Source organism: Mycetomoellerius zeteki, unplaced genomic scaffold (assembly GCF_001594055.1).
Source record: "Mycetomoellerius zeteki isolate Tzet28-1 unplaced genomic scaffold, Tzet1.0 scaffold821, whole genome shotgun sequence".
NCBI lineage: Eukaryota > Metazoa > Arthropoda > Insecta > Hymenoptera > Formicidae > Mycetomoellerius > Mycetomoellerius zeteki.
This window is the reverse complement of record NW_017257853.1, coordinates 266,232-338,320: the sequence shown is the minus strand read 5'-3', so window position 1 is coordinate 338,320 and position 72,089 is coordinate 266,232. Positions and strand designations below refer to the sequence as shown.

Genomic DNA, 72,089 nt, shown 5'->3' with positions numbered 1-72,089 from the left:
GGCCATTTTGAAAGCTCCGTCTCGTCTCTTCCCCTCCTTCTTTTCTGTGCCATCTTTTCGGCTCTCTCTCTCTCTCTCTCTCTCTCATTTTCTCTCTCTCTTTCTCTTTCTCTCCGCTGTTCACGTTCACTCGCAGCCGAGGCTACCTCCCTATCGAGCTGGCTGGCCTCGTTACCACTCTAGACGCATAAATTGGGGAAAGTGCGAGCAAAAGAAACCCACCCCCTACAGCGATGCAGCGCCGACGCCTCTCTTCTCCGACATTCATTAGATACCTTGTACCAGCGCTGCGGCCGCGGTGTACGCCCTGCCGAGATACGCCCAAGCCTTCTCGTTTATGAAGTAATTTGCTTCCCTGAAAGAGCAAAGTTCTGCAGGTAGTAATAAGCTTACAGTCGCGTCGTTGCCGTGCAACGAAAATCGACGACGAATCGGCGCCCTTGCACCCCTCTCCGACGATGCGTGAGAGTCGCGGAAAACCGCTGAGACAAAGGCAAACGTGAGGGGTTACTGTGCTAAGATTTCGGGAACATAAGTCGCAACTTCGGGCTAGATTATATCAAGTAAATGAAAGTCAACCTGTGAGAGGGTCTGGGATATCAAACATTTGCTGATAATCTACAAAGTAATACAATCTAGAAGTAGCTAAAATTAAATAGCTATTATCTTGTAATGATAATAAAATTAAATGAACATTTTACTGCAAAGGAAATCCATCATTTTTATTAGCATATAATGCAAAAGAAATGTACACATATTAATTTGTAAAAATAAACATTAGATTCATTTTCTAATATTTATTTCATTCTATCCACTCTTTCATAACAGCTCTATTTAATTTCAGCAACTTTCTGATTGTCTCTCTACACGAGAAGTTGCAAATGCATTTAATTTGCCTCGGGACTTCACTACTCGGTTTGACAACGTTAAACAGAATCTATGTGGGTATACAACAACGGCGAAAATACAAATCATTTGTATGCATTAATTACGAGAGGTGTATCTTACTTGCGAATTACTGTAGATACACCGTTGATCGTGTTAAATTATTGTGAAACAGAAGATTTGCCTCGAAGCAAACAGATCGGTTCCTTCTACCGCTCGCACGTGAGGCATTGAAATCGAATCACGGAAACACGGATTGCCGAAGGGGAAAAAGGGACATTGCTTCTTTCATTGTGGACAATTAAACAGACACCGATTGTAAATTGGCGTCAGGCCACTTCTGTGTGACTTTATCAGATCAGTGGTCCCTTCGGGAATAGCAAACTGCGCTGGAAATGGATGGACAGACCGGATAGCTCTGAAGGGGGTCCACGTAATACGTTCACGCAGTTAACACACGTGAATACCTTGCAACTTGTACACGTACAGAGGGCGGAGGAAGAGAGGGGGAGGGGGTCTGAAACGCCAGCTCGTCAATACAACGGCTGTCTCGAAACGTAATATTGATCACGTTAACGTCGTTTTACGGTTGTCGCGCATTCATGCCATCGGTACAATTTGCTTTGCGCGATTCCAGCTTATTAAGCATAGCACAAGCGAAAAAAGCGTGTAATTTACATTGATCGTTGTTCCATCAATCATCGTGCGCGTTATAATGGAATTACGAAATTGTTTAAACGCAGCATCTATGAAATCAATATTTATTTGATAGAAACTGTCGTCCCAATTAACAAACTTTGTAACTACAAATATATAAAACATTAGAACGTAGTATTTGCTATCAGAAACTTAAGAAGCCTTCGCAAAATGTAACTTTATTAAACATATCAAGTTTTATGAATTACGAGTCAGTCGTCTTGACCACTCGGATATATCGTAAAATATTGAAACAAAAAAATGGAACTACAAAATTGATAGAATTGACTTTTCGAGCGTGATTGCTACGACAACTAATGGTGCATCGAATTTGTAAATACGTTTCGTACTTATTAGATTGTCTCGATTGTAATTCGATTTTTTCCTCTGAATGATATACAACATAGCGCGATTAATCCTTTTAGATCGCGCATCCACTGAAGCAGAGGTACACTTTAATTTAATATGATCTGATTATCCACTGATTACCCATCAAACACGATACGCATATAACGTGTACGTTATGCGATTTGTCGGAATGGAACCAACAAATAACAATACGAAAGCATAGCTGCACTATGCACATCGTGAATCTGTGCGAACATGATGCATGCGTTACTTTCATCGTATATCTACAATGTTCGTTTTCGTCCTGTGCAGCCAGTAGCAAATCGTTTGGTGTTAGCGCGAATGGAACAGATAATTTAATATAATTCTAGCCAGTGTGTTTAATAATGGAACGTTAATTATAGAGTAAATGGAATATTAATTACCGTGCAAATTGCACGACAATCTGATAATGTAAAACTACTAATCAGTATAAAAGACATATTGCCTTAATTCTCAATTATGCATAGCTATAAATAATAAATTTCAAAAAGTAAACAAAATCTGCTTTACTATATTATAATTTTTAATATTACGAGAGACAAGGAATAAATATTGGAATGATATTAATAATGAATTAAATTATCTCTGAAAGGCTATTATTTAGCAATAAATAATACAGTAATTAGCAACCTCTATATTATTATATTGTTAAAAGTAATGATTATTTCAAAAGATATTAAAATTGTTTAAGATAGAAATTAACTTTCCTAATTAATCTCATACCCATGCTTTCGGACCATTATGATTGCGAAAGGAAAAATATTCCTCGACCTACACGAGGAATACTGTATAAGCTTCATTCATATTTCAGCCAATCATACGGCAAGAACTCAAGAGCTCGTGGGAGTTATATTAGGCTAGAATATTTCAACTCTCGCGGACTGAAGCTCTCATCGATTTCCCCCTTCGTGAATACTTTATCTAATCATACGATCGCTTTAATGGAACGGCGATTTACAGCGGAACGCGCTTAAACATTTCAAAATAAAGAGACTTTCTTCATTATTCGTATTAAAATAGCATATATTAATATAACGTTTTTTTACCCGGTCTCACGTCTTTGCCGCGCATATCTATAAGAAACAAAGCTGGTGAATCGATACTTCTCGATAACGTGCATGCGAATTATTCCACGTCGATTTTCATGCGCGGAAATAGACACTTTACATGCGGTAGCAGGTATCGGACACGATAAACGCGCTAACGAGACGTCAAACCGTTAATCTCGAACTTAATATTAGCAACATGTGTTGCTAATATTAAGTTCAAAGTTCATTCAAACGGAAAGAGATTGATTTTCTCACCGCCTTTAATTAAAAATTAATTTGATAAAAGGGACAATTTAAATATGTATCAATAAGGATTTTTGCTATTAGTTAATCACATATTTCGTAGAGTTTAACTCTTTGTCTGCAATTTGATTATTTTTTTGTCCAACCCAAGTTTTTTTTTTTACTTTTCTAGACCTTCAAAAAATAAAAAAAATGGAAAAATTTAGAGTTACTTTTCAATATTTCGTTACCAAATAGTTTTTTAATTTAAATGTTAAAACGTTTATTTAATAAAAATTAAATTTGAGCAAAAATGAGGGTGAAATTCGAGAGCGAAATTTTGCTTACATCAAAAAAGATCCACATTGTAAATGAAAGGTTAAAACTAGCGGCATGTCGAAAAGGCATTTCATCTAAAGATTAAAATCAGATATATATATATATACATATATAATAAAATATAATAAAAATAAATACAACAAAATTATCAAGACAGACAGACGTATCGTATTTAATATGAATTTTTACCTAAGTACTCCTAGGGCTCAAAGCATCGTAAAAAAACTCCCTATTACTCTATTATACTCTCTCGAGGCACTCCGTGTATGCGCAACGCGGCCGCTAATCGTATTGTACAATTTCACGCCCTCGGCATGGCGTGCCCGTACAATAGTGCTGGTCCCCGATAGGACATTATTACGAATCTCACGATCGTACAGTACGTACCGCCGTGTGCGATCCGCTCATTACGTTTCATTTGTCCTGTGCCATGAGCGCCATTTACGCATGGCAGGCATCATTAACCCTTTTAGCGCCGGATGAGTGAGCATCGATCGAATGTGCCATACGTTATGGATATGTACAGAGATGACCTTAGTGAGCACGAAGTTCAATTTGAACCCTTTTTCAGCGAGATTTTCGAAACCTAAAACAACTGGCTGCAATTTTGTAACAAGTTAATATTATGGAGGCAAAAATTCCGGAGGCTGTATACTCGCCGCATGTTTTTAAGGTTGCATTTTGTTATGTGGATACAATAAATTTCAAAGCATAGGATTATGCTTTAAAATCAAATCGATAGAGCTCGAAACTGATCATCACCAAGATTCGATTCCAATTCTGTTGATTGATCTCTCTCGTTTATTTATAACAATAAGAATGTGACAATCAACGTATTTATTCTTTTCAACAGAAATCGAATTTATACCATAATTACTCCGGTTTTTCTACCCTTGAAAAGTCGATTGTGAGACACGTCCATGCATATTGTACTCGGAATATACGAATACACGCTCGGATACGTTCTCGAGAGGGAAATAAGCGACGAAACGCGTCTCGTTTCGCGTATCTCAGAATCGGCTTCTGCGTCGCGACGCTATACTTGTAAGGCGAGGCGAGGCAAGGCGACGCGACGCGACGCGACGCGACGCCGCGCGCCGTTTCAATCCATATACCCGTCAGGTTCACGCAGACAATCTCGAGCCTGGCGCGTTTTTCTTTTCTGAATACGCGAGCGATTTACTCTTATAGCCTCGATGCCGTGCGATTTAAGAGCTGCCGATACTACGGGCGCGCGAGAACGATAACCAGATGCGAGGGAAATTTCACAGGAAACGAATCGTAAATCCCCGATATCGTTCAATTGAGAATCAATGTGCGTATGTATTATTTGCCAATTGAAGCTACCTTCCTGTTGAGAGTGACGGTGAAATGGTGTGTCGTTTCACGTTCATAACTTTTCTAAGCGTCTCTTAATTCGATGTAGGCGCCTTTTTTGTTCCAATGAACTGTAAAACTGTGTATCGTAACTCTATTCTTATCCTCCCTCTGTGCAGCTTATAAAAAAATAAAACTGATAAAAAAGCCTATTTTGTTTAATTATATATTTTTCTTTCACCAAAGAGATATAGAGAATATTTCTTCGTACAAAACCCTCTTAAAATTTAATGATTTGGTAACCTTAACATTTTTAGAGTAATAATAGACGATAATTGATAAAAGAAACATCTTGTAATCTTTTCATATACCTACAAGAATTTTTCATATCCATATAGAAATCTATTTTTATTACCAAAATTGAAGTTAATATTCTATCACATCTCTCTGTTAAATAAACCCGACATCTATCTTTGCTAAAAAGCTGTTTTACTTCAGATTACAGAAACACTGCGTCGGCAACTTTCCTTCCGGAACTTTTCCGACTAAAATCAATAGATACTAAAAAATATATATATTTTTATTATATTAATAATATATTTTAATACTATTTAAATAATATGTCAAATTATAAACCTTTTTATCGCAATAAGTAATTCAGCATTAATAAAAAAATCGATTATCCAAATCAACCCTTATGTGAGTTCAACTACCCTTCACTAGATGGCGATACCTTTTTCTGTCTATACAGAATCAACTATATTTATAAAACTAATAACAAAATACGAAAATAAAATGTAAAAATTCGAACAGAGGAGAATTATTAGATTGTAAACTATAGAAAACAGAAAAGATGTCATCGAATTATTGCAATGGAAGCTGTTATCGACAACTAAAGATATGAATAATAAAAAAATATAACTAAAATGTCTATATGAGTCTCTGAATAAATAATATATTTGTAAGAGGCAAAAAGATATAATTTACTAACACACACACACACACACAATTGCTGCATTTAACTTCATTGGTAAGTACATTCTAATTGTTTGCGAATTATATCTTATCGCCTTATAAATATATTTATTATTTATAATAAATATACATTATTATTATAAATATTTTTTATTATTGATTTATACACTAACACTTGCAGAGGATCGTATAGACATTTTACTTATATTTCATTTATATTCTATATATATATAGAGCCACAAAACTATTTTTATTTTAATAATCAACAATTTGCAAAGTTTTATTATAATATATTGTCTTTTAAATTAAAAAAAAGGGAGAACAAGATTTATCCATAAGTTATCGACGAAATGGATTACACAAGATTCAACACTTCACATGTTAATGATTTATTAACTTAGTTTCACATACAATAGTATTATGCGTGAACGATCAAACATTGTATAAACAAAATTTACAAAATAAAGTATAAGTCTTTACAGCTAAAAGCTACTAGTAGTAGTGGATCACATAGTACTAAAATAAATAAATACTAAAAAATATATATATTTTTATTATATTAATAATATATTTTAATACTATTTAAATAATATGTCAAATTATAAACCTTTTTATCGCAATAAGTAATTCAGCATTAATAAAAAAATCGATTATCCAAATCAACCCTTATGTGAGTTCAACTACCCTTCACTAGATGGCGATACCTTTTTCTGTCTATACAGAATCAACTATATTTATAAAACTAATAACAAAATACGAAAATAAAATGTAAAAATTCGAACAGAGGAGAATTATTAGATTGTAAACTATATTAAACAGAAAAGATGTCATCGAATTATTGCAATGGAAGCTGTTATCGACAACTAAAGATATGAATAATAAAAAAATATAACTAAAATGTCTATATGAGTCTCTGAATAAATAATATATTTGTAAGAGGCAAAAAGATATAATTTACTAACACACACACACACACACAATTGCTGCATTTAACTTCATTGGTAAGTACATTCTAATTGTTTGCGAATTATATCTTATCGCCTTATAAATATATTTATTATTTATAATAAATATACATTATTATTATAAATATTTTTTATTATTGATTTATACACTAACACTTGCAGAGGATCGTATAGACATTTTACTTATATTTCATTTATATTCTATATATATATAGAGCCACAAAACTATTTTTATTTTAATAATCAACAATTTGCAAAGTTTTATTATAATATATTGTCTTTTAAATTAAAAAAAAGGGAGAACAAGATTTATCCATAAGTTATCGACGAAATGGATTACACAAGATTCAACACTTCACATGTTAATGATTTATTAACTTAGTTTCACATACAATAGTATTATGCGTGAACGATCAAACATTGTATAAACAAAATTTACAAAATAAAGTATAAGTCTTTACAGCTAAAAGCTACTAGTAGTAGTGGATCACATAGCTTTATACTTTTCCTCGGGTCCGGCAAATATTGCTTTTCCCGAGACTATCCATTTTTTTAATTTTATGTTCTCTATCTCTCATGTATGTATATATATGTATTTATATTTATATATATATTTATATATTTATATATATTCATATTTATATATTTATATTTATATATAAATATTATGCCAAGTGTTAAATAGGGTAGCCTTTAGCTAATTCGTCCTAGCATGGAATTTGGGTGCGTGGCATAGGGAGGGAAAATCGGGGGGAGGGAGAGTTTCATCGTACATTGTATAATACACTCATTTAATTTAACGATCTCTCTCCCGCTTTCTCTCTCACTCTCTTTCTCTCTCATAAGCGATTCATTCATTAATTTCTCTCTCTCGTAAATATAAAATTATCATCTCTTATTGTGTAATACCACTGATAATTGATATAATACGTATATAGCTATGTTATCTGCAATAATATTTATATTATACATCGAAAGTGCATTCGGTCGTGTTTCTCGTAAATTTGTAATGCGATCACGATAAGTTATTTGTTCCTACTAACAAAAACTGCAGTCCCGTCTCATTTCCTTCTTTTTGGTGCCGCTTGCAATTGCATTCGTTCACTAAAAAGATTTCGTTCCTTCGTTTTCATCACGATTCTTTCGCGCATGTACATTCTTTCATCATATACACTTTTCGCGCGTACATACACATTGATCCATCCATTACAAGGGACAAAAAGTGGCCCGCACGCTCACGTTTCTTCATTATATTTCTCTCAAAACACAACAAGCGAACGAAACCGCTCCGTAAATACTCTACTTTTGATAAATAATAATAGAGCAATAAATATCTGCCGAAAATCTCGTGAATCTCACTCACGCTCCAATAACTATCGGTATATATAATTTTCCAAAAGATTCGTCGCACGCGCCTAATAGTTTAATAATCCCTCGTCCAATTAAACTGTCAACCATACCTCCTTATACTACACCGTAATACGTCAATATTCTAACAAAATCATCTCGTCCAGTCGACGCGACGTATACGGGTTTTCCAATGATGTAGGCCTTTCGTTAAACTTACGGTGTCAAGCTGACTGAGCCATCGAGGAAGAAGTTTGCCCGTAAAAAATCTATTACCTTTGATTGAAATAAATTTTCTTCGCGACACGAAGGAATTAAATGGTAAAAATAAGACAGCATGATAAAAGACAGGACACAGTTGTACGCGTAGAACATATATCATGATTTAAGAACTACTTCTCCTGTTTTTGTTTTACTTTCATGTTGTATAAAAATGTGTGGCGTGTATTAAACGTACTCTACTTACGTCATATAACGACCCGTAAAGAATGTTCTTATAAAATAGCCCTATAAGTATTTCTTCTCACTTTCCATTACGACGTGTCAAATAATTAGAAGCCACAATTTTCGCTGTTGGAGATGCATTATTACACACACACACACGCACGCACGCACACGCACACAAACACAAACACAAAACAAACACACACACACACACACACACACACACACACACACACACACACGCCCGCATCGTTCGCTCGACGGCTAGTATATCTAATTGATACCGTCCGTCCACAACATTTGCGTTTTAAACAATCGTGCCCGTCGACTATCGCACGGCGTGATTATTAATAAGGCGTGTATATATATATATATATAATATATATATGTATATCTATTTACAATATCATGGAAAATATACAAAGGACATCGGCACTACAGTATATATTCTCAATTCTTTTTAAGACGTTTGATTCTTGCGTATATGTCACTGAGGTAAGTTTTTCACTGGTTTTTAAACTACGGTCACTCTCGCGTTGCATGTCCGAGAGAGCGAGGAGAAAGTGCTCTCAGCAAACTGGTTCACATCCCAGAGGAGAAAGAACTAGCGAAGACCTACGCGCCGAATTGTGAGGACCGTTTCTACAAAAGTCAATATCCTATATAACGCTACAAACTTTCAGTACATTGTACCGCCTTACTTTCGCAAATGTGCACTTGTTGGAAGAAATGATTGTAGAAAACTTTCACGTAACAAGAGTCGAAACATTATCTCGTGCAAAAAATAAATATACGTGTTGCTGAGAAATGAAAAATTGTATATTGCGAACAATAACTAAATTACATGAATTATAGAACAATCAATCTATAATACAACGAGAAAAATTGAGAAATTCTAAACGTCTTGTAATTGTTAAATTTTGTAAAAACAGTCCTCGTCTATTCAATTATGGATTATTCGAAACGAAGGAAATCGGATTAAATTAGAAATATCTTAACTTTAAACGGTCCCGTTGTGTATGTATGTGAATGTGTTTGTAATTGTGTGTGCGTGTGTGTGTGTATTCTGTACAATGATGCTAGCAATTTGCTATATTCTCCTTATTATCTCTTTCTTTCCTTTTTATTTTTGCACAGTATACTTCACCGAAAACGTGCAGATTTCGAAAAATTGTCATTCGCGGCCGGTGATATGTCTTTCGCCATTCATCAAATGAAACGTTGCATTGCAACGCACTTGGTCATGATAAAATATTACGAACCGTGTCACGGGAAGCGATTCTCCTCTGTCGAAGATTTTTTTTGTGAAACTTAGCAAGTAATATGTGATATCGCGAACTTTTGATTTACTTTGATATAATTGTCCTTAAGTAGAGACGCGCACTGGGAGGAAAACCGCTCGTAAAATTTCTACGAGTTTTACATTGTCTACGATATTTGTGATGATGAAAGTGGCCCAAGTCACGATCACGTGGAAAAATTTAACTAATTATGCTTCTCGTTTTATGACGTCGCATAAAACGTACCTTAAATCACAGAAAAGATATAGCAAAGGTACATACTCTATATTTAAGCTTCATAAATATGTTGAAAAATATTTTCTCATAATCTTCTCCCAAAGTTCTTATATATGCGTCACAAAGTAAAAGATATGACTCAGGCAACTTTCTGCTTCACGAAAAGACAGAAAACGTACAGTTTAGATAAGATTTCGCTTGCAGAAAAACCCGTCTTCATGAATGGTCTGTGGTTTCCCGCAGATATATATGGTGACATCAAGCAGTTATCTTTTGATATATGTAAGAGTAGCTCCCCGTTTTAATCTCAGAAGCAAATATTCGCTTACAGACTCGTCGCATACGCGGTTCTGCGAACGATAATTTATTTGTATGTAAACTAGTTGCTTTATGTTGGCCTTCCTTACATTTGAGTTATATTCGTTATTATGACGGTATTATCGTCATAGTTGACATATTTACAGCCGTAATATAATACTAAAAAATCTGTACGCGGACCCGTATAGTTAAGTTACGCAACCGGTGCATTTATAGCGAAATTTTTCAACACCGATCCACACGCGATAATTAATGCGTTCCTCAAAGAAATCCAGATCGTTAGTCGCGGAAAATGTAAAATCAAGAATCGCACGATCTTTTTTGATACTTGCATCTTTTTTATTGTCTATCATAATGTTTCCGAACACGCCGAAGTTATCTCGATAATGTAAATGTAAATTCGAGATCTTTTAACGTACCTTCGAATTCGCTGTTTGTCGTAAAAAATGATTGTTTTTATTTTTGAAATTATGATTAAATTCTGCGCATACATGTGCGCTTTATTCACGTTTCCACAAATGTAAATTAACTTTAATTTTAGTTCAACTCATTCTTCATTCTAATTTTTAAAACTAGAAAAAGATAAAGAGTAAGTTGAACCGAGATTAAAGTTAATCTACATTTGTGGGAACAGACTTTAGAGAAATATAGTCGCCTAATTAATACGGCATCACGCAATTAAAGTATATAATTACATAATATTTCTTAGAGACGAAACATAACCGAATATTTATTTCAGAGCCACTTTTTTCCAAGAAATTCTAAATCGATAGCATATTTTAACCCTTACCCGATTAAAACTATATGACTTTTCAAAACAATCTAGGAATTTCGAAATTTGTTGTACGTTCTGAAAAAATTTAAGTTAATTTAAAAGAACTCATTAAAGAACAATCACTTATGTTGTTAGTCGTTAAAAACACCGGATGCCAAACTTTGCAGCGGTTTGCGATGGCTTCGCCACCGTATACTAAATCATGAATTATTCAGTCGCAGCGTGTTCCAGATTAACGTTGTTCGAGGAACATTGTTTAAGAAAATGATCGCGCAGATCAAAAGCGTCCTGTGGACGCATATAAGTTTAAAATGGTTCACGAAAATGGTTAAACGAGCCTGTAGCACGACATCGTCACAGTAAAACAATAATCCACTGTGTATAGCTTTCTAAAAAAATGCATTATTCTCTACGGATAGTGTAATGAAGGTTCGTTCGCAAAAATATCTTTTTAAAACTATACACGTTTGCCTATACGATCGCCCGAATACGTGGGCGAGTACATATTTTCAGGAAACATCCATGCCTCCCAATTGCACGTGTAAATTGTAAAAACCGCGCGCAATAACCGGGAAATCGTTCAATATGCATTATCATAAAAAGTTTGCGTTCAAAACGCCATTCTTTGTATTATTTCAATGAAGGAATCGATAGACGAGCGTTCGTCGAATAAAATAATCGTGTGACAAATTATTCGTCTGTGTATTGATAAGTGTGATCTTCTTCTCTACCAATTTAAAAACTCCTGTGAGAAACTATTGCTTTTCTATTTACTTTCTGTGGTTACATACATGTGTGTTATAAATAATCTAAGAATGCATGCTGTAGGCCTATTTTTGGTGAATCGGCCATAGTATTTCCTGTATGTCGCTATTGATTATTCGAATTGCAATTTTACATGCCTGACCGTTTTTCTCTATTAAAAACGGATGTCATTTGTTACAAACGGAATACGCTAAAGATGTTGCAACAGATGCTACGGTTGCTTAGGCTTTGTATTGATAAATTTACAGGAAAGGATACTTGCTTGCCATTATCGCAATACAGTTCTATGCCATGTTCTCCATGGGCGTCGCTTCTGCATCCAAGAAATCGAAAATTCTTTTCTCGATTTAATAAATCATCAGACGAGCCTTTTGATTATGATCAGAGACAGAACGTCCCAAAGCGTATTGATTAAGCTATAAGAAATAATTTTAACATGTAGGAGTAAAATTGTACAATATTTTGGTCTAAGATAAAAATCCTCGTAATGATTTTAGAATTCCGACTGTTCGGATGCAGCAGATCACAGCGATCACCGAGATTTAGTACGCGTTGTATTTAAGATGATTCCTAAAGCGACACTTTTATCGTTCGTATCGTATTAACATAGCATCGTAGCATCACGTATTTCTGCATCAATAGATTCAATTTCATCTTACGTGTTAGATTCGTTACATGTAATAGAATCCACATCACAGCTGCACTAAATTGTACCCGCATTGCAACCGGGCACTATGTATGATCACGATTGTGATTAATAGTCGACTGAAGCAAACGGAAATACATCGGTAAATTTATAGGACGTGTAATTTTCGTGTAGATTTGTTATTAATTATTAATAATTTATTAAACTGAAAAAGCTGACTAATTACATTGCTGCGCGAAGATTATCGATACTTCGCGATTTATGACAGGCAACGAGAGTTGTTGATTGCGGATATTCATTAAACAACCGTAATCGACACGGATCACCGACATTGTTTCTGTTCGGTTTTGGGATGGTCCACAGTGGCCATAGTTCTCTTCGATGATCTCTTGGCCTCCGATTTGCCAGCGCCGACACTCTTCGAGCTGGTTGCCGGCAGTGATGTCACCTTGGGCGACTTTTTGGTATGTTTCTGGTCGTTGGAGGCTTCCGTCATTTTGTCCAGTTCCGCCATCGCCTCTTGTATGGCGTTTTCCAATTGCATATTCAATTTACGACTTCTAGAAAAATAGGGGAGGAACAAGAAAATCGTACAGTTAGTATAGATGATTACCAGCGACCGCGCGTGCGATTCGATTTCGATTAGAAGAAAAATTAGAATCTAAAAGCTGAACAAATCGCGACTAAATAGCTTCTGTCAAGCATAAATGAATCACTTATCAGACAATAAACAACTAAACACTAATATACTTTTTTAGCAAAAAGAAACCACGTAAATATCAATTACATATAGAAAAATATATATACTCTTTTTTAGGAAAATTTTTACGCATTAAATACTGTTAACACTCGTATTTGCGCGATTATCGTTATAAAGTCATAGTTATATATTTAAGGATGTATCAAGTATAAAGTCTATGTGAAAAATGCACTGGAAAAATTTATACTTTCCAATTTCTGTATAAAAATAAATGTTGTTGTATACGTATGAAATAGTTAATAGGCCAAATATGTATTTAATAATACAATTATATAGTTTAAATGAAAATTTTCTCCTTTTTATCTTAATTATTTTTTAAAAATATGTGTACTTTTTGAAATAATTATGATCCAGGTTCTATGTCACCGCCAAACTTTTTGTATTACTTTCAAATACAATATAGAAAAATCTATAATTTTTTCATTTTGTTAGACAATACATGTAATACATCCTTAATACAAATACGAAGAGGAAGGGGAATGAGAAGAAAGATGACTGAGATTGGAATAAAACCACTTAATATAGTAATATCCAGTACATAAAAGTATCAGTATTCTTTGGCAAGTTAACAGAAAGAATATTGGACCGCTATGCAGTAAACTATGCGGGATAGATTTAATTGGCTGTTGGCTTGTTAATAAATGCTATACGATCATGATCCTAAATAAGAAATTTCATATAAAAGAAAGAGATTTATTAGAAACGAGTCCATTATTAAGAGATTTTATAAAATATGATCTGTCTCTTATTTCCATCACATAATACGATAAAAAAATTAATGTCTTGTATTAAATTCACGAAGATCTACCTCGTATAGCACTTACCACTCTTTATTTATTTCTCCCTTAAAAAATGTATAACTATATTTAATCAAATGTAAAACTAAAATTCATATAACATCACGTGCATCTTACACAGTCTCAAGAAAACGACATTGTGCTCCACTTTATAACATTTAATAATTCTAAATAAAACAATAAGTTAACGTGCCTGTGTCACAGCTCTAGGATCGAATGCCGAACGTAGAAAAGAAAAAAAAATAATATAATGTAAAAAAAGATACACTCAAGCATCTCCCGTTCTGTTTCCTCCTCGATATATTTTTGCATTAACGCGATATCTATTAAAGATAACGAGACGTCTCTAAGAGATTCTCATCTTTCAATAGTTCATCCCTGTCGGGGTGGCTGACTCACTTCCTAAACTTTTTACGGGCGCGATGATGCGTCTCGAGGCCTTCGGAGAGGGACTTGAGAGCCTTGACATCGACTTGGGTGCGACCAACCCCGCCCCCGTACCACCGAACCCAAACCGTCATAGTACCCGGGGGGCCCAAAGACTCGACTTTCCCCGGCCAGGCCGGACTTCCTCTTGCTGCGCCCCACACTAGGTCACCGACCATCAGTTTCCATTGGTTTCCGTCGTCTACGTCCTTTGTCTCTGCTACTGAAGGTTCCAAAGAAGGCACGGTGTTTTTCAGACTTTTATCATCTCGGCTGATTTACGCGATATTGAAAAGAAGATAACATAAAGAAAGCCCATCTCCGAAAAAAAATACTTTTGTACAGATATATTAGATAGGAAATTATATATGTCACGCAGTCGTATAATTTTGAAAATGTAAAGATTGCAATATTAATTTATTAATTAATAAACAAAATTTAATAATATAATTAATATTAAATTATGGATTGATTAATAATGAAATCTAATATATAATAATATAATAACATATCACTATTTTTCTCTTTCATTGAAACAAGCTATGTTTCTCTTTTACTATTAGCGCTTACAAAATTAAAATTCTATTTCGATATGAATCTGATATGCATTATTGCGCACAGAACTCACTTTTTAATTTTATATGAATCTTTTCTGACATATAAAGAATAATCTAATGTTTTAAAATGTTGAACTTACATTGATTACGTATTGATTATAAATGCACTTGGCATAATTATCTACAAATTTACCATGATCGAAATGATTGATGAAATTTTTGTCGCTTAAAAATGATTCAACTTTACTATACATGAATGTAAATGTACGCGTAAATGTATACAACATCGTGTAATTTCCCTCTCATACATCTGTTGATTTTGATTAAAATGTGCAACGCATAACAGCAAAATGTTCCGATATGCTTATGGTGCGTATCGCAGAGGAATGTTCGAAACTGATGGTTCAACTATTTGTCCAGTAGTATCGCAACAATGTGCTTCTTGCTCGCATGTGTGTGCTCGTTAAAAATGATTAGTAGCTTCATTCAATGGTAGGCGAGATCAGAGGCAGAATGAAATATCAGATGGTTCGAGCACATGCAATGATTTTGTCGAATGAATGTTGTTCATTCTATAATTCCCTTCTCCATTATTTATTCGCAAGATATTTCTTTATTTGTACACATCATTCGAATGAATAACTATTTGTCGGAATTAGATTTTCAAGTTATAACAGACTATAAGCACTATCAACATTTATTATTCTTAATTCCGTTGGTACGGGAATAAAAAAATGTAAATTTTATGTAATTTATTCAATTTTGAATACGATCCCGTAAAAATAAATAGAATGGAACAATTAGATTTTCTACGCTGTTATAGATACGTAAACCGACTGCGTTTCAGTATCAATTTTTTATCTGACTTATCTCTCATACTATATTTTCTCATACTATTATTTTAACTGTAAATGCTTCCTAATCATTGCTGAACAATTTGAAAAAAATTTCCATCCTCGGGGATATGCACATGCTGTATGTAAAACATGAGGGTGTATATGTACAAGGTACACGTCGAAATAACACACGGTAGTGAGCCACACCCCTTCCGAAATGAACGTATGATTTAAGCCCCTTGGCCACTCGGATGAGAATGTAATTGCGAGGATATAATGGTATTAACAAACCTGACAACCAATTAGTAAACGCAAAAAAAGAAACCATCGAAAACATTATTTACAAATGTCAGAACAGTTATTTCTTCATTTCCGCAAGCGATTCGTTGAAGATTTGTACGTAATGAACGAAAAGTTTCTGTTCCTTTTAGTACTGACGCCACTTACCTGCGCTCCTTGACTTGTCGTTAACGTGGTTAATAATGCGATGTTACAATGAATAAGTCGATATCATAGACTGATTCGGAGAACTCAACTCTGATTGCTCAATTCGCACAAAATGGTGCATTCTTCCGACTTAAAATTTCGATATGACGAGGAAAGCGATTTTTCTCAGCCCACTCTTGTGCCTGCGTCCAGTGCGCAAGACTCCAAATATTGCAAAAAAAGGTATTACCAAAGCAATTACGATGCAGCAGGCGAGTACTTCACCATGCAATGATATTACTAAGCATGCATATATAAGCGATATAATATATTAATAAATAAATTACTACAGCGTGCAAAAAAATTAATGGCATACATGATTTTCAATGAAAGCGGCAAGCAAAGTTGAACAATACAAATGATTTGATAATTTACAGCACGTTTCTAAATTGTTGATTCTACTGATGGCGAAAAGTTGTATAATTAAAGCACTCTTAATAGTAATATTTGTACGATAATTATTTAATGACAAAGAGCAACGGGAATCATCGTCTTTCTCTCGTGGGTGAAGTAAAAAATCAATACGAATGAATCAGCAAAACAACGATGTTTTACGTTTCTCACTGTCACAAAAACAGCAACTAATACAAAATATTCTTTCAAAGAAACTTTCTTACGAAACGTCTAACAAAATAATATAATTAAATAAAATATTTAACGTTTTTTTTTTCAAAATATATGAAAATATTTAATTGTGTATATTATTTTATTAAAAATTTTAAAAGCTTGTAATATTAGAAATCTATGCTCTGCTTGTTTTGTCGCTAAGTATTATCAAAGTTTCTTTGTAGAACATTTTTGCTACTAAGCGACACTACTCGTATATGATTAATGTCTAAAAGTACCATACAATACTGACCATCTTGGTCTTCATGCAGAGTAGAATGCATGGAATGGATGGAGTCCAGCTTTCGCTTGATTCCGCGGCCGAGGGCATGTTCCCTGCCCTCGCACCTCACCGTGCTCACCACACCTTCGGCTTGCTTCAATGTCTCTGACGTATAGATCTGTCAAATACAACTCGATCAACTCAGGCACAAACCTACCAATCGCATGCTTATATCATTTCAGTGTATCATTCAATGCCGCCCTATTATCGTTTTTCTTTTTTTAAAACTCCGTATCATAGTCTACAAGAATTTTCCAATTTCTCCCGGTTAAGCACAGGAGACAAGAGCATTTTGCAAAATTCTAATTTAGACATAAAAAAAGGTAGAAAAATAACGATAAAAGACAAAACTAAAAAAAAAAAAGAAATTTACTTGGAAGATTTAAAAGTTATAGTATTTTGGATTTTGTCTCCGATGCTTTTAATGCAGAAATCACGCGACAAATTTAATTTATCGATACATGCAAATGATAATGATACCAAAAGAGACAAACTCAAACTCTGTTTACGCATGCTTATGTTGCAAGGTAATTTTTCATTAGGTATATGTTCAGAATCATATAACTTTTATCAGAAAATACTGTTCAGCAAAAATTTATTTTTTTCGTTGTTATATAAAAAGGAATAATTTCCTGATTAATCCGATCAACACACGATTAATAATACAATTACATTATTGCAATAATATACGATTTAAATAATAACGCTACGAATAAACCAGCGTATGCGCTCTCACGCCACAGCGCGGATGTAAAAATTATTAAATACAAACTAATTACAAACTTAATATTACCGAATATAAACCAATCGCAACCTAATAATGCCACTGGTATCGTTTGAATTCAATTTACAAAATTAATATGAATTTTATAGCCCGAAAAGAAAGGTGCAACTATTCATCTGACGACGAGTCACTCTCCTCAGCATCATCGCCTTCTTGCGCATATATGAATTGATTGTAAACATATGGATTAATGTAGGCTTGCTTATTGGGTGTGTAATTAACAACAGCAATACCATTAGGGTCAGACCTATAATTATACAAGTGTGGATATAAGCCGGATGACCCGATGCCAACGAATTTTTGCGAATAGCCAACATTCTGCGAACAATAAGAAACGCCGGTATTTGATCGTTCCAATAATTTCTCTTCGGAATTTTGCTCGATCTCGTCTTGCTCCATGACATGTTGCACGACTTGAGTACCAACACGACTACTATCGACACACGATTTGTCGTCGAACTTGCCGTTAATTTGCGGTAACATAGTGTAATGAGCATGATCTGGCACTAAGGCTTGCTGTCGATAAACATTCGCATTAGGGACATAATGCTGGCCATGATAAAGGATTGGCTGGTAATGACCGTGACCTATAATTGGTAACGGATTGACCTCGATCTCCGAATAGGAAACATCCGTCATTTCTTTACTGACGTTTAGTTGATCTTCCACAGTAGAGTGGTCCATTGTGTCTGAATTAATGGAATGATTTGGTGATGAAGTGTCCATATGCTCCTGTGAATCAGCGTATGTGTTTTCTGGGTGTGTCGTATCAGCCGGCTGGTGCATGTCTATTACAGTTAGATGACGGTTGACCTGCTCTACGTGGGTACCAACCTGGATCCCAGTTGTCACCGTCGACTCTACGTAGGTCTTTCCGTGCAAACTCGGTTGGTTTAACGTAATTTCCTTGGTGGCGATACCCTGCATTCTCCAATCCTCCGACGCCACCTGTGTGTCGCCTGAGTCCGGTTCGCTGCTTGATACGCAATGAACCATAGGCTGAAAATAAATTGCGCATCATGTGGAAATTAATGAACATGATTATTTTTTTATCGAGAGAAAAATCTTGTTTTTAGCTGCAATAATAAAAAATATGTGTGAAATTAAAAAAATTTTTTTTTCTTTTTTCTCAATAAGAGATGAAATGTATGCTTTAGATAATTGAATAAACTACTTTTGCTTTAAATTATTCCTTACCGTAGACGATGAATGATGTCTAGCGGTAATTGGAGGCGCTGGCGATGCTGCACCGTGTGTAGTAGTGTCCACAGCCGGACTATTAGATCTCTGACTGTTTCCTGGACTATGAGTGGTTGTATCGGGAGGAGATCCTTGTCGCATCATCGTTGATTGCGCCACGTTCGTTTGGTTCCCTGCGGTTTGCGTCGATACAGAATGCCTCGCCATCAACGGGCTGTGCTGTTCGTTTGGTTGAGCCGTTTTTTCCACGACAGTTGTGCTACTACTAGCGAGCACATATTGTTGTTGTTCGACATTTTGATCGGATGATGGCGAATTTACGCCGCTCTTCGGAGAAGATGACGCCGCTTTACCCTGAATCATACCGGAACTCAGAATATACGACTGATTATCGAGATTTAAAGAAGGATCGACAGTTTGTCCGCCATTAGAAGCTGCGCTTTGAAAATTTGGTATCTGATTGTTCGAGACCATGGTCGTCTGTTGCTGTACGATCGTCGTGTTCTGTTGAACAAAGGTTGTATTTTGTTGGTTCGACGCTGATGAGACAGCTATGTTTTGTGCGGTCGCTCATGTTTGACGGTCTTACTTGCGAGGCGTTAAATGTCACTTGCTGATTCGGACTAACATTGGCAACTATCGGGCTCAGTTGATTCCCGAAGGATGTTGTACCGTTCACTAGGAACTGGCCACTATTCGGCGAAAGAAACTGCGCTCCTGGGCTGTGTTGTTGAATTAACTTTCCACCAGTAGCTTGCGGCGCTCTTATGACCATACCGGCTGGACCAGCGGCTAATATGCTTTGACTCGGATTGAATATACCACTATGGCTTTGTACCGGCGTCAATACGTTCTGGCCATTGACGTTCTGTATCTGAAACTGCATCCCAATATTACCCGTATCTTGTAATAACGTGGCTGTTCCATCCGCAGACATTACCATGCTACCCAAACCAGGCACGATAAACTGCTGAATAGTGGGAAAATTCTGAACCATCCCGGCCGCACCATTTAATAAGTTTACCGGTTGAAGAAGATTTATTTGCTGAGTTGGTTGAGGATTCGTGATTATTTGTTGAGCGTTGAATTGCGCGGATGCTGCGCCGGTTTGACCATTCATTACAAGTTGCGCTGGTGCCCCACCTTTACCAGGTACAATAGTTAGCGCCTGGAGCATGGGTCCGCCTATGCTCTGAGTCTGAAAGTTTTGCTGGGCGAAATTTGATTGCGACTGCATCAACATACCAGCGTTCTGCTGGGACGAAGCGATGTGTAGCATCGACGCCACGGTTTGTGGATTCGCTTTTCGTTTCTTATACGCCTTTTTCTTGGTCATCGTTGATTCCGGCGATAATAGCGCTGGTTGTCGATTTACCGTCATGCCTTGATTGGCACCGACCGTTCTAGACACGTCCTGATTAGCGTCAATAATCGACTGGGTGTTTTGTATGACGTTACCGGTAGCAACCGTCAGATGTGGTATCTGCACGTTTTGGCCTATACTGTCCATCGTCATTACGCTAGGTTGAATCAACACTGGAGTCTGAATAGTATTCACGAGCACCGTGGGTTGCCCTATCACTTGCTGAGCTACACCCACTGCGGGGATTACTTGACTGACAGCTCCAGTCACGCTGGTAACCATCGGCGACACTGACAGCGGTGGCATAGAATTAGCATTAGAAATGATTTTCGGTGGAGGAGGCGCCATCACGCCATTGATAGTCGACCCAGTACTCGCCATTATGAGTTGACCACCGCTGGATACCAATATATGACCAGGTGGTAGCGTCGATCCAGCAGGATGTTTCAATATACCACCTGAAGTGAGGACGTTATGAACTTGAACATTAGCTTGAGGATGTTGCTGTTGTTGTGGTTGATGTTGTTGTTGCTGCTGATGTTGCTGTTGCTGCTGCGTTTGAGGCTGCAACGAATTTATGCTCGTCTGAGGTACTTGTATACTACTAACAACGCTCTGAACCATTTCAAGGGGTGATTTAGACACGCTCATCGTCGAAGATTGACTAAGTGGAATAGAGGAGTGAGTCGTGACTGAAGTACCCGGCATATTTGTCAACGCCGTAGATTGTACCTGATGCTGTATCTTATTCGGTAGAAGACTGGGTATAGCGGGATTCGGTATCGCAGATGGTGTGTTTATGGAAACAGTGGCCGTGTTTGCTCTTCCAGCTAACACAGACGTAATCGTATTACTGCTAACTGTATGACCACTTGCCATAGTTGTTATCACGGATGATGTTCCACTAAAGGTATTTATAGGTATCCTGGAGACCGCATTGACGGTGTGTGGATGAGGTTGATAGCCATCTAGAGAATTTTGCCTAGTTATTTGCCGTTTCACTTGTGATGTTAAATTATCTGATGTAGAAGAGGACATCTGTGATGGCGACGTGCTAGGTGGAATACCACTGGAACTCATTGTACCAGAACTTGGAGTTTCTGATCTTTGTTCTTGAATGCTGCCGATCAAAGATTGCGATAACTGCTGTTGCGCTTGTGGAGTTAGTGTCTGTGATGGCATTTGGCCCGAGACATGAGAATGAGGTGTCGGCGGTTGCGAATAACTATGTGGTGTCGCTGGTTGCGACGAGATAAGACTCTGCGGGGTTGCCGGCTGCGAAATTCCAGGTGTCGAAGCTGCTGGTGTATCCGAATTAGCCGGACTATTCGTGCCGATAGGAGATCCATGACTGGTGCTCACGGTACCACCTTGTATCGGTCTGGAATCAGCTTGTGGTTGATTATTTGTTTGATATCGCTCGCCGAACGTCGACGAAGTAACAGGATCTTCACGCTGATCCGTATGCATCAGGTACTGTCGTTGCATTTGCTGCTTATATTGATCTTGAATGTAGGATTGTGTGTCGGCACTGGTAACACAGCCTTGACATGGACTGCTCTCAGAATCCGTGCCACTGCTTGATGTCGGTGTCATACTACTGTGTACAACAACCGGTGAAGTTGCGTGATTTTTTACGGAAGCGAATGACGAGGTACTACTCGTGGGACTGGCGATACAGGAAGGCTTTGGTTGAGGAATATAAGTATTAGACATATGCATACCATGACTGGTCTGAGATAATGCTTTTGAGTTATTGTTCAATATGCCCACTTGGGAACTACTGACACCGGTCTGTCGTGATATTGTGCTGTTTAACAACGCCGTTTGCTGAGCGAGGTATCCGCTGGGATCCTCTAGGAACGAAGGGCCGCTGCTATTGAATGTCGAACCTATCTGACCGTTATTTTGCTGATTGTTCTCACTGAATTCATCTACTGGACTCGGTGTCGAGTGTTCTAATCCGTTATTCGTTCTCGATAATTCCGCGACACCATGCTGTCGCTGTTTCTTCACTATTATTTTACTCGACTTTGCCTTTTTCCGTGCAGCCTCGTCCGTCCAATTGGAAGGCTGTGGAATGTGATGATGAAGTGGTGGTACACGGTCAAACGAATTACAGGTAACATTCTGAACCGTGACAACGGACGGTTGATGGGATGCAACCGCAGCGCGATTTTGTTGCCACGGCGGTGTTCTATTGTTGAAATGCATATTGCCGGACTGCCCGTTTGGTCCCATACCAGATTGCTGCACCTCAACGGTGTGACTGGCGTTCGGGCTTCGTCCTGTATGATTGGACAGAAACTGTTGTTGATGTCCCATCTTGGCATCCGTATTCGTTCCTTTCGAAGAATCAAAATTCCGTGCCGGATATTGTACTTGATTCTGAGCATACATCCGCTGAACATTCTCGTGAGGATTATTAGGTAAACCGCCAGTTTGAACTACATGGTGTCGCTGCATCGAATGATTATGTAATAAAAGCTGCTGTTGTTGCTGCTGCTGCTGTTGTTGTTGCTGCTGTTGTAACTGTTTCGCGTTTAGATCTTCATCAACTGACGATGTTCGATTATGTCTATTTTGAAGGTCGATAGTGTTGATATTGCTCATGACAGCAGAACCTGTTTGCTGTTGCATAATGTCTACGGAGTGATGATTCAATTGTTGATTTGAATATTGCGGCTGGATGCACACTTGCGACATTTGTTGCTGATGCTGTTGTTGTTGTTGTTGTTGTTGCTGCTGCTGCTGTTGTAGCTGCTGCTGAATTTGCATCTGGAAGGGATCCGTCGACTGAGATTGCATAGCGTGTTGATTCTGTTGCGACTGCTGTGGTTGCATTTGATGTTGATGAAGTTGATGCAATTGTGGATGAAGGACGGTTTGATTCGATATTTGTGACGGCTGCATGTGATGCGCATAATTCTCAACAGAATGTTGAGTATTGTAATTTGCCGATTGTTGTTGATCCACTTCCTGAGCTAAATGCTGCTGCTGTTGCATATTGTGCTTTTGAATTTGCTGCAAATGCATTTGTTGCTGTTGTTGCTGCTGCTGTTGCTGTTGATTTAAATGCTGTTGCTGTTGTTGCATTACATGTAACGACTGCTGATTTAATTGATTAATATAGTGAGGAGCCTGCTGTTGCGCTAATTGATTTACTACGGTGCTCTGCTGCTGCTGTTGTTCTTGTTGTAAAATTTGCATATGTTGTAACTGCTGCTGATGCGGCAACAACTGCTGCGATTGTTGCTGTTGCTGCGATATATGCTGCTGAATGAGCTGTTGCTGTTGTTGCTGTTGTTGCTGCTGCTGCTGCTGTTGTAGTATAAGTTGTTGATGTTGCTGCTGTAAGAGCTGTTGCTGCTGTTGAGTCATATTATTAAAATTTGTACCCTGCTGATTCATAATCAACGGGTTGCTCATCAACATGCCTGACATATTATGTTGATTTAACCTCTGTTGAGGATTTCTAGCACAACTGCTCACGTCATGATTCTGGGAAGGCGAACTTAAAGACTGATGACAGATTTGTTGTCCGTTTTGTTGGACTTGCAGATTTGGGATCGCGATTGGCCATACCTAAAAATAAAATAATTGTATTTAAATACTTGAATAAATGCTAATAATAAAGATAATAATATTTATCAGATAAGATATTTAGTAACTCGTATTACAATTGAACAACCGACTTTAAAAAATTTTTTAAATAATTAAAATATAAATTTATATTATTTATTATTGTATCAAACATTCAGCAAAAAGCACAACTGCTGACTCAAAAAGGGGACGAGTAATTTGCAATTTAATTAAAATTACGACTCAATTACCTGCGATCCATTAGGCACCGGTGAACCTTGAACTCCAGATGCCGCAACTGCGGCAATAGCTCTCTCCCGTTGTGCCAGAAGTTGCGAAACCGAGACGCCGGAATAAATGCCGCCTATGCCTCCTAGTTTCCTCTTCTTCTTCTTGCTGAGACCATCTGCGCACACCAATAAAGTATCTCTTAATAAACCGGAATCCAATTACCTTCGATTCGCCGGCATCTATTTGAAATTGAATCGACAAAGGCTTTTCCTGTTCGGAGCGCAATTGTGAAAGACGATAAGTCCTTGGCGCTGTAGAAATTAAAATACGACTTATTCGCCCTAATCCCACGCCGCCGGCTTTCTTGCTTATTATTCAGACGACGTTCCAAGCTTCTTAATGAAGCAAGTGTTCCATTTGAAATCCTGCCGCAAGGTTAAATCGTATTTAGCCCGACATTTCCGTACTTTAACTCCCCATGCTTTCTGAAAGTGTCGGCCTTCCCTCAGTCTCATTATCATTCCGGAAAACATCTTTTGCGAAATGAAAATATCGTCGGTAATAGATCAAGAAGCGTGACAGAATATCAATTCAGCCAATGTAATTAACTTGTTAAATAATTAGAACGATATTACAGCAGCAGTATTAAATATTTTTCATATAATAAAAATTATTAATTATCGCGATAAGCTATTATTCTGCAACAGGTACAGATAATCGGATTCATAATTCAAATTATAAATAAATTTATCTCCCTAATTAAGATTCTTTCTAATCAATACATATTTGAATCCATTTTATTTCTGCGTACAACTTCAAAATTGTTTAAAAATTGCTTTAAAGGTATAGAAAATTAATAAAAAAAATTTGTAATAGAAAATATTAATGTTTATGTATTAATAATTTAAATATAGGTTTAAAGTACGACTGACCATATATTTTTATTTGGAAAAATTCTGAAAATTACACATTAAATTTTTATAAGACAGATATTAAAATTACTATTCGGCGAATAATAAATTACATAATAACAAAATTGATATAGAAAAAAGTATCATATTAGTGTTACTGATAAATATTATTGTATGTTAAAATAAATTATATAAATACAAAAATCGAAAATATTTTAATTTCTGAAAGATTTCTCTGAAACGAAACTTCATTTATAATGCTTTTGAAACGCTGTATTATCCGCACATTCACGAAGAACCGCCACGGGAGCCATCGACACTTCCGAATTACCGTGATTTACGAGACGTGTTAGAAAGCAGGAGGGATAAGGTATTCAGCGGGGCAATAGGCTAAGGGGATCTTTTATCTGTAAGCCTACAGAGAATAATTATTCTCCATGCGCGCCGATTGATGCAGGGAAGAGGAGCCGAATAATTCTCGACGAAAAGGGAGAAGCATGAAAACGACGAGAAGCGAAAGCAAAAGAGGAGGGTGATGAGGATAGTAATGAATCTACGATGGCAGTAAGGTAACTTGTCCGTTCTGACGACGGCAGTTTAACCCGATTTTCAAGGGGAGAACGGTAGATTTGCGTAAAATCTTTGGATCCATTTTGTGGCTTCCGGGGTTTTCACGCGAACGCGTAAAGTCTCCCCGTCGACTTGGAATGCCTGCAGTCAATGGCTCGAGCAATAAACGTTCTCGTCGTTAAACCCCGGTGAAAGAGGGCGACGTAGTAATTGGAAGATGTAGTTCGTCGTTTGCGGCTGTTTCCAAACGCTACCTTCCTCACTTAAGCACATTCGTTAAGACATTCGTTGCTAGTTTGCTCATAATAAACGACCAATTTTATGAAACTCAATTTATACTAACGATGAGTCTGTCTGTCTGTCTGTCTTTGTCTTCTTATTACCTTAATTAAAAATATATTTTTTTTATTGAAACATTAAATTTCTAAAATTAATTATACGTAATGCAATTTATTATCACATAGCGCAGAAAGAATTTTAACAAAGGTGTAGGTAAATTTTAAAAGCTTCGTTAAAGTATTTGAATGAATTTGCATGCATGTGTATGATGCACGCTTACAACAGGAAAATTCTAAATCCCTTCAGGATTCTCACTTGGTACCGCACGAGGTAGAATACCGCACCTGTAAAGGTGACATTCGTAAGATTGCAGGATAGATCCACTCCATATTGGTCTCACTGACGCAGCATCATTAAGAAGAAACGCTGATGGCATCGTCGGTCGTTGTAACTACGTCTACAAGGCAGACGAACGTCGTAAGTCTACGTTCTCGAGTTCTATAATCTTCAGTCTTGCGAAATGACTTTTTTCAATGCGAGCATAAAAATCCGTCGAGATCACGCCGTTACGTTACGCCAAGGCGTTGATGCGGACTGAGCAGAAAGGGATCGAAATGCGCTTGCGCGACCAACCGACGGAAGTGGGTGCAAGGGTGGCCCCGAGGGAAAAACAGAGAGAAGAATAAGGATCCTCCACCGAGGCAACGAACATCACTCCCGGGGCAGGCGCAAGAATCACAACCGGACGCAGTCGTTGGACCGCAAGGCTGCCTCCGCTGCCTCTCTTTCTCTCTCTTCTCCTGCTTGCGCGCAATCGTGGCTCGCTCTCCTCTCGTACGAAATTAACCCTTATCAACTCGGTGTCTACCATCATCGTTCTCCCCCAGCAACCCCTCCAGAAGAGGGGTTATAGCCTAGCTTCTTTTACGCTTCTTCTTTTTATATCCACCACCATCGCCACCTCTACCATCAGCCGCACCCGGTCGCGGTAACATTCTCGTTCTCGTCATCATCGTCGTCGTCATCATCGTCACAGCCAGCGAAGGGAGAACGGATTCTTTCCTCTTCCCGGGACTTTATTGATCGTCGCCACGATAAGAAGGTACAAACCGGCGGATTGATCTGAGATAGTCGCGTCGAATCGCTACGGCGAGTATAGCCGAAGAAATGTTTTAAGATTTATTATCTTTCTTAATGCAATTGGACTAATTCATATTAATTCTTTACATAAAATTTATACAAGATCTTTTTTCCCTTTCACTTTCTCATTTCATTTATACAATATCTTAAATTGTAGATATCTCATTAACCGAGATTTGCCTTTTCATCTTGCGTGGGATGGATTGTGTTTACTTCATTTCACCCCTATACTTACTTTCTTAACAGAAGATTATTTCTCGTAGGAACATCCTATGTAAACAGACATCTTCAGAAAAGAATACAAACCCAATAAACCTGTCAGACGGGTAGTACTAATCTGTTTACACGACACGATATCCTCAGTAGGCAACAAAAACCAACACACTCGCGTGCAGCGAAATCCACATTGAAAGAATTTTTAAGTGTTTGCCACCTGCAACGAAAACTCGGTAGAGGGTGGCTGTCGCATAGGGAGGTGAATTGGAGTTCGTTGCCCGTAAAATCGCTTCTCGGTGCTTTCGGGATGTTACTGTAACTGCCGCGTACTACGTCGACGCCGAGGACAAAAGTGATCGATTGAGCTCCGGGGGAAACTATTTACGGAGGAAATTGTTTAGGGCGACAAAAGATCGCGTAAACCGCGCCCTAGGTTTGAACAGACTGGTGTTACGATCGATTTAACAATTACATGACGCGTGATGATTCTCGTTAAACATGCCTATTGACATTTCCAATCGGGTAATGAGATTGGCATTAATTATGTTAATTAAGCCTTGAACGACTGAACTACATTTTATCTAATATACTGTGAAAACGTTCCGTTTAATATTTTATTTGCCCTTATTTAAATGTGTAGAGAGCTTTTAAAATGATTAATAGTATTGTATTTTAAATCATCGCAAACAATTGCTTAAACATTTCTATAAAAAATTTTATCTAGTACGTAGTGAGTGTAAATAATTAGAATTTGGATATTTTGTATTACGCGAAAGAAGTTAATAATACAATTAACGTATTGCAAAACTTTTACTTTTGATAAATTACTTCGAATAATTGCAATTTCTACTTCGCTCTCGTGACCGATAAAACTGAAACAGACTTTCAATCATTCCTACTCCCAACGCGATATATAATCCATCGTACGTAAACGAAGATCCTCCCTCTTAAGCCGGCAAGTCAAACTGAAAATCAGAAAAAGGGGGAATTAAATCGACTCCCAGCAGGGAGTGAGCGCGTTATGAAAACTTGGAGCTCGACGTTCGACGATAAAGATTCATTCGAACCTCTCCACTTATTCCTTTCACCGTTCTTCTTTCCTGTGTAGGATGTGTGTGTGTGTGTGTGCGTGTGTGTGTGTGTGTATGTGTGTGTTTGCGCAGATCGCGAGCCCAAATGCGAGCAACCCCTGACGGCGTACCGGAGAAAAAGTTGGGAAAAAAGCCAAGCCTGCCATCCAGAGCGTGTCGTTTTATATTACCGGAGAATTGGAATCGAAGCGGCGCGAGCGCGCGCGTCGATGTTAAAACGACCCTATAAAGTCCCATAAAAACACCGCGACCGACGTATACGTATTACCCTACCTCGCACACCGACCGTAAACTTGAGTTAAACTTCAACCCCAGATTTCCAGATGCAAACGCGAAACTGCTAACCAGCCCCCCTCCCTCCTACGATGCTGCAGACGAGTGCGCCCATATGTAACCAAATGCATTGTACTAATCTATTTGCGAGTGGATGCAGCAAATCGGTTCGTTTTTGTTACTGAAAACATTCGTTATAGACCAAGCTTTCTAAAAATCGTAGAAAAAAGAATGCAATATTATATGCTACATAAACGCTAATCTAATCGAAACTAAAAATAAAAGTCCATAATATTAGAAAGATTTGATAATATACAAATTAATTTTTTCTAAATATATTTATGGTTTAAATATATTCGCGTTGTATTCGAATAATTCGACGTCGAAGCGTGTTTCCAGCCCCGCTGTGAATAATATTAAAACGCGCAGTTACGACGCACGCAGGGTGAAAGTTTAATAACCGTTGGTCGCCGACACGGCCGCGCTCGACTTTCAATCTACAAGCGGATTATAATTTCTAGCCGACGCAATTTGGAGTACAGGTAGAGGTAGAGGTACGCCGGGAACGCGTCCGTCGCGTCCTGCAACAGCCGCTTAATTAACGGCGCGGAAAGTAAGGGAAAAAGGAAGGTGGTGAATTGTGGGATGAGATGGGGTGGGAAAAGAAGTGACGGCGCGATGGGATGGGATACGTCGGTTATGGGATTTGGTAATGAAATTCGGTGGAGAGTTTGGCGGCTACGGTGATACATCATTCCGCCCTGCCCTGCGCCCCGTTTTCGCCCTCTGTCGCACTTCTCTTGAGCTTTAATGCCAACGTAGTGAGTGAAGAAAGGACGATTCTGAAGTGGGAGGAGGGAAAGCGAAGAAAGAGCAGGAGTGAGTGAACCGACTTCGCTAATGCCGCAATTTCGTCGTCCTTCTTCTATCGTCGACTTTTTTCCTTAATGATCACGGCTCACTTGACGGGGTGGAAAAACTTTTGGTCTTCCTCCAATAAAAGTTGGCACGTGTTTCCGCGCGACGGTGAATAAACGTTTCGGCGATTATGGCGCCGGTTCAACGTCCGACTTGACAGAAAACTTTGTTAATACGCCAGATCGATAGAGAAAGTTCCGCGACACGTGTATATGTGTGGGTATGAGAGAAAGTTTGCCATAGAATTTGACCTGTCGAAATCCTCAGGATTATGAAAACGAATTTCGAGGATGAAAGAATCTCTTGATTTTGATCGATCACAGGCTCATTCGATTGTCTAACTCGAAAGAAAATCCAGAAGTTTGACGCAAATACTTATTCTATAGAATATATAATCATTGTGAATAAAAAATGATGTTATTAAGAATGGATAATATAATATTATAAATATTACATTATCCATTCATATTTGATTTTCATTATGTTTCTGTTTTCTTTACTAACAATTTCAACTTATTAAACTCATATGTTATAAAACAACAGCTTTCGTCTTGCGCTTTTAATATACTTCTTATACTATTTATATACTTCTTCATTATGTTGCTTTTTGCCCGGTAGCGATTTCTTTCGTTCGAGCCGGAGTATAATCCGATCATTCTGGTAACATTCGTGTTCTTACCTTTTCTGGCTTTATCCGGCGACGTGGGCGAGTCGGCGTTCGCGTGAATCGAGGCCGTTGTCGGGCCAGAAGATAAAGTCGACGACGAGACCGCCGGCGTACAGGACGCAACAGGACTGGCGGCTGCAGCCGGCAGCAGAAGTTTCCTCTTATGGTTGCAGAGCTTGGTCATCTCCCGCGTCTTGCCCTGATCCGGGCTCCAAGGTCGCGTCGCAACCTGAAACAAGAATGTGCATACCACGTTATTCGTCTGATCGTATCGCAGCCAATGTGATGAGCTAACGAGCTAACTTTAAATCATTTCAAACACATGAAGAAAGTCGAATGTCTCTCAAAGTTTTGATATTCTCACAAAACTTAGGGGCATCAATTTAGAATATTGTCTTGGAGGCGGATCGTCGAAATCATCAAGAATTTCGCTAAGAATCTTTCATCGACTAAATCTGACTAACCGGTGTATGGAATGTGGCATTTATTATTCACAGTTAGCATATTAATATGCAGCGTAATATCCTGCATAAAATAAAGATGATTTCCTTTGCCACTGTCTGATTTCATCGAGCGAATCACTATAATTGGTGAATATCGATGCCAGTGAGCGAGAAGGAACCGTACGAGGTGAAAAGAGGAGAGGTGAAAGAAAAGACTTAGGAAGTCGATGGCCTCAGACTGACGACGCTCATGAATCTCATGATCGATGCGCGACGCTATGAGCGAAGTTAAAACGCGTTCGAGTTGGAAGGCCGCAGGCCGATGCCCGTAATGGCCGTGCGCGGGCTCCGTGTTACTTGTCAGCTCGAGAGACGTTTCTCAGCAATTTACGATCGCAAACACGATGCCATTACCAGCGTGTCGTAAATAAGATCATACCGCTTGATATACAAGAAATATTCGTAAAACCCGCTGCGCGAAATGTTAATTGTCGTGGAGTTTTTCCGACAATCGTCGCAACGAACATCGATCGCATGGCGATCGAAGTAATTACTAACAACTAAAAGGGGGCATGCATATCACGTGGCATTTACAGCACTATTTTCAAATTAAAGATTAAGTTAAATTAAATTGAATTAAAAAATACAAAATTAAAAGACCCGAGTAGGGCAAACTAAATACATATTTCACGACAAAGACTGGTAATATTCAAGGATACGCGCGAGTGTGACAGATGCGGATCACTGAGTCTTGCCAAAAAGAGACGCTCGCGAATTCGTCGCATGAGAGGGTACCTGGCAGGTTAATTAAGAACGATCCGAATACGGCGACGAGATTATAGCACTTGCGACGGCGCGGCGGTCGGCCTTGTATCATCGAGAATCCAACGAGTCGTCGCGTCGATGTAACGACGTACGCACACCGGCGGTTAACTTAATCAGAACGTGTTTTCTGCGACTGGCCTATTATTCATTCCTCTTCTGGCGAGACGCTCATCAGCGATGATCACTTTACCAGCTAATCACGCCCACTCGCTCGTCGCAATATCAAGGAGAGAAACGGGGGTCTGCGTTGTGACACAACCCATCTTACAAATATTGCAGATCAAAGATGTACCGTCGTGATAAACACATACACGGAGGTTAAAGAATTATAATTTACTACCGAATCAATAAAATTTTTTTTATTGAGAAGAAATAGCAGTAATTGTGACATTTACTGGAAAGATAAATCTTTTAAAGGCAAAAAATTATGGATCATAAATGAGATACCTACAAAAAATTACCGAATAAAAATTACTGAGACACCGCAAACGTACGCGATATGCTGAAAAATAAAGTTTTTTTCTCCGTTCGAAAGTCATCCGCATTCTTCGCAAAACGAAACCGCTGCAGGTATATGTATCACGCGCGAAAATTTAATCCCTTTTTTTATTCACGCTCGCTCGGTGCCTTCGAGTGTACTGTTGCGGTTACGTCGTACGATTACATGTATGTGTGCGAGGCATATACGCAAGGTGTTTGCATCACTACCTAAATAATCCTCGTCACCGAGAGAGTGCATACACGCTCCGCCGCCGCTTTCCACGGCATTATTTCCCGTCACATACCGCCCGTTACACGCGAGGTAATCACGACCGGCGACCGGCGGCGGAAACCGCGATTTAATCCTTTTTCTCGGACGCAAAATGAGACGCCGTACTGCGACAGCAACGACTTTAATACGATAGCTTTTACCCATTCCCTTGTGCCCGGATGAACGTAGCGAAAGAGTCTATCTCTTTCTTTCTCCCTCTTGATTAGACGATCCCGAAAGGGAAAATAAACCGCGCTGCGTTGGCTGTAATTACCACACCAACGAGCCAGCTAGTACACGCAGTGTTCCACCGGTTTTACATAAAATTATTTTATATAATAGGTTACTGTACCGCGCATATAATCGGACGTATTATTACATTGGGAGAAAATGAAATTAATACTGCAAACTCTTTGAAATGTCCAGAAACAGATACGTCTGCAATAAAGATTTTTTTCACGTGGTTGGCACGCAGAAAATAAAGCACAACGAGTTATTATAAAATGGAATAACGCTCTTATTTTTCACATATATAGCAATGATTCTAATTATAACGTCTCCGATAAAATTTAATGGTAATAGGACAGAGAAACTAGTTAGAGACGTAATAAACCTGTTGTGCAATCTATTCGAAGGCATAATATTTAAATCTCCTTATTTACCAATACTAAAATGTTCGTAAATAACGCGCGTTAATTACCCGCGTAAAAGAGGGACTCAACGAGTCAGAGGGACACAATACGTGCATGGTATTTGCGCTCTAACATCGTAAATCGATATATATCCTCGTAACCAATGCTCGAGCACATAAAGCCTCGTAGAATTCACTGAGGGTATCCCGTTCTTCGATCGCAAATACACGACGATCTTCACGAGTCTTATTTCAAGAGAGGTAAATCATCGGGTGCCACCACACGTCCGCCAACGTCCGGAGAGAGAGAGAGAGAGGATCTCGGGGCCCCAATCAATTCCACGCGCGCAAGGCCCCTATTCCTCTCCCGATGCGACGCGACGCGCTGACCTCGAGGTGGTTAAATTAAATTTATGCCAGTCCCGTCGCACTTCCCTCCCTCTCCTCTCCCCCCTCCCCCACGCGAATGTTCTTGCATACCTATATACCGTTTATCGTTACCGTGCGACATTACACTGAATTAACGTAACAAGGCTATTAGTCGGCGATTTTACGACTTTAATTGTGACAGCGGGACCAACCAACCACGCTCATTCCCGAGCCTCACAAATTGGCTCTCGAGACAATCGCGCAGGGGCACGTCGTACCGTACACGTCGTACGTACCTGTCAACTGCGGATAATTAAACTCGCGTACGTACGTATGTACGTACGTAAATATACGATTGTTCGCAGGCAACGTTCCCAGGGAATGTCGGCTCACGGACTGAGTAACTACGCGTCTATTTCGGGTAACAAGTGGCAACCCATTCGTTACAGCCAGCAAAAATGTTTCACTAAACGCCGAACTAGATATTGTATAATTAAATAAAACGGCGAACACGTCGTTACGTAAAGTCGCGTCGTTTAAAACGAGGTCGAATCAATTATCGGAATCTCTCACAATTGTTCAGTTATTATGAATTTCCTGCGACGAGCGCAGTACAAAATAAAAGCATGCTACATAATTTGATTATATATGCAGCACTTAAGTATACAGCTATCATTTGTATTTATTGCAATAAATTTGTAATAAATGGTAACGATATTAGTAAAGTAAAGCTCAACTGTTGTGTTACGCGCAGCGCAATCGATTAACAATAATTTTAAGATAATTGATTTTAAACTCATTTTCACGTTACGACGTTGTACAGCTTTTTCATTTTATGGATATTATCGTGACAAGAATATAAAATTTTATAGAGAGAAAAAGAGAAGAGATTCGCGTTATTAAATTCTGCCACTATTAAAAGTCTCGTGTCAAAGCCGGTAATATGGATCGACAATGAATGTTCGTCGACGTCAATGCGAATATCTAATTTACGATCGACGACGCTGTGTTCCCGCATTAATATCGCCATTATTGAACTCGAGCAATTGTCGGACGTAATGAAAGGTGCCTCCGTGTCTACAATCGTCTACAAAGAGCATTTGGCACTCGCTGTTGCAACGCAACATTCTGAAACAAGATGCAATGATGTGCAATTAATTTAATCGAATTCCTAAATTGTACGCGTTTTAAAGAATAATATGAAAATCAAAGTTGTCACTCTGTTAAATATTATCGTTTAACAATGAAAAGTGAATTTCGTTATTAATCTGCAATTCAAATAATTTAGATTGTCAGATTTAGAAGAGTGAATGAACTAAATAATTTCGGCACTTTGAATAATGAATCAATAAATTGGCGAGTGAAAATAGACCCGCTTGTATGAAGAGTCTCGGAGATATTTAGGTCACTAGATACCGGCAGTTAATTAATTCATTAATTAGCAACTCTTCACTGGTAATTGCGTGCCCGCCTCCATTTCTCACAAAAGGTGCTTACCTTGATTACGACACGTGTAGATATATATACGTGTGTGTGCATATGTGTATGTACTCGCTTCCGAATATTCAATTAATCCCTTAATGAACGACAATTACATAGTCTGCGGTATTACACGCACAATGTGCACCCTTGTCTTATTATAGATCGCAGAGTCAACAGGGGAGAGATGATAAAATCGAAGGTACCCGCACATCACGGCAAGCTCGGTGAGCTGTGACAGTTTCAGAAGTCAATCGTCGGCAACGTGGGCGTCGTCGCAATGTCGCATCGAGCGATGCGGGATTACCGCAGAGAGGGAAAAAGAAGCGCGATCTATGCTTGGTAATCCATCGATGATCATCTGGTTGGCTAAACTGATAGTGATTCATTACGCGATAAGTCATTCGCGTAGGATACAGTGGGAAGGAACGCTTTATGTCAACGTCGCTCGTGGCAGGAACGAAAGGGAGCGCGTGCTACGTGACGCTCGCTTAATTACCACTTGTTCATGAACGAGTGACCCGAATGATCATGCTTCTCCATTATATCTATCACATGAGACACCGATGAAAATAAACGTTACAACGTAACAAAATAAATCCACAATCAGCAAACAGAATTATAATCGAGACAGAGACATGAATGGAAGACGGTAGACACAGCTCCTACCATCGATTGTAATTTCCGTGGGTAATAAAATTGACAAGCTGCGTTTAACCGTACGATTGCTCAATTCACTTATTTGAGATCTCTTAACACATTAATCGATTAACAGCCATTATTGCTCGCAATAAGAGCATCCGCGTTTAATCACCGCCTCTTTAACCCGTTCTCCTGGAACGCAATAAAGGTACGCAGAAACGTTACGAGCGAGTCGAATATAATTAAAGCTTTAACATAGCGAATCCGACAAATAGATATACGATCATTTAATACCGCAACAGTGGAGACATACAAATACTGGGATATAGCAGTTATAATAAAAATAATACTCATAAATCATAAAATAGATAGTTCCATTCGATAATTAACATCCGCTCGACCTCGTTTTCCATGGAAGCAAGAGGATGCTGCGCTCATCGAGCCAAAAGGGTGGGAGGAGGAGGAAGAGGAGGAGGACAAAAGGTCGAAGATACGTTGTCGACGTCGCCGTCGTGAAAAGCATAAACGAGGGACGATAATTCAGAAGTCGACGGTCGTTGTAATTTTATCTTGGGCGGCGGCGAGAGAGAAACCCAAACATAAACGAGCGGCGCGCGGGGATGAGAAACAGAAGGAGAAAAACGGAGGTGGTGGATGTGCCGTAATGTTTTACGATTCTCATTTATAATGTCGGGTAATGTTCCGCTCAGTATGCAGTGCGTATTCGCGAACGACGCAGACTGCATCGCCCGCGCCGTCGTCGTGCACGCCGGAATATCGTTCCGCGCGGCATTAATTTTCGTATCTGGAATTTATCGCGTCCTTCTTCCCCTTTGTCACCCTCCATCTCTTCTTTCTCGTCGACCGCGAATATTTCGCGAGTTGGAGATTTAACCGGCAGTTTTGCGAATGACGCCGCTTTTTCGCGGCGGTTCTTCTTTTTCTCGGAGAAAGAAGAAAAAGGGAAGAGAGGAAGATGGAGCAAAACAGCGGGCGATGAATTATTTTCGTTCCCACTAGGTTGTTCATCTCGCTCCGTTGGAGTGATACGTATTTAAAACGTAATTTGAGACTTGAAACCTGCGGAGCGGGATAACAAATTCCAGAGATCTTACATACTTAATTATTAGAGTTCATAAATTCTTAGTAGTAAGAAATCGTACGATAGTAATATACATTCCGGTTTAAATAATTTCGAGGAGAAATCGTCACGCTGATAAATTGATCACGAGAAAAAGTCTGCGAAGTTAGATGACTTATCTCCGAACTACTCGAGAAATACGTGGGCCCTCTTAAATGTTTCATCCTGTATGATAAATATTTCCACCTAAATAACATAGGGCGAAGGGGAGCAGACGTTTTTAGGTGCATCAGGAAAAATTACTAACGTGACTCCGCCTGGTTAGAAAGAAATACGAGATCTCCGACCTTTCTGCGATATTGCCGTAATCTATCGTAAGTACCAGGTGGACCGTTAGAAAAGTTGCGCGTATAAAAGAAAAACGGGAAATAAATTATAATTGCATCCATCACGGTCGCCGTAACTCGATTAAAAAGGACGCAAGTCCGTATAATTTAGCGTAATACGCCTCAGATAAGCGTATAGCACTTAGGTGAAATTAACATTAATAAAATTTGCCCGCGTTCCCGCGAAATTCCCAGAAGACTACGCCGGAACCTTCATAATGGCCGCGTTTTACGAACTTCGCGGCGCGGAGGCTCATTTATAAAGCTTGAACGAGGAAGACGAGCGGTTCCGCGAATTCAATAAAAGATGCTCGAGTGGGCGGAGTGCTCACTTTTTCACGATGTTATCGAACGAGAGGCGGCTGTACGCCACTGTTCAGTCTCGAAGAAAAAAGGACAATCGTGAGAATAATACGAATAATAAATCATAAACGCACGGGCGTGGAAATAGATATCCTCTTACATTTCCTTTATGTATATTTTTCATTCCCAGGTTTGGAAAACAATTATATTATTTATTCGGAAATTTGCGAATTTAGCGAAATTAATTTAAAGCGTAGAATGTCACAAAGCAATCGATAATCCAGTGTTCGTCGAAATATTATTAACAGCACAACGCGAAACACCGCGCTGTATTTTTAATAATAAAATTGATATAGGTGTGTGTGTACATATATATATATATATCATGTTTCATCGAATTGGCCAAATATTATGGTACAAATATAACTTCATATCGCGGCCAATTACCTCAGAATATAAACGGCGCGCGCAATCTCGGCAATAATTAATTTCGTTTGGATTATTATTATTACAGAAGGGAGGAGCAAAACAATCCTTAATTAAATGTACTTTGATTAAGAAGAAATTATTAATCATTATGTCGATATGCTGATCGTGGAATCGAGTTTTCAAACAGCTTGTTTTCAACAAAATATTTTTACTTTTATTGTACGTCGATTATGACGCATAACAGAAGAAAGCAAAAAAATCGAGACGCTTATTTATTTAAGTGAACCCTCAATTAATATAACACAATTGTGTAATACAATTCATATATGATTACGTTATAATTATTATATTCCATCATTTAATGAGCCTGGCAACAATAAAATGTTAATTGTTCTACGTAATCGTTATGTAATGACTATGTAAAACTGACAAATGCTACATTTACATCTGCTCAAGTTACACCAGTTCTATATCTATATAATATCCATGCAGTATGTAATATATTCATGAAGAGCGCACGTTTCATTCTCGTTGAAGACTTCATTCGAAAGAGCAGGCTTCTTACGAACAGACAACGTGTAATATATGTTAATATATAATTATTAATTAAACACCGTTGTTAGCGTATGTGAACAGCCAGGACGCAATCTATGATCATTTTATTAATAGCGCATTATCACCATGTTACGAAATAGCAATTAGATTACCGATCGTACCGGGCTACGTGTTTCGGTTTGCGTTACACGTACCGTACCATATAAAGAGTTGCCCCAAATTGTTTAAAGCTTCGACCGACACGTACATGCGCGACGCTCATAGGCAAATGAAGGGGAATTGCAATTTATTCGGGTCGAATATCTGAACGGGCATATTAATATCCGCTAATGACAAGCAAAATACACGTTTCGATCGTCTCATAATACCACGTTGTCGGTACGATAATCGCATCCAGTCGTTACCAGTCCGTCTCGACGGACGACGAAGATCACGTGCACATTAGCTCGATCCTCTTGTTTTATCACTCACATTATGTCAGAATATATAGCACGTTGTCCGCCATCGCACCTTGGAGCACCGACGGGTAATCGCCGCGTATCGATTTTCTGTGACGACTTCTACGGAACGGTACTAAAGCCCCCTTTTATCGCCGCGGGACTAGTATTGCTCAGTAGGATCTTTACACTTTCCCAGGGAAGCGAAACCTTAATTTGTCCACGAGATTGAGAAATGTGTACGATGTACTTCGAGGATCATTTGTTCAATTACTTTGGCATCTAGTACGATTCCGTACAATTTTTCAATTTGATCGACCGAAAATATGAAATTATCAAGTTCTCACCGTTGCTATATTTAAAAAAATTGAAAAGCTTGTAATAATTTTAACGGAGGTTATATACAGCCTCGAATCACGATACTGAAATCTAAATTTATTTAACCAAGACATTCGCTTTTTCGAATTTAAACGCGAGAGACAAAGAGATAAATTTTTACGCGCGCGAGAAATAGATGGAGAACGACGACTTACGCTGCGAATGTTTTCTATTTAGGAAGAGGTTGCGGCAAGGCCACAACGACATTAAGTCGCGCAAAACGCGTCGACGACACATGTGTAAAGAGCACAATTTTATAACTCGCGCCTAACTGCACAGGCAATAATGCACATAAAACGGACGTCGGGGTCCGTACGACACTACGACAGTGCGCATTAAGCCGCGACAAGGGGAGAGAATCCGCTGAAAGCCGGCGCCACGACGCATTCGTTTAATTAAATTAAATCTAAAATCAATTACCACGGTATATACATGTAGCTTCCGCGGTAAGGCTCGCGCTTAGACGAGTCGTTCGTAAAGAGAGAGAATTCGCCTTGGCAAAAACATAAATTGTCGATGAATCGACGCGTGTGAGCTGGCCACGGGATGCAAGCAATTATATAACTATCCCGCGCCGATGCTCGACGATTAAATCTTCTCGCAACTATGTGCGCGTACGAATATGTACATGCGCGTATACGCGTATGTGTACGTGTGTGTGTGTGTTTGTGTACGTGTGTGTGTGTGTGTGTGTGTGTGTTTGTGCGCGCGTCAGCGGCGTGACTGGTTATTTTTGCGTCTGAGAAAATATACTTAATACGTAGCATAGTCTCTGTAGAGTAATATTAAAGGTCACCACTAATTTATAATACCTATAATTAGTTATATTTATTTCGTAAATAATAGACGGTAATTAATAAAAGGAACATTTATTTTTGCAGAGTCAAAAGAGGCTGATTTTTAAGCTGAAAATAAATGTTTTTAATTTATCTTTATTTTAATGGTTATCTTAATAACCTTTGTTAATAGTTATTTTCGTAACAGCTAACAAATGTAAACAAATATAATAATAAAGAATGAAAAAATCATAAATAATTAAAATGCGTTTTTTAATTATTTCTGTAGAGATTTTAAAATCACTTTCACAGTATATTATAAGATTGCATACGGCCTGTATTAACATTCTTATAATGTCGATATGTGCGTACCAGCATGCATATTCCACTGGGAGATAACCGCGAAGCAAACGCGATTTCGACTTGGTAATAACTGGAAACACACTGGGATCGTCTCAGCGCGGCCGGGATGTAATGTGAAGAATAAACCGTCGACGGCATGGTTTATTTATCCGTGCTTTTAATCGATTCCGAATAAAGGGCCCACCCTTGCCGGGACACGCTGATTGGCAAGAAATCGCGCGCCACCCTGCTCGCCACCCGAAAAACCGGTATGAGTTACGGCGTCGAGATAAAATCGTCTCTCGCTCTGCCGTACCCCCGCCCGCGCCCATTGCCCCCTTTTCCCCTTGGCTTGGTCGGGATCGACGATATTGCGCCAATCCTACGAGACGACAGCTTTTTCTTGCGGGTTATGGCGAACGCGGGGCGAGTATGTATGCGCATGGAGAAATCCTGCGTATCGATACGATCGAGTTGTCATACCGCAAATCGCTTTTTCAACCGTTTCATTCGCAGTCAAAGAGAGAAAGAGAACGCACCATTCGTCTCGGTGATATTAATCTCGGATGAAAGTTAATTTAGAATTGATTTACAGGTACACGGACACCGATCAATACATCGCATCGTGGCTCGTTGCAGATTATCTTTATTAACCAAATAAATTACACAGGGTGTTTTATACACCATGTGATGAGACGTTCTATAATTAATTTTCGTCTTTCCCCAACGAGAATTTCATTACAGAGGTTTTTCCAAAAACTATTCAATATTCACCGTTTCAGCACTCCGTTAAGAAACGGGTGTGATATTCTCTGACAAAAAATTGAACGATAATTAAAAAAAATTCTTTAGCCTTTGTATCACGATATATATGAAAAATACAGAACATATGTTTTTCTCGCGATAAGCAAATCGAAAGAGGAACTTGAAATGTCAGAGTAACAGGAAACTATTTGCGTCGTACATGCACGCGGTTGATTATGAATTCCGTAACTGGAGTAACTAATTGTATGTGCATACGGCATTTAAATGTCGAAAGGATAAGCACGAGTATCGCGCTGCTTGAAAATATAATAAACCGTGAGTTACGGTCGCGGCTAAACTTTGTACAGTGAAACGCGAATGACGACGCGCGTAAACATAAGAATATTCTCTCCGTCTATCATAAATCGCAACTCACGAGTTATATAACCGACCGCGCTCGAATGTCGAAAGACTAACAATAAATTGTTCTCGCGACCGCGGTTGAATGTCGTTCTTATACATATTATCAAATCGCTCGGTTATAAATGTATAATTGCTCGAAGCCTTCGCTAATTGAATTTAATCTCAATCGGCTTTTTACGCCGATTTTTATGTCGTCGAATGATAATTGCTGATCCAAGACGGTTTTACGAAACTGGTCGGCGTAATGGACTTCGCGTGCAACATGCATGCGCGGTAATTGCATCCCGAGTGACGAGGTCGCGAAAGAGATCGTCGAGCGATCAACTCGCGTCGTATCTCTTGATTGCCTGCTATCTTGGGAAGAGAGGAACGCCAGTTATCGCTTTATAGAATATACTTGAAAGAACGTGGCGCGTACGATCTATATAACGATTACGAGAGTACGTCGACGTTTATACAGGGTACTTTCAACGTTAATGTTAACGGTGACTAAAGCAGAAAACATCGACTACTTCACGGCCCTTCTCATAAAAAGTGCTTTGAACGTGGCTTCGGTAATTGTTCGGTCGCTGCGAAGTGCGCAAAAAAATCTTTATGGTTTTATTTTCCGCCAACGGCGCGAGAAGGGGAAGCAGAGTCCCTCGTAAAAGCAAAGTCGAATCGTTATTTTCCGGAGGCCGACGATGACCCGCGGTCTTTAACACGACACTTATTATTAATAACGAATCCACACGCAAACCTGACACTAACTTTTTGATAACATCCGCTCCAGTACTTCTCGATTTATATAAAATTGAAATAAATGAGCCTCTCGAAAGCTAAATTAATTAACTCCACTTTTTAAAAATTTCTTAATTTTAATATTAAAAAAATACATAGTTACTTTAATTTCAATTTTGTTCTATTTTTTATTTTCAGAGAGTCCATTAAAGTTAATTGGCCTCAGAACTCAAAGATAATTTAAAATTCAATAAACAGCCGCGGAAGCATCATTATGCGCAAATAATTCTACGAGATTTTCGCGCGCTTGAACGGAAATTGTTCTCGATGTCTGGATTCACAATAATTATTCCAGCCTTGAATGTCAATTTCCTTTCAAAAGAGACCGGTCGTCATCCACCCATACCTACCATATATTCTCAAGACCTAATGAGTAATAATAAGAAGACAGTGCGAATGTATAATGTAATAATTTCGCTGGTGGAAAAAGTCGCTTGCGTGTCCAAGTAATTACTGAAAGAAAGCCCTCTTCGCATACGCCTCTCGGACGTAAGTAATGACTATCGGCGTGTAATTCCAGACCTGCGAGTCTCTCGTAAACCCCTTCTTTCAAAAAATAAACGAAAAAATAATCGGATCCATTATACCCTCCGTTTGACATCTATATGGATGTATTGGTAATAATCAGTCGGACCTTGAGGATTGATAGGATCATTTATATAGAATGAAACCGGGAATGTTGGAAGGTGAAGGGCGGTAAATGGCACCTCAAGGCGAAATACTAATAGCGGGGCCTGCGCACAGAAAATGAATCGATCTCAATTATCGCGGGAGATACATCGGAGAACTTAAAACGTTGCTGCGAGTAAATATATTTATCACTTGCTAGATCTGCACATTACATACGCACTCTTCTGTTTTTAATTTCCCATTGCGGGATATTACTTCGCCAAAGGATTAATCTCAATTCTCTTAATCTTCGTCCAAGTAACTGAGCGATAATCCTTTTAATGCGATCTAAAGATACTTACTCTAAATTTACTACGCGTGCACATATAAATATCCACGATACCGTACAGATCTCCCTCGCTCCAATAATTCATCTCGGTAGTCTTACGGTCTTCCTCCTGCAATAAAATCCGTAACAATGGCCTCCGACGTTTTTATCGTTTCGCTTAATAATGACAGTACGGCGAAGTTCCAACTGACACTAAACGTATAGTTTATTATATCGGGGATATTCATGAATCCGATAATTGTCTCGACCTTGGGACAGGCGGCACGATCACGCTCCACCGATAAAATTCATCGCATCGATCCGCGCGATTTCGACTCGTGTTACTTATTTAACAACCAGCACAATGGTCGGCAAACCGCAACGTACGTCCGGATTGGAAATAAACGACCCGCTAAATATTCCGGCTTGACATACACACCAGCTCAATAATTGCGGTGGCCTCGAAATACCTCGCGTATTTCTTCACTCTCGAATTGCAACGAGTATGGCCGATAAATTGAATAAAACGATACGACGTAGCACAAAATTCGTTTATCGAAATATGCAATCATTTTATGCATTACCGTATTATTTATGACGAGAAGTAATCAACAAAAAGAAATTAAATATGTATTATCTTTTGAAATATTAAGCTTCTACGTCAGATATAAAATTAGAAAAAAAAAGTATTTGTAATCTCAAGACATACATTAATAATAAAAAGAATTTCTCTCCAAATACAATAAGAAATCCAGCATTAAAAAAGAAAAATTGAAACAGCAAATTCTAAATCTATGTGTCTGAAGATATCTGTTATACGTCCTACGAAACGTATAACGTTTGTTCTGCAACCGTGCCACAACTCGAATAATCGCGTGACGATGTCCTGCATCACCAGTAAAAAGGACATTGCGTCCGCTCATGACTCTTCGGTGAATTTTATTAATACCCATATGTAGCGGACGAGGAATACTTTACGAATATCGTTACGAAGCCGCTTCGCGCGTGGAACCCCGAAGACGACGCGAGCAGTCAGTGCGAGGATGCTCGAATAAAGTATGACGGCATAAATATCGACGATGCATGTCCCGAGGAACGAGTGCAATTAGAGATACGAGAGGAGCCCGTTGAAGAAGCGGGAAAAAGAGAACGAAGCGAATTCTATATGAGCGAGTGATGGGGAGAGAGAGAGAGAGAGAGAGAGAGAGAGAGAAAGAAAGAGTTGGAGTGAGGAGAGTATCTCGAAGTCGTGACCCACGTCGCGATGGAGTTATCGGCTATGAACTGACGGGCGCGAAGGGTCGTCGCGTACCCCATTGCGGTGTGAATCTTGAAGACGTAAATTGATCAAGGGGAAAGGGGGGATCGTTTTATTACGAAGAGAGGAGAGCGGAGACGGCGCGATTTTGCGCGTACGGCACCAACAACTCCGTAGATACACCGCGATCTCCTCTTACTCGCAGGTTTTTTTTTGCGCGTGCACACACGCTTTATGTTACTCGTTCTTCTCCCTCGCCCACCCCCCGCTCCGTTGTCTCAGTAGCTTTTTTATTTTGCATTGCACAGCACGTGGACGACGAGAGAAGTCGAGACACCGCTGCACCTTCCTTCGTATCTCCGGCAAACCGTACCGAACCATGCCACTCTCTTGTCTTTCCCTCTTTCTCTTTTTTTTTCTGCATCTTTTCTCCATCGTGTCTTCTACATATAGAAATCTCGCGCGTTTGCGATCAGTGGTTCTCCATGAGTACGTATACACAGTGATCGCAATACACGACAATGATGATGTGAGCAACTATCAAACTATGAAAATTGAAATTTTATATAAATTTGAATGTAAATTTTACAAATTACTAGTAAATTCTAGCACATCTTATAGCGTTTAAAGTATGTATACACACCAAAAATGATAGATTTTACTTACAATTAGTTATAATGAATTGATGCCTTCAATTCAGTTCGAAATTCAAATTGATTTGCTGGTCAAGACTAATGGTGACATCGGAATATATATTCGTGCAAAAAAAAAAAAGAAGATGCTACTTTATACGCCATAAATAGTCGCGAGGGCGGACTCGCTTCCGGGCACCCACTGACTGCTGCCGCACGCATCGCTGAATTCGAGCTATGTTAGAACGTGCTAATAACAAGCCGATTCCACTCCACTGTGAATTCCGTCATTCTATTACACGGCGCACGCCTGCCTCTCCGGGGATTTATAGACCCAGCGAGCATTCCGATGCTGCCGTCACGCGTCGCAGAGTCTTCCTCAGCTGGCACATCTCTCCCCTCACTCTTCCTCTTGTCTTTCTCGCGTTTGCCTCATCATACCGGAAACCGATGGAGAAAGTCCACGAAATTGAAACCCGCAGATTAATTTCACAGAGCGCAAATCACGAAATTGACTTTGTTCCGGCATCAACCGGTACCAAAAGACAAAAACGATGACAACGAATAATTGAAACGTCAAATAGAAAAAGAAGCAGTAAAAAAACTGTTATTTTACCTCGTATAAAAAACTGTTATTTTACCTCACAGAATAATCACAACTCCATGAATGAATTATGGACACAATTGCAAAGTCATACTTTAAATGTAACTATAAATATATATGTGTGTGTGTGTGTGTGTATATAAAAGATTAAAGTTACAGACTTCGGCAAACAGAATGTGAGCACATTTGCACTGTGAAGGATCCGCAGGGCAATAGACGTTTATCCTGTACAGATCTCAAGCGGATCTCAAGGTCCGGGGGTCTACTACGTCGGACATTTCATTACCTCGTATTACACGGCAATAAGAGATAAACGCGCAACGCGACGCGTCGCGAAAAATAAAGAAAAGCCAAATGCGCTACAAATCAAACGGAAACGAAACGGAAACGTTTTGAGCGAGCAAATCGACATGGTGCATCGTGCGGAATTTACGATGCAAACGAGCGGCGTACAAATAATGTAGCTGTCAGGCAGGCAACACCAGTCGACGGTGTTGGGCCGAGTAACACAAACGCTCGAGCATTTGCATAATCGGAAACGATATGCATCGATAAACCGCGATCGTCAGCGGTGCGGTAATCGGCGGAGTACGGACTAGAAATTATCTGTGCTTAGCTACGATATCTCATTGAAATATGCTATAGCGAGAGGAAACGTACGTCCCTTCTAGAAATACAAAATACGTAATAAAACGTTGAATTTTGAAGATAATTCGTTTAAATATTTTAAAACGACCTTTCTATCTCTGTAATATTTCCATTACTTCTCGATACAATAAAAATTAAAAAAGCTATAAAATTTTTGTTATTACTCTAAATATAGTAGAGAATATACAATATGTCACCGTTTAAAACAGTTTAATCGCTTCGATTACATTATCCATAGGAAAGAAAAGTAAACGACGAGCAATGTAGAGATATACCTAATAGGTGACAAGTATTTGGGAAACTCCCCCTCTGCGTACGACTGTATTTTACCAGCAAAGAGCCATTATAATGACATTTAAACGCTGCACACCACGGATTGCATCGCCACTGGCATAAGCTTTCCTAACCGGATGATTTATTTGGCATGGCGTTGAGCCGGCGGCATCACGAAGAATTACGAGGGCGTGATGAATCTAATAAAATGCGCGTGCACTCTGCCCTCTAATTCGTGGAACGCTCTGCCAAGTATTCCCCGCGTTATGAAAAATTGCCGTCTAGTATCTCGGAAACGCGGCATCGCAAAATCTGCGCGCGATATAATAAATTTAATCGTGTGTATTAATGTATCTAATCTCATGTAGTTATGTCTCACTCGAAAAAACAAATATTACGACTTAAAAATTGTAATTGGCAGAAGTTAAAAAAATATTTTTTTTAAATAGACAAAATTTCATATACAAATCTCGTTAAAAAATATAAACATACGTAAAAAATTATCTTTGTTGTAACAATAGGTATCAGTCTTCATATATATATATATCTACGTTGAAAAAATATTAAATTTTAATAAATATTTGTTTGAATAGTTCTAAGTAAATAATGACTAAATATATATTTATTTAATATAAAAACTTCTAATTTGATTTTTATCATTTTTTTATTGAACAAATATTTATTCACTATAAGTAAATGTTTACTTGCTACTATTCAAAGAAATATTAAGTTTTTAGTAAATTTTTTTAGCGTAAGCAAACATTGTCAGCAATTCATTAAAGCAGCCTGTGAAAAATCGGAGAACTTTCCGATCTTGGTGTAGCAACGAAACAATATACTTTTTTCATGCGGTTGCATTCGTTGCCATCCACGACCCATCCATCCACATTTTTCATTTGATCTCGTTAAAAGCCTCGATGTAGCCGACCCACTGGCAATGGATCGCTCGCACGTACCGGCGTGCTGTAAGCTCTGCATAAATGCCGCGCGAGTCGGTGACCTTGAGTCACGCACGATGGAACAGCCGTTCGAGTAGTGGACGAAGGAACGAAAGCAAGGAACAGGGAGAAAAGAAGACACGGAGGAACGACGTGGAGGAAAGCGAGAGGTCGCGACCGAAAGACCGAGAAGGACGGCATGGAGAAGAGAACGAGGGAGAAAATCGTGCGGACGGCAAGAGAGGAATGAAGGCGAAAAGAAAGCTCTCTTGAAGCGAATCTTAACGTCCCAGCTCGCAAGAGCATATACTCGGAGCAAGGAGCACGCAGATATGTGCAACGCGTGCTCTCCAGTTCATCCTCTCACTTCTCGCTCGATGTATTTACGAGCGCTGGGGGAAGCAGGCGGATTGCACGCACCAAGTCGCGAATACTCACACCACGCCTAGAGTTCTAGATGTACTAGTATTACACTAGAGTAGCAAAGATCCCATTTTATCTAATAACATTACATTAAAGAATTACTAAGCTTATTTATTTATTGGGTCATTTACTAAGCTTATTATTTACTACTTACTTATTGGACGATAGATCATCAGGTTAAAAATAGAGGTCGAAATAGCCAATAGGAAAGTTATCAGCATTAGGGTCAGATAAAAGGATTGCGCTACTTTGGTACATCTAGAACACTACGCTGCGCCGCGCAGAACCCGCATTTCGTTGTACCACGCGATGTAGAACAGTGGATGCATCCACGCTCTCTATCGCGATTTGGCATTTATTCGTTTCGCGAAGAAACAAAGCTCCAGTTACGCTTGACCGATGTCGCGAAACGTCCGTGTCTTCAGTCTGGCATCTTCAACATGAAAGCGTTCGCGTATTTTAAATCAAGGTAGGATGGCTTCGCCCTTGAATAATAGACGAGTCGTTCAACGACGTAAGCTCTGTCGAAGGACTGTTACTTTCAACATTCTTCTGCTTGTGGCACGAGACTGTATTTACACGCCTGCACGTGACACCGCGCTCTCGTAACGAGACAAGTGTGAGACCGGTTGGTTCTTCTTCTAGCTGGTTCCCATCCGGTCTCCCTTCGAAATCGAGAGTCGATTGGTTCGCGCGCAAAACCAGTCGCGGAGAAGAAAAAGATGAGATGGATTCAAAGAGGAGAACGGGAAATCCTATCTCCCTTAGCTGTCGAGGGAATTTACAGCGAATCATGTTTTCCCGCAGTAATTCTCTCCCGCGATCGCTTAATGTGAACGTTAAGCGCACGATTCCTAATCCGGGATAATGCCTATTGTTATACCTAGTATTTATCCGTCCACTCGAAGCCGAGATCGATTTCAGGAGTCGACCAATTGAAACCGATTGAATTAAACAATAATGCTTCGTCCTCGTTATCGTTCCTATCGTCCTCGTATACGTATTCGTATTTCAACGAATTGTACCTGTTCTATTCGATTAGTATCGATTAATTGTACAAATCCTTGACTCTTTCATTAAATTCATCAATTTCGAATTGATAATTCTGAGCGATTTTTAAAAGTCCACTGTTATAAATCCCTAAAAATAAAAAAAAACTTAAATTAACATTACAACGCTCATTATTCCTACACTTCATTCTTCACTTTCTTATTTCATTATTTCTAGAAATGTTAATATATTTCTACCTTTTTTTAAATAAATTCAGTTATCATGAAACACGTCGTCATAAGAATGTACTCTTGTCAGTAAGACTTTAATATCACCGACAGAGCTGATTAATAAAACTGCCGGGATGAGTAATAAAGCGTATCTCAAAGATATGATTTAACAATGAGTATTATCCGCGCGTTAACTTGAATAAAGGGTAGAAACTGAAAGGTATAATGCAGAGAAGTTAACGCAGTGGCTCGTATCCCCGTCTACGCTTTTATATATACGTAGAGCGCGGACCATGCTCTTTCCCGCGGCAATGTGCTTTCAAGAGCACTTAACAGCATCCACGTTGAGTGCTCGGGTTCTAATCCGAGATTGCTGAATACCTTCTGCTAATTGAATGCACAGCTCATCACGATTAAACTTACCAGGGTGGCATACGCTCGACGTTTCAAACGGATTCATGGCTTTCGCTCGAAAATCAAGAATTCGCTCGATGAATAAGTCTTAATGAACTACTCTTCCGCGGCGATATAAATTCCTACAGGTACAGATACTGGACTTTTAATCCTAATTATACGCGTATCACGCCCAAAAACTTCGTGAAGAGCAATAAATAATAAATATTCGATGTGTATTGAGAATCAAGAGAGAAAATTACTACGGACCTCACGCGTGGAGAATAAATTATTCGGGACACGATCTTAGGCAGTCCAACGGTGAGAACGAATTTCGAAGACCCTTTTTTGGGAGGCCCGCCGTAGAGAATCGTATCAAATCGTATTCGAAGCGGGTTGACGTCTCGGAAAAGGTCGGTTGAAAAATTAAATGCCTGCTTCCACATAAATTTACCATTTCGCGGCACGATTTATCGAGACTGTACATAATAAATGTTGACCGAAGGGAAGCAATCGGGATCGAACGTAGAGATCAGAGGAGCAGGGTTTATCCTTTCCAATCTGAGTAACCTTTTTGTAATATTTGAATTGGACGCAAAAAGGTTTTCAATCTCTTTGCGAGAGAGAGGCGCAAAATGAAGTCAATTTCAATGTTAAGTCTTCGAGACTTATCAGCAACAGCGAGCCAATCGCTCAGAGATATTTGCAGCGATTCAATAGCGTCATGAATCATTCGATACGAGTGAGCTTCGATGCTTGGCTACCCACGGAAATTCACGATGAGCAGCTTATTCGATTGACCGCCGCGAGGTAATAGTTTTTCTTCTCGCAACGCTCGTCGATTTCTGAGCGCTTTATAAGCAAGCCATGCGATTTCACAGCGATTCGATCAATTGATCACGCTATCTGCAATCAGATTTGATTCTTCGTGTGCGGTAAAGCCCTGTTTTACCAGTTAACTTGGATGTATAGATTTCATAGTTGATATTTACAAGAAAATCTTATATACACACGCACGCACGTTAATCAATATACTTTATATTTATGAGATAAAATAATTTACTATGTGCAATTGGAAACTAGTTTCAATGGTCAGATAATCGCACGTTTTTAAGGAAATTTGCGCGTCGTTTTATATCAAGTCTTAACGAGTTAATTAAGCGTAACTACAAGTTGTTGCTGTGTCTAGTCTTACTTGTAATATAAACAGCGAGAGAAAGTTTATTTGATCAAAGCTGAAAGTGACGTCGACTTGTAACCGGTCCGCGATCGCCTATCGGTTACATGGTGGCAAGCGCACGTGCGAATTAAAGAGGCGAGTTGAGCGCCACTACGACGGCATTCCACGATGTGCTGTTAGCCCGTTGCACCCGCGAACCTCGTGGTGCATGTACGCTCTGGACATCGTACATGCACGTAATACATGTGCCTCGCATTCATCATATTATTACGTGTTAATAAAATCGATGCTTTTCATCACGCTCGTTACATCGCACACACGATAGTGATGACGCGTTCGCGAACGAGTTCGGTGTAACGAGAGATTGTCAAATGATGCTCAAAACCGCATAACGTGACGCTTTATTTTGTAAAAATAGGATCATGTATGTCACGGCGGTAATCGCACGTAATTAGAAGAGCAAGAACGATTACACTTCTCACGTAAGAGGATCTAATTTATAATTCTTTTCATAGCTGGTCGTCTACGAGATTTTTTCTCAGCAGCTTTTCGGCTCAAGCTTCTCAATTCAAAACAGATCTCGCGCATAGAGTGTATTATGTACATACTCTCGTGTACATTTGCCGGGTCTCGAAGCGACACGACTTCGAATCCGATAGTCACTACGGCGACAGTGAATTGCCGCCGAATAAGATTCCTTGCATGGATATCGACGAGCGGAAACGATTTGCCTGCCGGGCAAAGAACTCCCTTTGCTCGGCAGGAAAATCGATTACCGCGTTTTTCTTCTCCCCGGGGCTGTTTCAGAGTTTCCCTACGGCAGATTGGTGTCGAGTTCTGTCGCACATAAATAGATAAGGAACTAGTACGTTATTCTCGAGCAATGCTTCGACCACTGTAGCAACGACAATGGGGAGGAAAGACGAAAGAGAACAAGGATCCGCGTTCCTTCCTGCATACTAAGTGCCTGGGAGCGAGCACCCAGATACTCGTGCCGACTCTCGAGTGGATTCAACGCGTTTCTTAAGTGCCGATACGTCGATCAAAGCTGCCAAAAATGTCTAACGTCGACATTGTTCCGCGTGATACCGACATAGGAATTATTACAGTTCGGAATCCAGTTGAATAACAATAGAAATATATTTAAAATAAAACATGACAATTGAGAGAGAGAATAAATTAAATAATAAAATTAAATACTTATTGAAACAACTATAAAACTAAGCGCGTGAGTTTGATTTTTATTCACTGACCTATTTTCTTATAACATACTTCTTGTATGTATGTTGCTATTGTAAATACATGAGAGTTTTATATAGAATGCACTGGAACAAAAGATCTTCAGTACATGCACATTGCATCAACAGATTTTTAATAAAAGCACCAGTTTATAAGGACGCAGCGAGGAATGTACAAACACCGCGCTTCCATTGTTTTCCTGATGCATACAAAAATTTTCCAATAAAATCGAAAGCCAATCTGGCGTCCAATTCCACTACGAAGCAATAACTCGCAGACAAACTTAATTTTCTGTATCTGTAGAATTGAAAATTAAACTTATTGTCATATCAATATTGATCTCCTCGGCTTTAGTATAATAAAAGAAAGATTGTTATAAAAAAAGACTTTATGTGTGTGACTTCATTGATCTGTCAAAAATGTAACAAGTTTGCAAATCGGTTAAAATTCCATCTTTACTGAGAAACATATCTGGTTGGATTAATTAGAGTTCTGGTTGAAAATAGACGAATCAGAATTTTCTGGTTAAATCTACGAAAATTCTAATTGCTTTTAGCTGGAATTCTAATTGATATAATTAGAATTTTCTAATTCCATTTTCACCTAGACGTTTTTCTCTTATGTCTTTGTAGATATGGTTTTTACATATACATATGTAAAATCAATCGTTACGTATAGCATAATATATAAATACGTTTCATGTTTTATTTTGATCCTGCTAATTATCCGTATTTGGAGCTTGACAGCAATAAATAATGCGCGCAGAAAAGTGTCAATGGATTTTTCGAAACAAACATGGTGGAAAGTCGTACCGCCCTGTTAGGAAACTGTCCAGACTGCAATTTCTCGCGAGATAACAAATGTAATAACATGGTTTCTCACATAGATATCTACTTTTACAAAAGTGGATACAGTCGGATATATTTGCGAAGTGTATCAGCTCAGTGCACGCGTCTGCGTACCGGCATAGACGAACAAATGTAATTTAACCGAATAGAATTTCATACAGGGGATGAACCCCCGACTAACCTGTAGCGCATCGTTATACGCGATACGTGCAGAGATCGTCTCTCTACGGGCACAGAGAAACGCCGGTTCCTGTCGTCGCGCGAGAGATTAATTTCGCACGCCGGTGCAGCCTGACACCGTGCTAATATCACGTAAATGGGATCACAATGGCGGACCGCAGTTTCCAATCATGTCGCTCGCGCCAGCCGCGTGTACATCCGAGTAATCGTTACCTCGGCGCTACATATATATACACGCTCGCCAGACCACGTCGATATAATTAAGACGCGACTTGCACTGCGCACGAAATTAGTCTTCCAGAATCAGCTATGGCATTGTCGCAGCTCGGGGTCTTCGCGAGGAAGCGATGGGATCACCATGATGGGAATATTGCGCGATAAAATCACCAATAAAGTGATGTTATTAAAAATAAAACTGATATCATGGTAATATAATCGTGATATTACACATAAAAAACGTTCTGGTATATAATTGAAAATTGGATTCCATTTAAAAAATTTATAAAAATTCAGATAAAAAATGTTATTTCGTAAACGCGTTTTTTACTTTGTTATTAATGAGAAATATCTAAATATAATATTATTATAAGATAATTCAGTTTTTAAAATTAAACAAATTATTTATGAAAGAATAATTCTGAACCTAAAAATGAATATATTCAATGTATTATGATATAGAATTATCTTCTTCATAAATAATTTGCGTAAATAAAAAGAAATTAAAACGGATGTTACAAGTTGAGTAACATTAAAAAAAGCACTATAAAATATCGTCAATATCAATATTAAGATAATTATGTCAATATGTTTACTAATAATATATTTAATATTCGGTATTTTTCTTCTTGATTGTCAAATTCATCATCGTCAAATTCGTCGTTGAAAAATGTTTCAATATAATACCTTTCCCCCGGTGTAATAATCGCTCAGTTCATTACGGGAACTCGATTCGTCAGTGTTTCTGAGCAAGCGAAAAGCATCTTGGTAATGTGCGCGCTTATTCCGCGGGAGAAAAACGATCTCGGGGAGAGATACATTGGTGCGGCGGCCGTCGAATGATAATGCCTAAGTGGCAAATTGCACGGCGGCAAAAGGGCCAATTTCACTTCTCCGCGGGAATCTTGAAAGTACGAGAAGCAGGTTAATTGCGAGGTCGTCGTCGGGAGAAGAGGAGAAGAAGAGAACGGAGCCACTTTGTATCATCCGTACATCTACCGACCGCTAACACTTCGTTTCCACTTGCATCGCAGCCAAACTGCGCGAATATAATTCTTCGCCTGTGTATTCCGTAAGTCTCGATCGTTTGCCGATCATGAAGATCGTGCAAATTGCCACGGTAATCGCCTCTTACCATTACCGATATATAGCCGGTATGTTTGCCTCCTCGCGTGCAGAGTTCGCAGTGGCGAAACTTGATTTTTGGCGATGAGTTAGTTCAAGATATATTTTGACTCATCAAACTGCTAAATCTTCTGCACGCAATACATTTACTTTATAATCTGAAAGACGTTAAAGACGTGAAATTACAAAGAATTTAGAAAATCGAACGTAAATATCTTATTCTTTCGACCTCACACATTTTACGTAAAATTGATAATGATTTGTTAAATAAAAAACTTAATAATGCACAAAATTCTAAAGACTTTTTCTTGCAATGTATATTTTTTTCGCGCATGCGAGAGGACTTTAATTACGCGATGAAATTCAGCGGCAAACGAAACTAATTGGATAACGAGCGGTTTTATGCGACAGGATAATAAAAATAATTTCGAAGCTTTAATAAAAATCATCCTGCGATGCCGAGGTTGCAGATCTGAAATTATGTAGATTCGATCAGGTCGCGTCGATACTGGGCGAGATGAGGCCGCGCGTAAAGTCGGCGGAGTGCTTTTATTATTCATCGCTCTCGTCGAGAAAAGCCCGAGGCGATCGAGGACAAAGCGAATATCCGTGGCATTTTTCTACGCTTCGGCTGTCAAGCTGCGAAATGGAGGAGGAGATCCGTTTGGTACGAAACACGCTCTTATTGAACTTCAGATTTTTCTCCGGGAAAGGCCAGCGGGTCGAAGGGAAGTGAAACGTCACACGAACGGTAAACAGCCTCTTATTGCAGTCTAGTTCTGACTGAGAGAGATAAATAACATTCTTATTGGATCTTACGTTGGCTAAGAATATCTGAAGATTTACGTGCGAGAAAAATATCTGATGCCAATCGTAATATCTAAATGACGCCACGGAGTTTATTTCTTCTTATAATTCAATCGAGCTATTTTTTGAGATGTGATTATTATAATTCAATCTATATCTGTGCTCACATCAAAAAGGCAAGCGAACATTTCTTAAATCACAAGATTGTTTTTTCCTCCTTCCTGAGGCAAAGAGATACGATGACGTCAACGAGGAAACGTAACTAAAGCGACTGACAAGCAAGGACAAGTGAGTCGAATAATAGATGTTCGTATAAGAAATGAAAAAGCATTGATTAGGCTGTTTTTCATTAACGTGAGAATTGGTTGACGTCAAAAACAAAAAGAAGAAGAAAGAAAGAGACTGCGTGACATACGCAACAAAAAAATACGAATGACATAATATTCACTCAATTCTTAAGCGTGGCATAATTCCTTATCAGTTTATAATCTAGGTTACGTAAAAGATCAAATGTTCACTGGAAATGTTTAACTCGCATACATTCGAAATATTTAATCTACGATCAGACATGTACTTTTTGCGAGTATTTTCGCATGAAATGATCGCAATGAAAAATTTACATGATAATTGTTGTAAAGGCTCTCGATGTTGAGTTGACAAAATAAAAACAGAAGAGACTAACAGCACAGATATTGGAATGATGAAATTCTTCGTATCAAATATATATTTACTTGAAATTAGTTCTCTAATGGAATGTTTCGAAAAATTCACAATAAAGAAGAATAATTAAGTGGAATATTGTATTTATTGAACGAGAATATTTGCAATAAAAGAGATACTGCAGAAATATATTGATAAACAGAACGAAATGACTAATCAATATTTAAGCAAATAAAATTATATGTTGATGTTTCATAGAAATACTCGTACAATTCTATTGATAAAAAAATTCTATGACTGTTTAATTTGATTAATGAGTTCATCGCTGGAACAATAATTATAATGATCAGCGATGGATCATAATTAATAGTCGAATACGGAAGATGATTGCGCGGTTTGATTCGATGAGCTTTTTAGAAAAATAAAAATAAAACGGATGTGCGTGGTAGAAAATTATGGAGCAGCATGCGATTGACAGAATCGAATTTTGAAACTGGTCTACAGTGGAGGAACCGGACGAATTCTCATTAGCAAGATGCATCGTACGATACGGGCGAGCTGCAATGGGGATCCGGTAAATCAATCGAATAGTAATTAACTGGCGCGGGTAACTCTCTGACTGGCGCGAGTTTGAGTTTCGTAGCAATGATACGATACAAACGAGATCCATACAGCCATGCCGGACGATTTCAGCGAAATATTTGCGTAGCTACATTTCCGGATTACCATCACCCGGTTGGTATAATTGCCCGCCATTAACGAGACATTAATTACATTAGCAGACGCAATGGGTCGACGTATATTACGTAAAAACGCGATTTAACTCTGGGATACACGAAAAGTAAAATATAGACTCGACGTATCGAAACATTAATAAAATGAGTTAAATTAAAAAAGTTCCTCGATACATTTAAATTCGTCCGTAATGTTTTATCGCAAGTCTTCTTGCAAAATTATGCATTCAAATTAAATCATTATACAAAAAGTAATCAATCTTATATTTCTTATTATATAGCATTACGTACATATAAATACAATATTATGAATTTTAATATTTAAAACATTTCTTGATGCATTATTAATCGTAATTGATGATTAAATATTAATTTAGAGAGATTTACACTCTTATGTAATTTCTATTGCTAACAATGCTAATGAAGCATCTGATAGATTTGATGACAAATAACTTTTGTACCTCGAACATTGCAAATCGCTTTTTATTTAAAAATTTTCGCACGACGAATGAAATTTTTTGTTATGTAATGCGAAAAACGTTTATTTGTGGAAAAATATGAGTCGAAAAATATTGTGATTTTTTTCAAAAGGTTTGCGACGGTTGAAAAACGATATTTGCATTAAAATAATACAAAAAATAACACGAAAAGTGTGTACGTATGTGCGTCACGAATGAAAAAGAGACTAAAGTCCGTCCTGTCAAAATAAAAGCGCGAGCAAAATATTCGTGATTATTCTTTAGCGTTAGAACGAGTTCGTGTTTAATCTTGCTGAACCCATAGCGACGAAGCGTTACTAACGGCCAATAATTGCCCCCATGACTATGTGAATTGACGCATATCCGCCTGCGACTCGTGCCCTCGCGATGAAAACACGAGAGGCGAGATTCGGTTGCAGATAATATTCCGCGCGTAAGCAAGTAATTTCATTATCTAAATGCTGATTGCTGGCGAAAGTTTAATGCGGCGTAACCACTAACATTACCGCGTTTGCCAATGGAATTTAATCTTTTCCACGGCAAGGGTATGTCGTTATCCCGTTACATGAGAGCGCGTTTTCCACGACTCTGATGCTCTTAAGTGCTTGTGTCTCGTTTATCTAATCATCTCACTCGAGTAGTACTTATAAAAAGTTCAAATAATAATTTTCTTGGGGTAGAAAGTGACGAAATATTGCGTCAAAAACCTATATAATTATTTAGTGATTGATAATAAATGAAATATTTATTAATAAAATATAATGTATTAAGTATCTCATTTTGTTATAAAAAACAAAAGATTTTAATTAATTTAAGAAGTTAATTTCTCACAAAACCGACTAAGTTAGAATTATGAAAATTTATAACTAATATATGTATATAATTAATATTTCATAATCTGATCGAAGTTTCAAAAATATTAAAAGTTTATTAAAAATTGATCGAACATGAATTTTATTTTTACGTATGCCTTCACTTTGCGTATATCTTGTATATCTTGTATATCGCTATCGATGTCGGTTACGTTCATGTGCAAATCGACGAAGCGGAATGTCAAGTTCAACATACTGGAATTCGAGACGCGTAAGACAGAACACAGATATCGCTTTGTAATGCAACGTCAAGGAGCGTGACCCAAGCTTAAGACGCGGGATCACGAATGGAAAGGCAAACCAGCTTCTGTAGTCAACTCTGTGAAGCGGCTTCACTCTAATACCACATTCAGACCTGTTCTCCGGCGCTCAGTAAATCGTTCTAATATGTATTCAGAGCGGTTTTGAATGGAGAATCTATTTCAACGCGATTATAACCAGCCCATGCTTTCAATATACGTCGTACGGAACTGGCATTAAGGATTTCACCGCATCCGTGAACTCTGAGAATTTCGCCACGCTTAATAAGGATCCTCCGTTAGCAATGAAGAGATATCCGATCAAACGTTAATCATCACTGTATCGCAACAACATCGAATGTTGTATTCATCGTGCACAGTAATCGGCAAAACAATCAATATTTGAGTGCTATTAAATATAATGTACGAGACATCTTCTATATGCGGATCTCTAAATATCTAATATTATCTGCACAGCATTAAAACCGAATGAAGTCCAAAATGAGCGATACATGGCAAAGTTGAAGAGAATGTTAAATACAGTTATGAGATATACATCTTCTCTTTCCGAGCAAACAAAGGGATGAAAATTCCTACCGAGAAGACTAATCGCGTAATGTGTTATGAAAAGAAAGAATATGAAAATAGAAGAAGGCAAGGGCTCGAGAGAAAGTCAGACGGTAATAACGATGTGGTAATCCTCTGATCCTACTTGGGATTTCATTGTCTTACTCTACTACATTACCCTCAAAATTTTTTCCACGTGTATGTGCATTTGCGTACCACCCGTAGCGTTTCATATCTCTCAACGAAAAAGAAAGATTGCTCTTACCTGTAACACAAAGAAAGAAATGTTTTAAATGTATGAATGTCCGGTTCAAGCAGCATGATCTCTTTTCATATTTTTATATATTTCATAATCGATTAAGAGAATAATATTTTAGTCGCAGTGGATCTTGGTGCTTAATAACATAGATATGTCATTTTCAATAAAATTGATTTAAGAAGATACAAACTTATAAGTATAATTAGAAAGATATGATTAGAAAAGTGCAGAACGCGATAAAAAAATAAAAATGTTTTTTACTCTTTTTGTACATTTCAAGTAAACGTTTCAATCACTTCAACATAACATTAGTCGCAGTTTGAATTCCATAGAATGTTCTCAAGATAAATAGTTTCCTTTATATCTCACAGGGGTCGCGTAATGAGGACAGGAAAGTATAATTATCGGAATAGCTGGGCGCTAAATTGACACGCGTTCAAATTATCATCAAACGAAGGTCGAGCATCCCGCAGAGTGATCTTATTGTTAGTGTACCCTCTTCATTTACAGGCCTCCGCCCACCCGCCTTCCTCTTTCTGGCAATTAATCTTCGCTCAATTGCTACAGTTAATTAATGACGTCGTGCACGAGCGCGAAACCCTCTACCACGCCACTTAGCTTATTGTCTTTCCGGTGAAATTATTCGGCAGCCATGAATCACTTCCTCCACACCCGTATTACCCCCACTGCTATTATTAAGGCGGCTTAATGATGGGATGATTAAACTGATTAAGTTGGGTAGTTTATCGAACTTTGAGGCACGCTCGAACTTTAGACATTAGGAAAAATATCGTTTAATCTATTAAAACACCTCGTTAAAGCTAACAGTATTTTACAGAAATTAATAAACTATAACAACTATCAACAATATAAGGTTTCAATCGATGAAGTAAAACGGAAGGAAAGTTTTTCTTATATTATACATGAAACTCTCTCGGCTCTCTAATTTTTATAAACTTTTCCATAATAATTCGCAGTTGTTGATATGGAAAGTTAAAGGTTATGTCGAGAGAGGGAGAGAGAGAGAGAGAGAGAGAGAGATGAGGCACTAAGCGCAGTGCAACTCGTTACGCCGTAAATATGTAAATGATTAAGTCGCGAAACTCGCCACGGTTTACCTGGATTTTTTTCTAATTAAGCTCCCCCTTTCAGCAGCGGCGCATAAGAGGCGGCCCGCTTACATCGCGTCTCACGCGAAATTAACCGCGCTCCAGGGACTAAACTAATTTGTCCATAATCGAATATTCCGCGGTATATCGTGCAAGTTTAATTAAATGCGGACTGACCGGATGAGCCGACGCGCACCCCGCCCACCTATTTGCTCTCTTCTTGTGTGTGCTCGTATCGGCGAGCGAAATGCAATAGGCTCGACGCTCGCAAACGGCGATAATTAATACGGGAAATTTTTATGTTGTACGACCAATTATGCGCCGTGATAATACGTAATAAATGTATGTGTGTTTGATATCGCATTATCCGCGTGCGAGCCGTTGATGAAAATTATGATGTGTAGTATGCGCACAGTATGTTCAGATAATAACCAAAGGAATGTTCTTTAACAATAAGAGAATACAAAGAGAGAGAGAGAGAGAGAGAGAGAGAGAGAGAATGCACGTGGTATACGAGATACAGAAAATCGCTGGAATAAAATCGTAAGCTTTTGCAAAAAAAAAAAACAGAAAAATAGCAAGAAGAGAACATCACATTATTAATTAAAGTTAATTATTCGTAGGCAATTAGCACGCTGTTAATCGACATTCCAGCGTCTTAACGGTAATTTGCGTGGCGCGGACGTATAAACGGCAAGGAGAGACGGCTGTTAACGCGTCGACAGAAATTACAGAGACAGGCGCGTATACAGCAATGCGCAGATACGTCCTGATAAAGTCAACTGCGGAGTAGTCCAATCGACGATAAGCACACCGACGTGTAAACTGTGGGTATGTGTTTAACTCATACGCGTGATCATCGCCGAGCGAATTGGTCGCCGGAAGAACGTTGGGGTTTCTCCTCCGTTCGTCCATCTATCCATCCATCCATCTATCCATCCAGCCAGCCATCTCGTACACACGTACGTCCATCCATCCATCCATCCGTTCGGCCGTCTATCAGTCTATTCGGCCTTCACTATGGCGATTCTACCTCCACCACCATAGAGGCGCCGTACTCCCAGCACAATTTCCACCGATAATTAGATCACTACCATCGTGTTTCGCCGCGATATATGCAGTGAAATTTATCGTTCAAGCGGATAATGATCGCCGACAAAGCTGGCCGCTTGTCAGGAATTAAATTTACTTGAAACGGAAACAATACAGGCATGTGGTTCGCGCGATTTAAAGTGATTGAAAATATCATCTAAAAATCGTTTCCATACACATTTCATATTAATTAAATGTGGCAGTTTGTAAGACTTTACAATTCTAAGTAAAAAAAAATATAGATACTGCAAAGTGATATATACAAATAGTGTTCAGTTAAGAAATCCATGTTACGATGTAAGCGCTTGTAATCTGCAATGTATAGTACTTATAAATCAGAACTAGTACCTCGGCAAAATGTACGTACACGCGAACGGAGTAAAAAGAAGAGAAGTCGAATATGTACGCTGCGGAGTTGTTAAATCGATTTATCGGAAATAAAGTCTCAAACGTGGCAATTTCGTCCACTTGACCATGAACCAGGAAATTAAATGATCGATCGATAAATTCATTAATCCCTGCCACCGCTGGTTGGAACATTGTCTTTCTTACTGCTCCTCTCACGTCGATTTGTGCAATTTGCACCGTTGCGATCATTATATTGCCGCATTCGAAATAATCATCCAAAGCGACCGTGAAGGCATTCTCCCAAGGTCGAGCTGCTGCAATTTCCTTCGAAACAGGACAAGGAGTGAAAGCTCGAGTTAATACCTACTGTAAAAAGCCGCTGGATATGTTCATTACAGCTCCGCGACAATGTCGGTTTTACGCCTCCCGAATGCGAGAGAAATTACGAGATACAACGGGATATCATCAGACTTCGTACTGTACTCCGAGCGGCGAATTTCCCTTTCGGCATAAAGTTCGCGAGCAAACGCGCTCGAGGCTGATTCGCGCGAGTCTCGGCGAAAATTTACGGGACAATACCGCTGGGAGTATCGCGAAAATAGGAACGAAACAATTTGCGGTGACTGAGAATATCGTAGGAAATTTGCTGGTAAGATACGATGTACCTTGTAATGCATAAACAATGAGTCATGGTGCTGAATGCGTTTGCTAATGGTTCCGTCGCAATATCCGTGCGCAATCGCTGTACTGTGAGACAAATCACGTGAAGGAATGTAAGACTTTGTCAGAGAAATAATAGTTCCTTCGAATATTTCATTTCTTACAGCTTTTCACTGATATCGTTCGTACGATTCATGACAATATTCTACGATCGAACGAAGAACATATACATAAAAATGCGAAATCAATTTCTTCGAGTCAACCTCCTCCCCAGGGCACAATGTATTTGCTCGATCGCGGATGAAACCGCGTGAGTCTCCGTGCTTTCTCCCTCAGGCTCTCTTCTCACCTGCAACGGCAAAAAGGCGAGGCAGCGTTGCATCGTTAAATTGGCGCATCGAAAACAATCGAGCCATTCCTCGAGGAACGAAACGGAGAGGAAGGAGGAGAACAAAAACAAGAGGAGCAATAGAACGAGTAGGTGAGCGAGAGCAGGCGGGCACAGCGAGTGCAAGACTCACCGAGGCCGTCTCGTTGCGCTTTATAGCCGCTCTTGACCACGAGAGGAGAAAAACGTCTCAGGGCCGACCGGTCCTTCGCTCTTCCCTCCCCGTCCGCTCTTCGGCCCTCCGCCGAACGGCCGCTTACCCTCCTCCTCTTCTTGAATGAGCATTTATTATCAAGCAAGACGGTGTGGCAGCTTGCCAGGACGCGCACTTGATCTTACACCGCGCCTTGTAAAACACCACTTCTATATACGACTGAAAAGCAATTTAATTCCCTCGTTTCTCTATTCTCGCGAATCGCCATTCTCATCCCCCCCCCTCTCTCTCTCTCTCTCTCTCATCGTTCGCTTCCTAATCTCCGCGCCTCGTATCCGAACCCACGCACCCTCCGGCCACCCTCTATCCGACGGGTATTATTAATCTCGCTCGTACAATGTAACATTGTGCGCGGGTATCGTTCAATTAATTCGAAATGTGTGTACGCGAACACCAGATTGGAAACCGAGAGCCGATGAGAATACACGAAGGGCAGCGGTATACTAAGAGGGTGACGAAGGGACCAAGGCGCCCAAGAGAATCAAAATGTCGATACAAGTTGAATAAAGATAAAATAAGTCACACTCATTAAACATAAAAAAACAAATTTACTTGCAAAAGTAATGTATCTTTTTTCCTACGTATTTAATTATTTGCAGAGAATGCGACGAAAGTACTAGACACTTTCAATTCATTGAGATGAGTGATATACAATGCAGTTTTAAATGCGAAAAATAAACGAAAGGATCGTGGAGATCCGGGAGTTCACGGCTCGGAAGAGTTCCATTCTAATATTTGTATTGAACGAGTTGAATTGGAAATTTGTGTAAATCACTACTGCCAAGTGCTAGCAAACGGTGCATTTAGATACGGCAGGGATTCTGTAGAGTACGATCAATTTATATTCGCAATGACTTTGCATGCGTTACAATTGAATGCGAAGTATCAAAAGCTCGCCTATCGGAAACCGATCTGAATGGTGATTAATAATAGATTACGAAATAATTTAATAGGATTGTCGAGGAAAATGAAAATGCAAAAACAGATTAATCTAACTACTATTATTCAAGCTTCAAATAAACTTCAATTGAGTATAAAAATTGGAGATAAAAATATATACTGATTTTTATTATCCAATCAATCTCATAAAATGCAAAACACATGAATTAATAAAGATATTTTAAAAATAAATACATGTGATATTATAAAATAATTTTTTAAAGAAATAACTTGGACTATTTTGACCTAAAATTAATATGTAATTATTTTACTCTCGAAAGAATAAGATTTATATTTTATAATTTCATAAATACAATACATATAGATATGGTTACTTTTATTAATAGTATCCGACTCTTTTGTGCTATTTACGTATCACTTCCATTTAAGGAAAAAAGGATATTGAGAGTTATATCATCCAATCTATATATACCCAGTTAAATACAGTTCAATCGCTTCTCGAGCACAGATCTCAGCGGCACGTGACGAGAGCTCAACATGTTCACAAAGCAACATTGCGCGCCGTCGAGGCGTTTAAAGTGCCATTAGCTGCACGCTGCCAGGGATCAGAGAAGGGGTGAAGAACGGGGTGGCCCGGGCCAGAGGGAACGCAACCCCGAACGCCGAATTCAAGATACGGCCCGTTTGCGCGACGGGGCGGAAATCTCTCGGGGGATGATGTAAGCGCAGTGCGGTATTTCCGGTACAACGAACTAGTCAAATATACAAACATATTGAAATATTCTGCCGCGTCTCGCAGTCCGCGAATAATGCCAGTCGTACCGGCGACTTCATTCCGATACGCATACAGGATGTAGGAAATTCAACGATACTCCGATGTTATATTCTGGAGGACCTCGAGACGTGGCGGAGACGGAACGGAGGAAAGGAATATTTGCGATGCGTACCGAGTTTGACAGATATTTATTGATAGTAGATTTACTCTTGGAAGTGGAACCGCGCTTTGATAAGTCAGTCTCACGAGAAATTGATGCAACGATGTGTGTGGTCTGTGATAAAAAAAAATATTCTTTAAAAAATAATGAAATTTATATAATAAAAAATGTAGTAATATTCAATCTAATATGCTATTATTTCATTTGAAAAGAACGAACAATCTAGACGAATGATCTCCTTTTAAAAATATATTCTTCGAAATATTTAAGATGGCAGATCGACAGAAATATCGTGAAGAACTCAAAAATATTTCGCTCAAAGCTTTCTCGATGGAAGAAAAATCCTGAATGCAAGACGTTATACGGTGGTATATATGAATGCCTGCATCTAGCAAGACTATTTGAAAAATTCAACTGCGAGAAATCAATAAGGTGACGGGTAAGCGCATAAGGAGTAAGAGAACTCGAGATTCGATGTGATCTTTACGATTAAATCATTGAACGATATTGTAATAAAATGATTTGCAGTGTCAATGTATGGCATATTCAACTTAAAGAGAAATAATCATAAGGAAATAAAGCGAAGTACCGCAAGTTCTGTTGAAATTTATCATAATGTAGAATCCGCATAGAACGTCCTGCGACTCATTTTAAGCCCGACGATATCCGCATTTATTACGAGGCGAAATGTATTTCCTGGCGCGAGACATATTTTCCAAGATCGCTCGTCTACGCTCACAGCGGGAGATTGCACGTACGCGACATTTTTCCTTCTTCCCACAGCAATATTGTAACGCGTACCAAAGCGGAAAACGCATGCGAACGTCGCGACTGATGTTACGCGTCTACGTACGCGTGTGCGTATGCACGAATACGACGCATCTCTCACGTGCTTGTCAAGAGGAGACATTCAAAAGCCGACATGTGTACGCCACTTGACAATACGGAGTCATAATGAACAAAAAAAGAACCAGTACGAGCGAATGAACGGGCGAATGGGCGAACGAACGGAGGACATACAATTCTCCGTCCCCTGTCCGTTCCTTCTTTCACTTTTTATCCGGTGCGATCTTCGCGCGGCTTCGCTCTGGCTCACAATGCACACGGCGCTCGCTCTGCTCTTCTCCCTGAGGTACGACAGCTTGTTGCGAGCCAGTTCCGGATTACGGCTCTTACGAGTCTTACGATACCCACTCGCGATGCGAAAAGCTCCGATAGTTCGTGGAAATTGCGAAAAAAGCATGACGGTCGAAGCGCGGATTTCTTGTCTCCGAATAAGTCAGTCAATTCGTTTCAATGGCATAATGTTAAGCAAATAATCATAAATCTCGATGTTATTAACAAACGATTCTCATTGTAATTATAATATCGTTGTTACAGTCTAAACATTTTAATCTGATCATCAAAAAAAATATTTCAACGACTGAGGCCCAGTTCTACCAATGTAAGATTAACTTTAATCTCGGTTACTGTTTAACTTACTGTTTATGTTTTTCTAATTGTTAGAATTAGAAAAAGATAAAGAATAAATCATTAGGTTGGCCATTTTAATTGCTGCTACTGACGTAAACATCAAACAAAAATGGAAGTGTATAGTTTGACAGAACCAAAATATCAAGGGGTGTCACACTGAAGAAATAAATTTTTTAATCAAACTCCGCGAGAGACCGTGGAGCGAGATGTAGGTATATCGATCAGAATGCGCGACGCGAGGCTGATCCGTTTGTCCGTTGTGCACCATCCCGCGGCTGCTCCAGGTTAGACGGGAGTATCTCTTTCTCTCCGAGAGGGTGGATACCGTCAACCGAATGTCCCTGTGTACGCGGCATCTACGACCCGAGAGAGAGGGAGAGCAGCCCCAGCGTGAAATCATTTGTCCGGGACGAGTCGGCGCGAAACGCCCGCAAATTGAATAGCTGGCGGAAATACCGGCGGGACGAACCAACGAATAACCCGTCGCGTGCACCCCCGCCCACCCTCGCCATCCGCGTGCACTCGCGCGTATCTACCCCGGTCTGTGCCTGATTTATTAGGAGCCAACCGTCAAAGAAAACGGGACCGCCTCTAGTTAGATTACCGTACACTGCTGCCGGAAAATTTGTTCGCCACCGCCGGCAAATAAGAAACTCCTATTACAGAAATTCACGAATCCAGCAAGCTTTGTACACAGCAAGCTATACTAAGAAAAAATGGGTACTTTAATAAAAAATGATAAACAACTGAATTAAAAGCGCGCGACCAGGATAATCAATAAGACTAATGAGATAATCAATTACAAATACCAATTTTCTCTAAGACTTGATAAAATAAAAAGAAACAAATTAAATAAAAAGATATAATGCAATTTTAAAAAATCAGCTAATATAAAGTCATATGTCAATATTAACAAAACAAAATTAATTTCCTTCATAGGTCAATAATTGCGCTATCGTTTACTTACTTAATTTAATAGAGCGCGTTCTTTCACGTCGTGGACGCTAAAATTAATGTAAGCATCGCGACACCCAAGCCAATACGGCGATATTAATGAAACGTCAGTCATGTCGCGCGTCCCATCGTCCGATATCACGAAGGACAGGTTGGGGGGGGGGGGGAATAGGGACGATGAGAGAGAAGAGGGATAGAGGTCGCGGTTACTGGTCACGCGATAAAATAATTAAAACGACCCTCTTCTATTCTTCGACCTCGCATCGGTGGTGAAAAGGTAATTATTATTCCCGCGGTGAGTATGCCGTCGGTGGAGTGAGATGCTACAGGAAACGACGAAGCAAGAAGAAAAGCTGGGAAGGGGAAGAAAATTGAATACAATGAGTACAGCCAGTCAACGACGAAGGTAAAGAGCGGAAAAACGACGTCGATCGGACAAAAGCGATGTGCGAAGAAGGAAAATTGAATACAACGCGATCCGCGGTCGCATCTACGATCGCCTTAACGAGATCAGGTTGACTGCAGGAGAAAGAATAGCGTAGGAAACTAGCGCACAAGTGTCACAAATGAAAGAGAGACTAAACGGAAGCGAAAATCTGAGTGAAATGGATGAAAATATGCAGATAGACATTGTGAAAAATTCTAAAGAAAAACAGGGTCGAGCGAAGGATATCCACGTGGGCGCTTGGTAATTATTTCACGGTAAACGATAAAAACTCGAAGAACGAGAACTGCGAAAAATGGGTGAAGGGAAACAGAAAGAGAGAAAAAGAGAGGGAAGAAGACATCCGGAAAGAATGGCGAAATGGCGAGAAAGGAAATGAAAATGAAGCGGGCACGGTGGCCAGCGAGGTATAAAAAAGACGACGAAAGAAAGGGCTTAATACCGCGTAACGTAATTTAAAAGTGTAATTGCTCTTGTCAGACTCGACGCTGAAGAGGACAGCCGCGAGAGCGGAGAGCTGCGCGAAATGGAAAAACGGATACAAATGAAAGAAGGGAAAATTAGAATAGGGAAATGAAGGCGGACGAATGAATATAGTTTGAGCGCAACAGTTTTAGCGAGGCAGCAAGATTCCGCACGGAGTGGCAAAAACAGGGCGAGAATGAGAAAATGGATACTGGATATACCAAAGACAATAATAAGAAATGAGAATCAGACCGAGGGAAACTGAAGTACGGCGGTAATAAAAGTTAAAGCAAGAATTTAATATCGTATAATGCAATTAACCAACGTAATTATTTCTGCTTGACACTAAATAGGGATGAGTAACGACAAGAGAGTGGACTATTTGAAAGAAAACAAGGCACATTGTTGAAACAGTCTGCCAGTACTGACAGATAATCATTATAGCGATAAACAGTCTCATATTAAAACATCTGTAACGTTAAACATGAAATATTAATTTGTGTTCTGAAATGTTACTCTTTGTTCACGGATCATTGGCTAGTGTTCTTCAGCAACCTTAGTGAATGAGTTCTTCAGTTTTATGAAACAGAACCCAGAACACAATCTACCGATGAAGAATTTGAATGGAGATAATAGGAAAAAAGGGGAGATCCCGGTAGCAGGATCGAGTCGGTGAAGTATTCGGGAAATTCAAGAGGGTACGAGGGGAAGAGAATGAACAAAGCGGCCAGGAAGGAACGCGGAAAAATGAACGAACGTACATACGTACGAACGGGGAAGAAGAAGAGAAGGGGCTTAATATCGTGTAACGTAATTTAAAAGTGTAATTGCTCTTGTCATGCCGGACGCTGAAGAGAAGAGTGGAGAGAAGCGGAGCGACCGAGCGACAATGAGTCTCGGGACCGGCCGGACGCTTGCTCGCGCGAACAACGCGAGCGGCAGACGCGAGCGGGCGCTTACGTTACCGGGAGCGTAATAAGTTTTCATGCAAAGCGAACGTGGATTATCCAACCGTGAATGTGCGCGGGAATTATATTTCACAGGAGGAAGCAGACTGTTACTGTTCCTATCTGCGTCCTTCCACGACAGGCTCTCGGTACCTCTCGGACTCGCTCGTCATAAATTACACGAACAAGCCGGGGCCACAGCCAGGATTTAGCAGTCCTCCTCTATAGCCAGAGCTAGTACCTTTCCACCCTATCTCGTTCCATCTCGTTCCGTCTCGTTCCGCCCTTCCCTTCTACTCCTCCCATCCTATTCTCGTTCAGCCTGTCTGCTGGCTGCAGGTGAGCCAACGTACCTGTCGACCGTAAGGGACGGTTCTGTACGGACCAGAGATTACGGACAATCCGACCGAATCGTGATTCTCACGCGAGGCTGCCGGGTCGGAGAGGAAACCACCGTCCGACCGAAATTGAATCGCGTCCTAACGAAGTTGCCTTTGCAGAGAAAGCGCGAAGCGACTTAAGTAACCCGCATGTTCAAGCCGCGACGTAATAATCTCAGATGCGTTACTACTGCTCTCGTTACTTTTAATTAGGCAAAATCTACCAGTTCTCTCTCTTCCTCGTAGAACATAGAGTAAAGTTAATAGAACACTAATACAATTATTTTTAAGAAATTGACGTGATCAATCATTAGTTTTGTCGAGGATAAAGTGTACAAATATTTCTGTGATCAAAATTTTAGAGTACGCAAAAAAATTATTGCGCAATCGGATCTTTTAAGATATCCTTTTAATCGTAGTTTATATAGCAAAAAGTTGCAAAAGCTAGAATGATAAAAAAATAACGCCAAAAGTTTGATTCGAATATCGTAAGTCATATATTGACCCAATGGTTATATGTATATGAGAAAAAGTAGGTGATAAATATGAATAAAATATATGCAATAAAATATGCACAATTGAGTTTTGTAAAGTTGAATTTTTAATAGTACGTGAAGATCTTTATCAATATATCTGAATAATTTGAATAAATTCGTGACTCAAATGCTCAATTTCATAGAATTTTACCGTCATAAGGCGAGTCAAAGGAAGGAACAGGAAGTAATTTGTTCGTGTCTGGATACGAGGGTGACGCGTTAAATTTTCACTAATCAACGCGAGAAGGACAGCAGGGAGCAGCCACTGCTTCCACGTCGTTGCTTTCAGTCGATCTATCCTAAAAGCTTGACCCGTCCTATCTCTCACCCCCGAGGCGACGCGAGGATTCATCGAGAGATGTGTGCGAGTTACGTCCGACGCTGAGCGACGCGTCGTGATGCTTTTTCCCATCCCACCGGAAACTCTCTCTCTCGCTATGGAACTCGTATCGTCGAGCGGATGGGCGAGTGGATTGAACGCGGAGCCGTTGCCGGAACCCAGGGATGAGAGGCGTAGAAGCGGCGAATCGAGGCAGGTAGGGTGAACGATCTTCCACCCTACCCCGCGAGAGACGAATTCGGTCGGAGGAGAAAGGCGGACGTGCGCGACGAAGATGAAACGAAAGGAGGAGGAGAAGGAAAAGGAGGGTAGCACGTTCTCGCCGGGAAAGGGTGAAGAGACCGCCGAGTCCCGGGACGCCGCGAGAGAGAGGCTCATGGGATAGACAGGGCCAAACAAAACAGAGCGCCAAGGATCGACTAACGGAGATAGAGAGACGCGAAAGTGGGGAAGAGTGAGGGACGTTGGGTGACGAACGGGAGGTATGTGGGCGCCGACTGGGAGACGCGGAAGGAGAAGGCAAAGAGCGGGTCGCCTGAGGCTCCCGCGGGAGCGAGACGAGAAGCTGGAATCCGTGATGGGACGAGGTGAGACATATGAAACGGACGTGAACTTTGAGCGGCGCGCGAGAGAGGTGTATCCGCTGCTGGTGGTGGAAACGAGCCGTCCTGATGGCGATAGTGCCGGTGGTGGTGCCGGTGCCAACGGTGGTGGTGGAGAAAACGGTGTAGAGGGGGTCGAAGGCGGCGGCTCCAGACTCGAGACCCAGGTCGATATCAACCTCGAGCAAACCAGACATCTACCGACCATTCGCAAAACATTCACCTCAAGTGTCCCCGGCGGTGCCCTTCTCCGTTGCTCGCTGCAATGCAGGCCCTCCTACAACTGACTAGTGACTACGAGGTGTGTAACTACCCTTCGATCCTTCTCTTTGCGCCTCGCCTCGGTCAGCGGCAGCAGTGACGGCAACGGCGGTGGTGGAGCGAGTCGAAAATCATATTAACGATACCGCGGTTTTCGATCTACGAAATCGGCAGCCGTCGATTGACGATCCCCAAAGAAACCACGGCTAGCGCTTTAGCGCGACGAGCCGTGAAAATGTTTCCACGTTGTCCGTATACTCCTAGTATTTCACGATAAACGCGCGAGCACTGACTGAGCAACAAATCGAATTGCTTCGCGCCAAATTTCGACCGTTCAATGAATCGGAAATGTTGCGTCGCGAAACTGAGATACGTCAAACACGTAAATCGAAGGATTGAATGTAACATGCTCTAATTCATTTCTCCAAGAGCTTGCATGAAGTAATCTGTATTTAATTTTTTTTCCGCTTCAAAATTAAACTTCACAAGTCTGCTGTTATACAAATAAACTTTCGGATTGGAAACGTTGTCGATAAATGTAACAAATAAATAGCGTGTTGTCTCAAAATTTCAAAGTACAAATTAAAGCTCTTCTCTGTAAAATCATCTCTTACAAATGCTATTATAATATATGAGATCTGTTTTTTTTATTCCTACATTAGTAGACTGCATTAGAACTTTCTATCTCCCTTTGTCAAATATCGAACATATATCTATTTTACTTTAAGTTCCAAAAGTATATACTAAGTCAGCTACAAAAAAAACAGGCCCGGTTTTTCATTATCTGGTTAACTTGTAGTTAGGCTTAACCTGATGTTTTATCCAATGGGCTTCATCTATAATGATTTGATGGATGAAGCCTATTGGATGAAACATCAGGTTAAGTTTGACCATAAGTCAACCAGATAA

At 39.5% G+C, this 72,089-nt stretch overlaps 1 protein-coding gene across 1 annotated transcript; it reads right to left on the bottom strand.

Annotated features, from left to right (window-relative positions):
- Positions 1 to 18,293: 18,293 nt before the first annotated feature.
- Positions 18,294 to 58,260, bottom strand: LOC108729970 (mucin-17). The gene is made up of 7 exons (XM_018459383.1): positions 58,159 to 58,260; positions 30,639 to 30,855; positions 24,582 to 24,736; positions 23,308 to 24,333; positions 19,975 to 23,208; positions 19,383 to 19,889; positions 18,294 to 19,184 (listed from the first exon to the last, which is right to left on the bottom strand). Exons 1-7 carry the CDS (start codon positions 58,258 to 58,260, stop codon positions 18,294 to 18,296), a joined length of 6,132 nt encoding a protein of 2,043 aa, XP_018314885.1.
- Positions 58,261 to 72,089: the final 13,829 nt, after the last annotated feature.

Excerpts from the sequence above, each read along its gene's own strand:
- LOC108729970 (XM_018459383.1), bottom strand. The coding sequence starts at position 58,260 with ATGTTGAACTTGACATTCCGCTTCGTCGATTTGCACATGAACGTAACC. Across the intron at positions 30,856-58,158 it reads TACGCAAAGTGAAGGCATAC|GTTGCGACGCGACCTTGGAG; the intron begins GTAAAAATAAAA and ends TTCTTGTTTCAG. Across the intron at positions 24,737-30,638 it reads GCCGGATAAAGCCAGAAAAG|ATGGTCTCAGCAAGAAGAAG; the intron begins GTAAGAACACGA and ends TGGTGTGCGCAG.